Source organism: Coptis chinensis, chromosome 1, assembly GCF_015680905.1.
Source record: "Coptis chinensis isolate HL-2020 chromosome 1, ASM1568090v1, whole genome shotgun sequence".
Lineage (NCBI taxonomy): Eukaryota > Viridiplantae > Streptophyta > Magnoliopsida > Ranunculales > Ranunculaceae > Coptis > Coptis chinensis.
Genome location: NC_141456.1, coordinates 35,532,799 through 35,593,746, shown reverse-complemented (window position 1 = coordinate 35,593,746; position 60,948 = coordinate 35,532,799). Strand labels below are relative to the sequence as shown.

Genomic DNA, 60,948 nt, shown 5'->3' with positions numbered 1-60,948 from the left:
ACGGTGCATACATTTTGAAACTATCTGGAGAAGAAAATACATCATCAAAGGTGGGGTACTATTGAAACAGCAAAATACGCATGGGACGACCTTTGTCCATGGCAAAATAAGCGTGGGATGAAAATGTTGGTCAATGGGAAAAACGAACTTGTCCTCGTGTAGATTCAGCGTGTGGGTGGATAGCACAATTTGAAGGCAGTTTTGCATTGTCCGAGTTATTATCAAGTCCTGATTAACCAGATTAGTCAAGTCGAGTTGGACACGATTCACGCCAAACCAATGGAGTGCTCTGCCTTGTTTTTATTCCAACCAGAGTCAGTTGGTCATATTTCAGCAAAATATATCTAAATGAAATAGTAGAGAAATATAGCAAAATGTCTACCAAATTTGAGCTTTGAAAGAAAGTTTGAACCCAAGACAAGGCTACTGAGACAAAGTTACATGAATATGATGCCCAATCAAACTGGGGTCTTGAATCAAAACTCGGTTACAGTACATAACCCACACAGATGTTACACTCAGAGATCTCCTTGTTGACTCTGTAACCCAACAGGCACTAAGAGTTCATACTCACCTCAACAGTCTTTAACAGAATAACTGATCTGGTCAGTTCAGTAGTAAAAGGTCAGGTGTTCCTGTCTCCTTTCCATTTTTGGTTAGTCACAAAGTTATTCCAAAAATCCCTTCAATCCCTTCCTCTGAAGGTGGGGAGGATCTGTGAGCAAATAGTATCCTGATGTAAGCTTTTTAAATAAAATAGGCTAATGTGTACACAATAAAATTTCAAAGAACAATCTCCAAAAGCTAAAAGTTGAATTTCTTTAACTAGTAAAGTTTTAAGCACAGTAAAATGTTTTTCCTGTGGTACTAGATTCGGAGCAGATAGCAATTTCCATACCCCATTCCAAAGAGTTTCCCAACTCAAGTATTCTTTCGTGCCATAACAAAAGGGCAATTCACAACTAGAATTTAAAAGGCCCAGGTGTAGTCAACAGTTCTCCTTATACGCCAAGTACAATCGTCAAATAAATAATGATTTAATTTTGAACAAAACTTTAGACTTCGCATTGATAATGATTTTCCATAAAAAACAGGAGACGAAAAATGGAAAGCATAATAATTAAGGTTACAAGGCATCCAACAAAACAATGAACAAAAACGATGGACTTGATTTGGTTTTTGGGAATGTTCCTCCAAAGCTAATCAGAGTAGCGGACTGCTTGAGATTGTTATTATTTGAAATTTCTCATTGGAAGCAAATTATCCCTAGTGCAAGTTTTGACAATTGCCTTCGAAAACCATCTGAAAGAAGTAAATGAGTCCACATTGTAGAGTAACAACATTCAGTGATCCTATCTAAGGACAAAATACTTAATGATGACATCATGCAGACTTGCCAGCTTTAGCTTTCTTCTTCCTCTCTTGTAGAAGAGTAACTTGGGATCGCTTCCGTTCTTGGCCAATCTGAATAACAAATGAGAGTGATCAGAAACTGTCAGACCCCAAAAAAAAAAAAAAAAAAACTCGTAAAATGTCACAGAATAACATCAACATAGAAGAATTAACAATGAGGATCATACTTTTAACAATGAGGAAGGATCATACTTTTGGTTAACTCTTTGAAAAACAAACCATTTGCTCAAGTATAAGATAACACAGCAATAATCATACAAAAACGACACAAGGATCACCCACGTATACTGTTGCTCAGGGGTAAAGATAATGCTAGGAAAATACATTAACATATCGAGATTCACGTAGGTTAAAGTCCCTGTGTACGACAATCTAAGAGAATGGGAACCACCCCCACCCCAAGAAAAAAACTTAAAAAGGGGAATTAAAAGTATACACAAAGACAACGCCCTATCTAAAATGGTGGTGTAGCATAAACCTGTTTCTGGATTTAATTTATTCAGAACCATATCTCATGATACTTCAATTGACACTCAGACCTTCTCACCTGTTAGACTCCCTGGGTTACAAAGCCAGACCATCTTAGATAGTTTCCTGGTCGTTAAACCTATTGGAACTTTGGAAGTATCTTGCATTATCTTGAATGCGCAGTCCTAATTTATATTTCCTATTCTTACCATGCACTAATCTCAACATTCTGGGCCATGCTGAAGAGCACAACTCAAATTATAAATGCTTAATAAGCTGTGGATTGCTCTATTTTTATATTGATAGATCACAACCAGAAAAGCTAAAGGAAATTCAAAAGTATCAAATGCAAATCCTTGTCACTGAAAGCAGATACGATACCACAAGAACCAAGACGGGTTGAGTCAGATGCTAGACAGAGGCTAGACAATAGAAAGGAAGAACTACAAATCCGTATTGCAATTGTTGAGTTGTGCTATTTTGTTCCTAGATCGAAATTATCTAGTCCCATAGCTTATAATACCAAAAGCTTATTCTAATATATTCCCCCAGCCTCTCCAGTCAAGCCATTTTTGGTTTTTCTCTGGCTCTTTTACAGCCCTGAAATGCAGATTCCCTTCTAACTGTAGAGGTTGGAGTGGTTAGAGGTTTAGTACATGGCCAGACCATCTTATCCTCTTCATTAAATTTATTTGAGTTATGCTTTGTTACGTTAAATTGTGTATTTATTTGTATATAAAAATAGTAATAATAGAACACGGCCAGAAATGCCAAAGGAAATAAAAGAATCACAACTATAAATCAAGATTAATTTTAGAATACTCCATTATTGCACAGATTGACAAACAATAGTTAGTGGTTGGAGCAAAAAGAGGGATACCTTCATCGCTTTATATAGTTTCTGCTTCTTATTCGACATCCCAACCTGAGAAAGCCTCTCAGCATCCTTTGCAATTTGATCAGGATCTGGAAGAGCCTCTTCCTCGGCTTCTCTGCCCTCAATTGGACTCTGCATGTTCCTATCTGAACCAGAACCAGAAGCAGTAAATGGTATCCCCTGAACTTCCATCTGTAGTTCATCATGATACTGCTTCTCAAGCTTGGACATCTGCAATATACCACCACCCAAATCAAATTGTAAACGAAATAAGGTCATAACCGGGATTTCTAATTGCTAAGCAGAAGAGAACTGTGCCGAACGACACCGACATAATACAAGAATAAGAACATAGAAGGGAGTAGTTTAGAAAATTAAGTCTCCAAGAGAATTATTAACCATCTATAACAATACAGAAGTAATTTATGACTCACGGCAAAGATACAATTCCAAATCTAGGAATTGGTCATACTCATATGAAACGAATAACAAGTTTCCTACTTGTAACATGTTATTTAGTACTCTAATAGAAATAACTTTCTTAAGTCTAAGTAAAGAAAAAGTTTCATAATCAAATTCCTAAATAAGTTAAGAAATGAGGTTTTCTTTCTTAAAGCATGGATGCATAACTTGATTCATAATTTTCTTAATAACCTTGAGTGAAAAACGGTAGTGTTGTTTAACATGGGTCTTTCGTACCGAGGAAATACACACAGTTGTTTGAAACTTTGAATAAAAAAAAATAGCAGTTGACAGGGCTGTTTTCCACCACAGGCTGGGCCGTAGGTCTGAGTGTTTCTAGTTTGAAACAATAACATTTTTTTTTTGCACGCAAGTAAGGTTGAAACAATAACAAAACCTTCCTATGATGTTATCAGCGCATCAAAGAAAAGGGGCTATTAGTTGGATAAACATATTCTAAATTACCTTTCGCTTTTTTTCTGCTGCTTCATTGGCTTCTGTCCGACTGATAATTCCTTCCACCAACAGATTACGTGGATCTTCTATATCTTCTGCATCAAGACCTGGCATTGGCATTATTTCATTTCTTGCTGCAGCTTGTAGGCGTTTGATAGTTTCTGCGTACTCGGGAACATAGCCCTCAGCCTCATTATCAACAAACGGTGACAAGTGTGGTGGAGGTACCCTATCAATTGATCAACAAACTTACAGATTATTTTATATTGTATCAACAAGACGGTGAGTATTTTTCTCTCTATGCTCAACCATCTGTGAAAATTCTAGGCACGCAGCTCATCTGAAGAATTACTAAAATCTTACTCAATAATGAGATATATCAGGGCGGCTAACCCAAAAACATAATAAAACCATAAATAAGGAAATGGATATTTGAATTATTGGCATTATTCCGCAGATCTTTGTATACTCAACTATGAACTTATAAAAATGAACTAAGTGCTCATATTTCGTTGTGATGTCTTTTTTCCCTAACACCTTAAACTCCCTTTTTCCCCTGACGAAGGTGGGAATCAAACTCAAGACCTTGGGCCGAACCTCCCAAGTCTTGACCAGTAAGCCACTGGACACCTTCAAAATGGTATCCCCAATATGGAGATCATCCTCACAAAATCAGTTGGAAATACTCAGCTTAGAAATTGAACAGCCTAAAATTTCTAACTTTTTGCAACCCTCTTTTTAAATAGTTAGATACTAGACTGATGAGATGGACACAGTTCATCTATGTGGACAGGTAGGTCTCTGATGGATCTGCAGCATACAAGTACTATTCCACTACATGACAGATCTCCTCCCTCATCTCCTGATAAGTGATAAGTCAACAATGTTAAGGGTCCATGCAGGTGACCTGATGCGCTTTTCACAAGCCTAACCATTCCCAATCAACAGACTATATTGAAAATTACTTTGTTAGTCCTGTTACAGCTAACATGGCCCAAGTATAATCACATACCAGATCTTCAGGAGAAAGAACTAGAAATGCAAACAAATTCGATAAAAAAAAAAGGTAAGAAACTATGCCTTCGCCTACATAAGCTCACAGATCGTATTCTTATGCATGCTTCTATACATAGAGGTGATAGAACATACTATAGTCTCTGTCCTCCCCTGGATTCTCTAGAATTCAGCATCACGTGCCCTGTGTCGGAAAGGGGAGGATTCGCAAGTCGGTGTCTATGATACCTTGTCCCCTTATATAGCCCTTATTTCGAGATGCTGTGAATATAATGGATAGAAGACAAGTAGGAATGTGAAAAATCCCCACGAAGGCAGGTCCTTGTCAGATCCCAACCATAGTGAGGCAGGTGTGGACGGGACTATTGAGGGATTTTGTGGATGGGGATGATCGTATACTCTGGCCAAAGCATAGGGCAGGAACAAGGACGTGGATTGCTATACCCACCCATAACTACATACGCATATAATATATATTTTTTGTTACATAAAAAATATTTGAACATGCGTCTGCATAAAATATCAAAACTTAGATTTTGTTTATCATACATACTAACATATATGCATAAGACTATCTTCCCCTATTACTATACCAAAAGCAAAACATGAAAACAAAAATATCGGATAGTGGAGTCTGATCCCCTAGCAGGACAAATAGAGAACCCAAAGTTCTTTCAAGCAGGGATGGAGGCAGTATGAGTTGTGAAAAAACAGTTCAGAATGAGGATGGAGAAGGGTGTGGCATACTGCATACCCACCCCAACCTTCCACATCCTAAAGATGAATCCCCACGTCGTTATAAATTCCACATGATTCTCAAGCAGATATCCCTATTTATTTTTTGTATGTTCGTTGGCCCTGTATAAAGATGACATCTTCGTTTCTTTAATCAAATTATAAATTATGAGATGTCTTCAAATGATTCAAGCAATTCTGCTATTCTGCTACATCAAGAAAATCCATGCAGAAAACATGACAGCCGCAAGCAATTGGCCAGTGCCACTGATGCGATGGTTTGCATGAACCCGTGGCTTACAAGGAAGAACTTGATTGCTGATGGAAACAAGTTGAAATGCATTAATTAATTACCTTCCCAACTCATAATCATCTGTAGGTAAGTTGATCCTTGCATTTACACAATCAAAAATCCACTGTGGCTGAACATATTTTCTGGAGAGAAACATATGACCCTGTGATGGCCTATCAACAATCTGCAAACATAAACAAAAGAAAGATATCAAAAATGATTTGAATAGTCTATATCTGCAGGTTGTGTGTAGGTAAGATGGACCCATAACCGTAATGAACAGTTATTTAACATTTCATGGCTTTATAACAATATGAACTTGTTTTCGATTTTTTCCTTTTTAGCTGTAAAAGGTATTCATTCTTTCCAAGACAAGATAAAGGTTACAAAATGTTAATCCCTGTTGTTTTTTATTTTTTCATTTTTAGTGGTGAAAGGTACTCATTCTTTCCAAGACAAGATAAAGGTTACAAAATGTTAATCCCCGCTTAGAAAGATACCATGTTACGAGATTATGCACACCCTAAACAAAAAGAAGAACCCTTCAAATTCAGATTACAATGTTATCCCAATTATGCACAAAGTCTTGAAATATTAAGGACTTCAAATCCGCCACACCCCTAGACCAATTATAGAGTACTTCCTTGATCTCTTCTTTGGTCTTTTGCTCAGGTATTTTCTGATTTCTTTCATTCCATAGAACCCAAACAATTGCTCTAGGTAGGTGCTCCGCAATTTAACTCGACTTTGGCGATAGAGAATGTTTTATGATGTCCCCAGTCCCCACCAATCGCACCCTTAATTCTAGTAGGCGGTGTCCAAGGCTTGAACAATGCGAAAAGTACCTCCCACATCCTCTTAGCATTAGGAGCAGCGAATGAAGATATGATCCACATCCTACCAAATCCCACCACAAAAAGAGCATTTATTATCAATGTTCATTCCTTTAGCAACTGGCTTGTCTACGGTTCAAACCCTCCTTATAAACGCCATCCAAGTGAAGAATGCCACCTTTCAAGGAATAGAAGGCATCCAAATCCTCTCTTTTTTTATAGGTAAAATTCACTATATATGTATATAGATTATAGACTTGAATGAAGAATTGCAACATCATCCAGTCTAAGTAGCAAGAAACAGCTCAACTTCATACAAACATTCCAACTTTGCCAAAAGACAAAGCCCAACTCATCTCACAATCCCCTCCCAATTACAAATAAATTCTAAAAAGTTTACATACTTAAACAATGGACTAGCACAACCCAAATCAAATAGAATCTCCTAGACTTTCGATACCAAATCCTCCTGATGGAAAATCCGCTATGACCTCTTGAGGTTTCAACATTGTATTATGAGCTTCAAAAACGATTATAATTTCTGGTCATGCCAGTCCACAAGGTATATCACCTTGTCGTTATCTTCAATAAACCACATCTAGTGTTCTGTATAACATATTGGCTCAGAATTAGATCCAGAGGGATGAAAGGGACTACAGCCAGATGGTTTGCCATGCCAATCTGTCTGCATCCCCAGTAAATGAATCTACCCCATTAGTTATAATTAACGCACGCACTCATGTGGGAAGTAATAACCATGTGAATTAGCATTAAAATACACATGTGCCAATTTATTTGTTTTACTGAGCCAATTTAGAGTAGACATCTGCACATAGCTTCACTGTGATACAACATGTTCGTGAAAAGGATATACCTGGTGAGTGATGTTCTCGTCATTTTCTTCAAAAGGGGCTCCTTCTCCTTCCCAAGAAACTACACCTCCAAAAGCTGGTATCACAAAAAGTAAAGACTCCCTTGGAACCTACAAAAGGCATCAACCAATACAATATCCATAATTATGATGATAATAATAGTGACAACAATATCGATAACAATGATGGCTATGCTACAGATAACAAATACAAAGAAAATGACTCCAGCAGAAATTATAATAAAAAATTAAAAGAGCAAGCATAGCGCACACAAGTAAACTTTATTAGAACGGGGTGCAAAAGTACAACTAGTGAGTGAGAACCTCGCTTGTATTAGTATGACTGCAAAAAAAAAAAAAAACAAGAGAAGAAACAAATAATCCTATTACATGAGTCCCCCACCCTCGGGTTCCCTAATGACATTAGTCCAATCTAACACCAAATCTCTGAAGTGGAAGTTCTCCTATCCTCTATATTGGACAACCAGTACCACTATAATAAGCAATTGATTTCCAGCACAGTGTTTCAAACTAACTGCTCCATATTTCCAAATATATGGTGGTGCCTAGTCTTCCATATTGCCGCATATGGTAAAAGACTCCATAGGATCAAACCAAAAGGACACATTAGTGCCTCGGTGGACACATTATCAGCCGTCAGTGGCTAAAGTCATACATGGTGCTATATGTACATAAACAAAAAGGAAGGTGAACCATGTAGAAAATTACAGCAATGATTCCTTACACCCTTTTGAAAGTTTTCATCTGGAATGGAAATTTTGGAATGAACTATTGTGTTCACTTCATGATAAAACTGTAAAAAGAAATCAATAAAAACTGTAAAAAGAAATCGATAAAATTCGATTCCTTAGTAGATAAAAGGAATATGGTACAGGTAGGCAATGTAGCAAGGAGCTACATGTCCTACAAGAGATACCCCTCTTCCAAATTAAATCTGTCTTTATAGTACAATAGATCCCAAACACACATGAAGTCTTGGTAGGTCACCCATTTGAAGCAAGGATTAGCACATGCCCAATCATATGGTTCCTCTTTGATCCCCTCCACTTCCTTGCTAGTATTATTTTCAACTTAGCTCAAACACCCTGTCATTCCTCTCTTTCCACAAATTCCATTCAATAGCTCTTGAAACGTATTCTGAGATCCATGAAGCGTTGCAAGAAAGTAATAGTAGTATAAGGTTACTACTTAGGGCCTCCTTGATATTAGTCGATACAATCCAAGGTTAAATAAAAGAATTGTTCCAAAATACCCTTCAAGAAAGTACAAGTTCAAAGAAGATGATCCACACTCGCCTAACTCACTTTGCATAATGAGAGATCCATGCCTCTTCTTCCATTCATGATGTCAAGGGTTTTAATTCTCCCCAAAAAGGCAAACAAACAATAGAACGTGACTCTATACCAAATAGAGTCCATCCATACTTTCTTGTGAGGAAAATTTTATAGTACCTCTTCACCATTAAGATGACATACTGCGTATTCTTCGACCAATAAGTCATATAAAGACCACACCGAGAACTCCTCATTATTATCTCAAGCCCAAATGCTTCTATCCACTTCCCCACTTCTACCCCTCAAGATAGACAGCAACCTCCTTAAAATTAAATTACATTCCACTCTTCCTTCCCTCTATGAAGCAGGAGCATCGAAATGGATCCACTAGTCAGCTTGGTGTCAGTGTTCTTCTTTATATTGTTTCATTATGTTTTATTAGCCTATTCTTATGCCCTTAGTCTGTTTAAGTAGCCATGTAACTAGCATGAGACTTTTAAAGATGTAAAGCTTATTAGAGTATAGATAGTAAGGAATCCTAGGATCTACAAAATTGTTGGTTCACATTATAAATAGTCTTATTGGGTCAGTGTAAGCAGCCTTTTATTCACTTTATCAAGATTTCTGAATATAAGAACTTTAGGGATTGTTTACACTCTCTCCAATAAAAACTATTGTTTTATCGGTAATGTTAAAGGAGCTTCAAGGATTCTAAACCCTAAATTCTCAATCTTATGTTCTGATTTTCATTTCCATGCATCTCTTAAGCCAATTTTGTTTAGTTTTTTGTTAAATTTTCTTCCCTAGTGTTGTTTAGTATCCAGTATCCACTGAACAACTAGACAGCATTACTTTTTCCATATACTCCAATATATTTGCTTTCTTGTCATTTGCAACATGAACATGTCAATGGCACTTCCCACAACCAAATGACTTCCCAAAAGATATCGACTCGAGTTCTGAGTATAAATGTTACTCCTTTAACAAACTCATCCCATCCATTCACAATGCCCTTCCAAAGAGTAATAATTCTGTGAGGATTCATGGGTACCTTCACGACCCACCTGTTAACCCCAACCCCATACTTGTCCATCACCACCCTCCGCCACATGTGCTCCTCTTCCTCCCTAAATCTCCATAACCACTTCTCATTATTCATGAGCAAGATTAAAACCTATCCCACTAGAAAACATGACTATTCCTCTATCCACCAACATTATATCCCAAATGAAACCTCTAAACAAGTTCTGTAATTTGAAAATTCCTTACTTTTCTAGAAACTGCTTCTTTTTTCATTTCTTTGTTTGGTGTCAGAGTAGGAAATGATAGAAAAATGTATTTCCCAAGAACTAATTTCTCTATATGAATTTGTACCAAAAGTATGATCAAGTAAAAAGATAATAAAACAAAAGAGAAAAGGTGAAGCCAGAAAGGTGTGAGGGCATAGGCTAATGGATCAGATGAAGCTACGCAAACGTGTCAACCTTATACATGAAAAAATATAACAAAGACATAATCTCTTATCACAGTACCTACAAGCAGGGGCGGAGCCAGGATTTTTATCCAGGGGGGGCGGAGTTTGGGTCAACAAAAAAACTTATAACAAACCACATATATTAATTTTATAATTCTAAATTAGTCAAATAATTTTTCACACACATTGATAATAGTAAGCAAAATAAGTTTGTAACTCAAAAACATTCAACATATTATAAGCATACCAAGAATCATAAATAGCCATGTCTAAATGCAAAATGAAGGCCGACCAAAAAACATCAAATTTTAACTTCAAACTTAAAAGAATTTTCCTTTACAAGACTTGACGTCAAAGTCTACAATCAATGAATCAGTGCTAAATTTTCTTGCAATCTCCTTTTCGATATACACTGCTAAACTGAGAAGACGAGATCGAGTGGAGTGATGGAGTATTTATTGGCTAGTTTATTTACTAATTGTGGAATTGTGGGAATTGTGGGAACTGAGAAACTAATTGTGGAATTGTGGGAATGAACCGAATGATGGCTAGACTTTAAATATTTTGGATTTTAATTTGAATATTTTTTATGTCAAGGGCCCATCGATTTCATTCTCACCAGATAGTAAGCCCAAACAAAAATAAAAGACAAAACAATTAACTTCTGGAAAATGAAAAAGAGAGAAATATATATATTTCATTTTTGTTTCTTAAAATTTTAGGGGGGCCAACTGCTCCTACCTGCCACCCCCTTGGCTCCGCCACTGCCTACAAGTTACTTTATTAATCAGAACTTTGCATACGGGGAGACTTTTAATCGTAAAAATGCACAACCCAGATGTGGTAACATAATTATTTATCGGTACAGATGCAAGAACTATACATACAATAGTTTATTAGGATACACTGACAAACTTACCTCACGACTTAAGAAGAACTTCAAATTTTTAAAAAGGGATTTGCACTCTTTAGTTTCATTGTCATCAGTGTCCTCAGCAGTAGCCTCCTTAACAAGCTGCATCAAAGTGCCAGGTTCATTGGCTGGAAGCTGAAACTGAAGTTGAGCCAGTCTCAACTCAGACTCATTGCCTTCAGTCCCCTTACCAACAACGTCGGCATTCTCTGGTTGAGATGAACTGACATCTTGAGAACCCAAGGCATGAACCTTTGAATTAGCAGCTAAGTACCAGGACAGTGCGTACAGACCTGCATGGGTTTTCATAAAACCTCAAATACTTAATGTGAAGGTTCCAGAAGAAATTCATCTAAATGTTGACTATAAAGAAACAGAGCCAATGAAAAGTAAAACCAAATAATAGAAACAAGATATTCAAAATGAAAATGCAAAACATAATAATCAAAAATAAGTATTCTATAAAACTTAGATGACATACTTGCAGCTAAAGCTTCCAATCGTGGATCAAGAATAGGCGGATATTTCACATCTATTGAATGATATAGTTTGAAGTTGACAAAGGCAAGAAGAGTCTGTATGTAGGGAAAGAAAAAAAAAATAAGCAGATGAATGAACAATTCTTACATTCACATTTCACGAAGTAGTATATTTTAACTCAATTACCTTGACCAATTAACTAGTTAGGTTCCGATTCTTTATTGGTACACGTACTTTCTACTTGAACAAATAGTATTCAATTTCAATTTCAATTATCATTCATTTTTTTTAAAATGAATCTGAAAAAAGAAACTCGTTGAGGCTTAAGCCTCATGGCGTGCCTCTTTTAGTGGTTCTGTGCCTTGATGCTTAAGCCTTACAAACTTATACATGTATACTGTGAGGCTACAGCCTCAATAGTGTGAGGTGTGCACTTTGAAGCTTAGTGAGGCCCAGTCTCACTGGAAGCCAGGTTTAACACCCAGTCCAACCACTCTTTTTTCCCACTGTTTTGACAACTTAAGCATTCAAGCTAAGTAGGATCAACCTATCTGTGTGTCTTTATGCCTATGTGTGAGTCAGTGAGTGTCTTCTGTCTAGTGACTTGTGACTATGTCTATGTTTGAGACTTATTTGACTACTTAAGTACTTACGCATTTGTGCTTTAGTATTATTCTATATTGATATGGCATATTGCTAACTGCCTATCTATTCGGATATGTATGCAGACATATTTTCAGGTTTTCATACATAGAGCGCGACCGTCTGCAACAAGGGAAAACATTGTGCTATAGTAATTTCATGAATATGGCATAGTTTTCTCTTTTTACTTAATTTACAGATTTTTTTCTTGATTTTTCCAGTCTCCTTTTTTTTCATTTTTGATTGAGGCTTGAGCCTCAAAGCCTCACAGAGCAGTGAGCCTCAAGCCTCTGGTGCGGTTTTTAACACATTGGTGGACTGGTAGTAACGATTCCTTCTTACTACATATTCCTACATTAGAAGAGTAATGACAATACTTCTAACTTAATAGATTCCCCTGATAAAGGCTGAACCCAGTTTCAGTAACCCTGCTGTGACAAGTACCCCCATTACAATTCGTGTAATACTTCCCTCAATTTCTACTCAAACTGATCTTTCAGTAAACCTAGCCTCAATGAACATATTTTAATTTGACAAATTAAAGAACACCTAATTACGTAACCTGGGACGATTCTGAAATTTGCTCTTTATAAGACAAATAAAAAACAATGAGCCAAAGACCATAGATATGTTACCTCATAGAATTCCAAAAACGTTAACATGACCTTCAAGTCTACTTCATCAGACAAGACTTGCTGCAGAGCATGGGGTGTTAGCCATGTGATCTTTTGCCCTTGAACATCAGCCTGTTCACACAAGAAAGTTCATGGCCATGTTACAAACCTCAACACATCTGTATATTACAATGAAACTATAGACATAAGCACTTCATTACCTGGTAATAAATGCCTTTCACACCTATGTAAGTTTTCCGAAGGCTATGAGTTCGAGATATGTACGCTTGCCATTCATGGCTAAGTCTGATAATAAGTCAACAGGAACTTTGTCAAATAACATAAAAGGTGTACCAGCTAAATCAGAAGAGGACAAAACAGATAAATTCCATAACATCCTGTTTTTGAACACCCTCAAATTAGCGCAAAACGCAACATTCTTTGCAGAAAACAATCAGCAGGACACATACTTCTTTTATATTAATATTTTGCAAATCTTTGTGTTAAGCACTCCACTGACCCAAATTTTCTTATGTAGTTACATAAAGCATTTACAGGCTTCTATCACCATCTTCGCACAACAATAATTGTAAACAAACAAAACTCCAAAACAATATTACTTAAAACACCAAATACCTTAGACACTTATGAATACGATCCACTTCAATGCCCTCTCCAGTCTGAGCAGGCAACGCAGCAAACAAATGCACCATAGTCAAACAATCATCCAAGTCTCTAAGCGCATCAATAAAACTCGGGTACCTAAAACCAACACTCAGAAACATCAAAAACCAAACCCCCACAACACTAATAAAACATGAAAAATATCACTAAAAGTCCCAAATTCTTACCTTTCACGAATAAGTCTATCAATCTTATAACTCGGCCTCCGCTCTTTCAACCGCTCAGCTCGTTCCTTATTCTTCTTTGCTAACGCCTTATTTATCTTATGTTCATGAGCTCTTATATCTCTAAACTTGTCGAGTATCGGTTCGTGTGCAAGTATATGAATATCTTTCATATTATAATATGTCTTATGATTCCCTTCGTACTTTTTCTTAGGGTCTCTTGGATATACTCCCTTGAGTATACATAGTCTCCTATACAAATTTAACAATTAATTTTGTTACAGTAACAGTAATATAATTGACATATTATTATATACCTGAAGTCTTGAAGTGAGACTTGTAAGTATTTGACAGCTTTTGTTCTGGTGATGTACTTTGCTGCATTTCCTTCCTTCTTTTTTCCCTGTAGAATGAAAGATTAAGAAATGAGGAGATGGAAAAAGATTGAAACTTTGAGATGAGGGGATGTGGTTTAGTTCTTACTGCGGGTCTGTAATGCTTCGGCATGATTGGAAAATGAGGAGGGTGCTGTGTTCGGAGAAAGAGAGAGAGAGAGAGAGAGATGGAACCTCAATATAGGGTTCTGAAGAGGGTTTAGAAAAATGTTTGTTCGGTGTTTATATAGGCTTGGGCTTGGGCTTAACGAACTTTAAGTCAGTTTCGTTATCTCACGGGCCCAAGCCCACGCATCAAACAGTTAATTGTCTGCCGTTTTAACTTTTAACCCCCAATGGTTTTTACCAAAAAAATAAATAAAAACACCTCTAGCCGCCTTTGACAATGGCTTGTAAACAAACCAAATAAAAAAAAAAAAAAAAAGATTTCCTAACCGCCACTCCAAATTTTTTTTCCTTCTTTCTCATTTTGCCTTTTTTTCTTTAAGTATACAAAAAAAATAATTAGGATACAAATGTAATTTACCAAAACTAAAGATTTTAAAAAATAAATTTGGTCAAACAAATTTCTAACCGCCATTTCTACTAGCATGCTATCATACGCTATATCGTTAAAATTGGCGGTATAGATAGGTAAACGTATACCGATAGCGTTGGCGGGTTAGCATTTTGACGTACCATTGGATTACAATTTCCATGGCATTTGATGTTTTGCCGCACCATTGGACTTAGCCTTAGTCATCATATATGCTGGAAAAAATTAGTTGTAAAAGTCCACACGCCAAACAGCGAAGTTGATGAAACAACAAACCTGAGAGTAAACACAACCCAATTTGTTGCAAAGATTGCTAATATTTAAGATTTGGTGGGTGGTTAGTGAAGGACTATGTTGAATTTCAATCAATTTTTGAAGATTTGGCGTGCTATCGAATTTGTAATATCAGGGGTTTGTATTAGGGCTGCTCATTGAGTCATTCTCTCGGGTCATCGTCCCTGGATCTTGATTGTTCATAATAGGGGTGATAATTTGGCCCTCAGGCCCTCAACCCAACTCGACCCGGCCCTTAAAATTGCATGCTCAACCCCTCAAAAGTTGGCCCTCACAGATTTGATGGCGCGGTCAGCCCGCCCCTCATGCTTTTAAGGGGTAGGTTAGGGCCTAGGTTATGAAACATGAGCCTTGCCCTCATTACGCCCTCACCAATCCTCAATTGGGCCTCATATGTTTTATTGTTATTTTACATTATATTTATGTATTATATTCTAATTATCTAAGTTGTATAAAAAAAAATCATTAAATTAGTTTTCAATAGAGGATAAATTATAACATAACATAACATATGCGTTTTTTGTAAATGATTGAATGATAGGTATAATGTATATAAATCATACATAAAAGCAAATCCAACTTAACAACATAGTTAAATATGAAAAATGTAAATATTGTAAGAGTATCATCTCTTCCACCATCTCTATCTCTTTTTTTGTTTTTCTAAAGGCGTAAGAAGTAGTTTTGTATACTTAGTTAAAATTGATATACATAATCAACATATGATAAAAATAAATTAAAAATCACAAAAAAAAAATGTAAACTAGTAAAGTATAATTAGACCGGTCCCGACCCAGCCCTCATTTGGCCCTAAAAAATGAGGGTCGAGGGGCTGGTTAAGGGGTTGAGTTTTCATGCTTGACCCTAGGAGTGTAAAAAAAAAACCGTTGACCCATCATCCGGTAGGGTACCCGGTCTTCACCCGCCACCTAAACCCGCACCGACCCGAAAATAGACCCGCCCCTCCCCGCCACCATTTTTACGCGGTCGGGCTATGGGTGTAGATTCTATGCTCAAACCCGACCCGTCAAGCCACCCGACCAGCATCATGTCAAAAGTTGTTGACCCAACCCCGTTGACCCGCACAATTTCAAGACTCTAATTTTAATATTTTTGTATTTTGTTTATATTTTCTTTTAACTTTTGTAGAAATTTGAGATATATGAACACAAACTTATGAGTTCAACATCAATTTTAAATATTCAAATTTGAACATTGGGCAAATGTCAAAAGTTCACATTTAACTTTCGAATTTTTTAGAAGATGAATCATTCATCCTTGTATTAATTTCGAATTCTTTTTAGTTTATATATATATATATATATATATATATATATATATATATATATATATATATATATATATATATATATATATATATATATATATATATATATATATTTTGTACCATAGAGTATCGCTCCCATTTTCATTTTATCATGCTATGGAAAATAATCAATTTACAAATGGTAAATCACGAAAAAAAAGTTTCAAATTTACAGATATGGTTTTTGGTTCAAGTTCAAATTTTTTTATTTTTGTTTATTTTTTATTGATTAATTCCATTTTTTTCTCTATGTTGTGAATTGGAAATATATTACATGCGGAATTAGAAAGTTTTTTGGTGAAATTGGGTTAAAATGATAATTTCCACCTGACCCAGATGACCCGCCCAAAACCCGCCCCATAAGATGACCTAACAGGCCGGGTGATGGTGTTAATGCATGACACTTCAACCCGCCCCGCCCCACCCGTCGGGGACCATTGGATTTGTATCCCATAGACTCGCCCCGCCCCACCACTATTTGACCCGTAGTTGACCGGCCCGCCCCGTATTACACCCCTACTTGACCCTACTCGACCCGGACCTCAATCATGAGGGCTTTTATGGTTTGAGGGCCAGGCTAGCCCGGCCCGACCCTTTTATCACCCCTAGTTCATAGCCATATGTAAACTCGATCACAGGTTTCCGAGGTTGATCCGATTTATTTTGTGTATAAGTTTGAAACCAAGTACACTATAAATAAGTGAGCATATCGGTAAAACTTTTGGGTGAGATGTACTCATCCCCAGACTTTTGTAACTCAAAATGTCGATCCCTAGTGAGATGTACTCATCTTTGAGTTCATCTTACTAGCATGAGGAGTTGAATTAACATTCCATCTCTGGAATATCACTTCAGCTCCTGGTTTGATTTTACACCAGCTAGACAAACCAGAGGGCTAACAGCCACCATAGGGTCTCGCACGAGACTTAACCTAGCTAGTCTCGCACGAGACTAGTCTGGAGTATCAGCACTCCAAACTTGGTCAGACTTAGTCATTTTGGGACCGGATGTATAATCTAAACTTATTTCCTAAGTAGTGGTTATGGACTACTAAATTGCAGCCTGATTCTCACATGAGCATCATTAACCCTCCCATTGGGAGGGTTTTAGCTCATGGTCCTTGGATTGAATTTATATCTTGCATGTATAAACTAAAAAGTGAAAAGAAGTAAAAGGAGAACTGGAAATTAACTTGAAGAAACAGATTTTATTAGAAGTTCAAGACTTCCTGTACCAACCTAATACATAAGCTTCAAAGAAAGGAAAACACTACGTATAAAATGTAAACACAAAATGAAAATGCAATATGAGATGTGCCTTTCTCCAACCTCCCAAAATATATATCCCCCTCTCTCACGTAAAGTCTTCTTACATTTATTTCACATCTGTCTTTTTGTTTCCAAAAAATCAAAACCTTTTTTCACAAAGTTTGTCTTTTTCTTTTCAATAATTTAGTCATGCATTTATTATTTTGTCTTGTCTTTTATTGCAAGGTGTCACAAAAGTGACCATAACTTGCCACTTGTCTATGCATGATGACTCATAATTTCTTGTGGGCCCATATAGTGGGTCCACGTGTTGTGTCCAGTAGCGACCCGGATTTTGGCATTTTTACAACTTTGTGTCTTTGTGTAGAGCTTGTCGCCCTGGTCGTTATGGTAGTTCACTTGCCGAAATCGGAGTCCAGGTTTGAAAGATGTGAGCTTCGGAAGTTTGCTACTTTTTTACACGTGGTCCTGTTTTGCACTGGTTTTGTCCTTTTAGAATATTCGGCTTTAGTCAAGCTTTGTTGGGCTTCACTGGGGCTGAGTGTGAAGACTTTAAGTATGCACAGTATTTCCGTACTTTGATGCAGGTTTTATCATCATATTCACGTTAACTACGGAAATCTGCAAAAGTACAAAAATATAATTATTTCATGATTATTAAACACATAATTAACCAAAATATTATGTATTTACAAGGTTTAGTATTACAATTTTGGGTGCTTATCAGGGACGTCATTATGTAGGGTTCACCATATTCCTTGTCGTAATATTCTACGAGGTGCAGTCAGTGGTGATTCCGGTGGAGTTCCACGAGTTGCAAAAAGTTGACGACGAAGAACTATTGGTACGTAAATATTTTACCGAAATAAAAGTATTGTTTTTTCAACCCATACCATGATAGTTATTGGTTATCACTATGACCAACTTCTTTGATATTTAATCAATTTAAAGTTATGATATTTTAAATTTCAAAACTGTGAGCAAGATCGACCTCGTCGTTTTGATAATTTTAAATTCCATAATACATTAGTTTACCAATCATGTAGTCGATCTATGGAATACCACATAAAAATACAAATTCAAGCGAGACCACTTGAGATAACTATAAATCTCACCCATAATCCTATCAACTATAGGCTTACAACTTTTACAGGTGCTTGGAGTTACATGAATTAACTTTCTATAGGATATGTGTTCATTAGTTCTCACATAGTGACATCGTAACACTGACTGCATAAACATGTCCTCGATCTCTAGGTTAAAGTTTGAAATTCATATTTTCCAAAAAACAAAAATGTATTTGGTTTTGCTAGTTCAATTGGGATTTGATATTGCGCCGTATTTATTTATCTTAGTAAGTTAAATAAGTGTTACAGTTAAATATGTCTCGGGACTTTATGAATTACAGTTTTATGTGTTTATTTATCTTACCTTGGCATTGAAAATATATGAATTTCTTTGAAAGATTTTGTACTTGTTTTTAAATAAACTCTCTTACTTTCAGGATATATATTGTACTCTCACCAAGTATTAATCAAATAAACATTAGAGATGAGCTTGATGTGCTTAGTGTTGTCGAAGGCAATAACATTGAATGTAAAACCACCTTGACTATTTTATAATGATTGTTTGACTGACTCAATAAAATATTTAAGTGATTAAATAATTCAATCAACTTTCCTGACGATATTAAATCACTCATGATGGAAATCAGTGATCCTTAATGGTTTCAAAGTTATGTTGAGTTGTTACAAAATGTGAAAAACTTTTTGCTTGGTGAATTTATCTCAGATGTAAGCCGTAAATAATGAGGCAATGTAGATTTCAATGAAACTCTCATTCATGTTTATGTTACTAAGTTTTACGCGCATTTAGATTTCAATGAACTCACGCCTTCATGTGATTCAACGCTTCAGTGATGTTAGACACCCTTTAATGTTGTCCCGACTAGCAATTGAAAATAGGGAGTTGATTCTAAGGAATGATATCCATGACTTCACCTTATGCGATTTATTATGTGATCATTCCAAACTCTGAACCTACTCTTTATGTGACTCAAGGGCAATGCCCTAAGTCCATTTATAGTGGACTTGGTGATTGCCTTTCAAAATGGCCAAGTTAGTGAAGATTAATTTATCTACTGGAACTTTTCTAACTGGAGGAACGTCGTCGATAAATTGTTTTGTAGTTACCCCGGAATGTCACTACCCAATGTTTACCATGTTCATTGTAATATCTCATGGACGTCATTACCCATAAGAGAATATTGAACATACATTTCATCTTATCTTTAAACTTTATTTTGAATTCTCCTATCCCACCATATTCTTTCTACTGTCTCTTACTACCTATTACATTTATATCATTTTCTCCAAACATCGCTTGATTAAGTTGTTAATACTAAATTATAGTTCATCCTCAATTATATCGGTCTCTCGCACATTTCAACTTGATTAATGTTTACTCTTCACATCTCTAATACTAATTAACTTTAAGACGTACTAATTACTATTTCTTGTATATTTAAATTAAAGCCAAGAGGCTCCGAAAATTCCTCATTGCTCAATAACAATTCTATAGAAATTATTGACTGAACCCCAAACAAACAAAAAACACATAACTAATTTTGAAAATATGAAGATGAATACCTTAAATTAGTGGCAACTCACATTCGTTTTAGTGGATTTATTTTGCCTTATGTTTGTTTTAGGGGGTTAAATATCGCGAGGAGTTGAGATGAGAGGGAATAAAAGAAAGCTTGTGTTTTAAGTGCCTGATAGGTACAAACGACACACTTTCTACCGTTTGTTACAATTTAACACAGAAGGCTATCGTCCATCTCCCGATACTACAACTGCTAAAAAATATTGATTGAAATGATTTTTTTATGTTTGGCATGCCAAATTTGGTTGTGTCTAAAAATCCTATGTTAGGGCATCACCATCGGGGCCTGTATCCGGGCCTTGAACTTCAAATTTCAATGACTAATCCAAAAACCAGCCTCCAATGCAGCCCCTAAATGAACCCCAAATTTATAATCCTGCGTATCTCTATCTATTTCTATCGATGATTTTACAGAAGCTGAAGCCCAAACTCGTTCGCACGTGACCATAAAACGTGACTGCACTTCATTTTAACGGTTCATATTTTTTTGTTCTGCAAAACCCCAACGGATATATTTTGAACTTCCCCACCACCACCTTCACCACTTGCTTCACAAGCACTCGTTTCACCACTACTACGCCATTAATTCAACACAAATCTCTTCACTACTCGTAATGACAGCTTCACGATCAATTAATGTTGGAAGAAGATGAGGCACTGTGCAAAGCATAGGTGGCTATTGGTGAGGATTCGGTTGTTGGAACATGCCAAAATGGGAAATGGTTTTGGGAGCGGGCACTAGACACGTTTCATGAGATCTTGAATTTTCAAACCAGTAGAAATTCGAAGGGGATAAGTGATTGATGAGGTGTAATTCAACTCGCAGTCAACAAGTTTTGTGATTTCTCAGTCAATTAGAAGTAGTACATCAAAGTGGGATGACCATATAAAATCGGGTAAGGCATTTGTTTGCTTGAATTTATATAGTATGTGTATATGTCTTTGATGAAATGTCAAACAAGAGATATTCACTAAATGGGAGCAATCCTATATGTGTTTGTTCAAATCAACAATAATCCTCAGACGTGAATGTGTGAAATGATTTTGTAAGGAATGATACCCTTTTTATACTATATGTATGGTTGTGTTAGAAAGAGAAGAAAGTGCATTGGTGTTGTGCATTTTGATTTCATTTAGACCTTTGTTATAACACCCGACTATTTCTATTTATTATTTTTATAATATATGATTAATAATAATAATAATAATAAATAAAATAAAAATAAATAGGATAAAGATTAGTGGAGAGAGACCAAGGAAACGTGGGAAAAGAGGATAAACCCTCTTCCCTGTTTTTGAGGGTTTTGAAAAAAATTAAACACAGAGAGGAGTTCACATGGAAAGTTTTACACATAGAAGAAAGAAGAAAAAAGGAGCGGATTTGTGCACCTTTTATCTAGATTTGGATCGGATTTTTGGCGTTCTATTCTATATTATTTTTCCCGCAGTATACGAGAGGTGAGTAGATACTGTTATTTTTCATTGAAATTATTGACATTCACATTGCTACGTATGTTAGAATTACTTATGTTAGTCTATTTAAAATTTGCTTATTTTGTCCAAACATAAGTTTATGTATAAGTTACGATTTATGTCCAAACCATGAGGTTCTATTTTTATTAACAAGTAACAATTGAAACAAACCTTTATTGGGGGGTTTAAATGTTTGAATGGGTTGATTTTTATTTGATTGATTGTATTGGATTGTGTTGTGTGAACTGTCAATTTGAATTCTTTGAATCTGCTAGTTTGTTTGGGATGTGAAATATGATTGGTTGGTTGTTGGTTGGATATGATGCATGGGTTAATATTTAAAGGGTGTTGTTGGAGCTCTGAAAGGGTGTCAATGGCGTCGATGGAAAGTTTTGGGGAAAATATGTTTGGTTGTTTTTGGTTTAATTAAAGTTGTAGGGTTTTTATTTGGATTAAAATCGATGGGTTTATGGTGGCTAGAGTTTGGTGTTTGATAGTGGCTGATCGGTGGAAGCTTTGGGCAGGGCAGTAATGGAGTCGAACTCGATTTTGGGATGTGAGGGGAATCGAGTTTTGGTTATGTTTAGAGGTTGGATTTTTGTTGGGGTTCAAAACCGAACTGTTTTGGTGGTGGTGAGTGGGAATTCAAATTAAAAATTGGTAGGAAGTTATAATTATCTAGTAGGATATGGTAACATGATTCAATGTTCGAGGTATTTATGATTTCTTATATATACTTGAATTGTCATTGATGAGTTATTGTTCTTGTCGTTGTAATACTGATTAGTCGAACCTCATAGTGTATTGTTTATCAATATGGTAGTTTGTTTGTTTTTACTATCAAGACATGATATTAATCATTGTACAATTCTTTTGTGTGTGTATTTTTAATACTATCTAGATCATGGAGGCAAAATGTGTTTACGCTAATGTTCAAGGAATACAATTCAAGTTTGATATTTGTTGGGAGAGTTTGAAAACTACTCCAAAATGGAATCAGTTGATGACGAATAATGAAAATACCAATAAATCAAATAAGTCGAGGGTTACCGTTGAACCAAATGGTGGAGATTCTTCATCATCCAATCCCATTACTATGGGATCCATAGACTCTTGCTTTGATCCAATGCTATTAGAAACTTCGATGGCAAAAGAGATACCAATCGGATGTAAAGCGGAGAAAGATCAAAGGAATAAACATGCCGACACAAACCGAAACCTATCAGATTGAAGTCTAATGCAATAATGAAAAGTTTCACATCTTCACTTGATGAAAGATTTGAAAGATCATAAAAAATGCAAATGGAAAAATTTGCAATTGAAGAGAGAGAAAATGCATCACATTCGACTAATTAATGAAAATATGATTATGGACACCAAGTTGGATGGCATGACTTTAGCGCAGCGAGAATGGTACCAACTTCAACAAGCTGAAATTCTCCAAAGGTGGAAGAACAAGTCTAACCTGTGTGGGGAAAGTTAGAGTAATGGAAATGTGAAGCTTGACATATTGTTATAAATGTACATTTGTTACTAATTCTAGTAGATTGAGCTTTCTGACAATTTTTTTATTATTTTTTTCGTTAAAACAAATTAAGAGGTTTACTATTAGTTAGTGTAAACCCCCCAAACGTCAATATGCTATTTGCATAAACCCCCCAGTTTTTTAGTTAACAGTAAACGAAGAAGAAGGTAAAGAAGAAGATGGAATATGAGAATAGAATCTGAGATCTTTGATTTGTGTTGCTAACCTCGCAAGTATAGTACCCCACTCAATGCTACTGCCATGCTATCCAAAATCAATATTAGATTATGATTTATTTGATGTTGAATGACAATTTGATAATTTCAGTGTTGGGCTTCCTGTTTAATTAGATCTACTTCGGCAAACTTATCAGATTAAACAGAAAGACACAACATTGCATGGATGCTGATCGAATGGTAATGACGGGCAACCATTCCGCCCATGACGATGGGATGGGCTTTTGGAAATTCATGTTGGCGGGCTCAGTTGCAGGCATGGTTGAACACATGGCAATGTTCCCAGTCGACACTCTCAAAAACCGTATGCAAATGCTCGGCACCACTTCCACCGCCTCATCATCTGCCCACCGCCACAATACTGGTAAAGTTTTTACCTCAATTATGCGAAAAGAAGGTCCATTAGGCTTTTACTATAGCACATGTGCTATTGGTCTAGGTGCCGGTCTAGCTCACGCTATTTTATTTCACAGTTTACGAAGTATCTAAATAAAAACTAGGTAGAAATAAGCCAGGACACCACCCGTTAACCCACACGGCATCAGGCGTGCTCGCGACGACTGCAAGTGATGTAGTGTTGACTCCATTGGATGTGGTGAAACAGAGGTTGCAATTAAAGAAGAGTCCTTATAGTGGAGTTAAGGATTGTGTGACAAGAATGTTGGAGGAATAGGGGTTTAGAGCTTTTTATGCTTCGTATAAAACTACGGTTGTGATGGATGCGCCTTTTACGGCTGTGCACTTTGCTACTTATGAAGCGATGAAGAAGGTTTTGAGTGAGATATCATCGAAGAATGCGAGTGAAGAACAAATCTTGGTTCATCTAACGGTTGGGGGAGCGGCTGGTGCTTTGGCTAGTGCAGTTACCACTCCATTGGATGTTGTCAAAACTAGATTGCAATGTCAGGGTGTGTGTGGTGTTGACAAATTTAGCAATACTTCAATCCGAATGGCGCTCAAACAGATAGTTGCAAAAGAAGGGCCCCAAGCTCTGTTGCGAGGATTGAAGCCAAGAGTGTTATTTCATGCTCCTGCAGCTGCCATATGCTGGTCCATGTATGAAGCCATGAAAATATTTCTTAATCATGTTCATGAGAGCTTTGTACCCTTCCAATTGTGAGAACTTTGGAAACCGAACAACTATGTCCCAATCGTGAGATTTTTTCTCGTTTATTGTTAACTAAAAATTTGGGGGGTTTATGCAAATAGCATATTGACATTTGGGGGTTTACACTAACTAATAGTAAACCTCTTAATTTGTTTTAACGGGAAGAAGAAAAACCTTAATTTGTCAGAAATGGCAAAATGGTCAATAGATAAAATATCAACGTCTGTTACACACAAAATTGACGGAGTGGGGTGCAAACTCAAATGATTTTTAAAATGGGGGGTTTAGTCAAAACGCTACCAAACTTTTGGTGGTTAAGTCAAAATTTCCCTTATTATTATTATTTTCCGATAACCATTGGGCATCTCTAAATCGATCGTGAAGATTTATTTGTGTTTATATTGTTTTATGAGTGTAAATGTGAAGTTATTTCATGTAAAGATTTGGTTTTATGTGTTTATGGAGAGTTTGACTTGATATTATTCTTTTTGATGAATTACTCAAATGTGGATCTAATGAGGAATTTTGTGTTTGAAACTCTGAATGAGGAATGTTAGAAGTATAGTCAAAAGATTATTTGGTGGCCTTTTGTTTTCCTTTTAGACAAAGATCTATTGCATGATGATGTTTGAATGGTTAAATATGCTATCAATAGCTTTAGTCATTCAGTAAGGGGTTTTTTGACTTAACCCCCCACGGATGTACCCCCTTTTGAGATAACCCCCCATTTTGAGAATCATTACTGATTGTCCCCCATTTCAGAGTTAATTTTTTATATTGACAATTTTACCCTTATATCAAATTTGTAAAACCCCCCATTTTTAACATACGTCTTTGAAAATTTTGAAAATTCAAAAATAAATAAATAAATAAAAATATGAAAACTCAAAAAATTCGTAAAATTGAAAAAAAAAAATGACAAAAATAACAAAAACTCGAAAACAAATTAAAAAATATTCGATAAAAGGAAAATTCAAAAAAAAAAGTCCGAATCTTTTCGAAAATTGAAAAAAAAAACAAAACGGGAAAAAAAATTATAAAAAATTAAAATAAAATTGAAAAATGCATACAAATTTGAAAAAATAATAAAACAACTCAAAATTTTTGAAAAAATAATAAAATTCATTTATTTTCCTATATTTTGAGTTGTTTTATTATTATTTTTCAAATTTTTACGCATTTTTTTTATGTTATTTTATTTTGCCGAAATTTTGTTCGAATTTTTTTCCGATTTGTTTTTTTCAATTTTGGAAATTTTAGGATTTTTTTTTTGAATTTTCCTTTTATCAAATATTTTTTATTTTGTTTTCGAGTTTTTGTTATTTTTTCATTTTTTTGGTCAATTTTCCGGATTTTTTGAGTTTTTTTTTTTTTTTTTTTTTTTTTAAATTTTCAAAGACGTATGTTAAAAATGGAGGATTTTTACAAATTTGACATAAGGGCAAATTTGTCAATTTGGGAAATTAACTCTGAAATGGGGGGCAATCAATAATGATTCTCAAAATGGGGGGTTATCTCAAAAGGGGGGGTACATCCGTGAGGGGTTAAGTAAAAAAACCCCTTCAATAAACTTGACATTCTACTAGTATCCGTCCCTCTCCACTACTTAAAATATTTATTTATGTAGGAGTTGAGGCAATTGATGACTGAGATTCAACATGGTGACTTGTGACAATCATAGAGACAAATGCCCACATTCAATGATACGTTGTCCAAGAGCATAAATAGGATGAGAGTCTAATATTAAATCACTTTTGCTATTACAAATAAATAATTTGATCAGGGTTAATATGTTAGTAATGTTTACACTTTACAAAAGTGATCATTGACCGATATACACAAAACTACAATAATAACACACTATTAATACTTCAAATATTGTCCTCATCATCATCGTTATAAATGTCACCTCTCCTCTGTCACAGATGCTCAATAAGGTCATTCTTTAATTGTTCATGTGTTGCATTGTTGTGAATTTGTTGCAAATGTGATAAGAATCGACCCAAAACAAACTATCTATTTTGCCCAAAGCCCTCAAGTTGATTAAGACTAGTGTAGTCACGTGGGTCCATAGCAAACCTCATATTTGACTCGCGTTGATCTTCTATGACCATATTATGCAAGATAATGCAAGTTTTCATGATCAAAGTCATGTCTTATTTACTTCATAAGCGCACATGATTTATGGTAATTGCCCAACGAGATTGAAGCACCCCAAAAGCTCGCTCGACATCCTTTCGAATAACCTCTTGTTTTCTTGCAAAATATTTTCATTTATTCCCAACTGGTTGAGATACGCTTTGGATCAAGGTTGCATATTCAAGATATATATACTGTCTGATAGGTAATATCCCATGTGATACGCATGACCATTTAGCACAAAGTTGCAAGCAGGAGCTCTCCCATTGATAATATCATTGAAAAGTGGATAACGGTCCAAGACATTAATGTCATTATGAGATCCATGCATGCCAAAAAAGGTGTGCCATATCCATAAATCTCTGGAAGCTGCTGCCTCTAATATCACAATAGCTTCTTGCTTGTGACTGACGTGGGTACCATGACAAACAATTGGACAAGCACACCATGTCTAATGCATACAATCCAAACTGCCAAGCATTCCAGAAAATCCCCTCACTTCCCCTTTTTTTAGTAGGCGTTGAACATCAGCTTCTGTTGGTGCTCTCATATATTATTCTGCATAGAGCTCAATTACAGTCGAGCAAAATTGCTTAAGGCTCTCTAAGATTCTTTCCAATTTTGAATTGTTTATCTATATGACTTGTTGGACTTCCAAAATCAAGCATTCGGATAGCAGCTGTCACCTAATTAACACGACAGTGAAAAAAAATGACATACAAAGATAAAGAGAGATATATTAAACAAATCACTTGAGTAAGTGCACCGGGGAGTGGAAAAACATACAAAGAAACACAAACCAACTAATTTAGTTGCTTTAACTAATTGATAATACACATACTCACCTTGATCTCCGATGTCAGGCCCGGTTGTCCTATAACATCATTTTTTTTTTAACAAAATATTGGTTTTGCTTTTCAATATCGACAAATATGCGAAGAAAATTGTTTTTGCTCATTTGATAACATGCAACTATGAAAATCAATCACCATCCAAGTATGTTGAATTCTCAACAAAGTATTCTTGCTCCAATTGATAAGCAGTAGAAACCCTTGCACTACGTTTATAAATCCTCCCAAAAGTACACCCACCATGTTCACCATTTTAGTTTTGCATCTCCACAAAACATGCATTGGTTCTTATATGATGATGTAGGAGCGGGACCACTGAAACTGTAACTTGGTTGAGAATATTTTGATATTCATCAAACTCATCATCCGATCGAGGAAGAGTCGGAAGAAATGAGAGAGAGAGAGAAGAGGAACCATGGTAAAGTGTATGGACTCAATCACTTGCTATGCAAAACACACGACATCAAATGCAAAAGGATAAGAAAGAAATAAGTATAGAAATCATAATAGCACATAATAGGTCATAACTAACAAAATCGCAAACACCAACAATAATCTTGAATCAAAACAACATCTGCATTAACTTGATATGGAACTACTCAAATTAAAGGATGATTGTACCAACAACAACAGGAACAAGTTTCACATTCAATGTGATACAATATCTAAACTGTCCATATTGATTCAATATTTCATATTCTAGTACCCAAATTGAAACCACTTCTTCCCAAAGTGAACACAAATATAAATGAATGTGAAGAGGAGGAGAAGAAGAAGTGCTTACAAAAGTTTGAGCTGCTTTAGTGAAAGAGAGAGACCAACAATGGAACTTCCAGAAGAGCGCTCCCACTACAATCGAGCTGTTGGGTATTTTTTGTGAACAAGAATAAATTACAAGTGTGTTTTGTGTTTTGAAGGGTGTTTAAATTAGTTCTTGCGTTGAAACATTGTCTTTTTTAGAGTTTTAGCTCCTTCAAATAGACCTGATTAAAAAAATGAGGTGGGCTTGGGTTTTAGGGCCTGCATTGGTGATTGTGGGCCTGAATTGGCCGTCTTAAATAAAACCCAACTGGGAAACTGGGCCATAATTGTGAAAAAATCATAATTTCGTTCCCGCCACTTCCCACCAAAATCACTGGCGCCAAATATCAAAAAATTTATAAAACAACAAAACGAAAAAATTAGACAAAGCCTCAAAACATCTCTCTCAATGTCAAATTATTCTTCGTCCTCATTCTTTCAAGAAATCAGAACAAGAGAACTCAATGGCTTCAAAGGTAATATTAATAACTTTCCCATTTTATCTCTATTTATTACTAACCCCCCTTTATTTCCCACTCCATTGCAGTTAAAAAACGACCACATTTTGATAATTTATCATCAGATCCAGGTAGAATTGGTGCTGGGGTTATTTCAATCGAACACAATTCCACCCCTTGTCCTCCTCTTGCTCTTTCTTTCTGCAAGGTGAAGTATTTGTTTTTCTAAAATTTTTAATGTATTTTTGTTCAATTTTTAATGTATTTTTGTTTTTTTTTTGTAGAATGTCAAGAATGCACATTTTATAGCTGTGTCTGATGAAGATGGGTATGTTAGTTTTTATGATACGAGGAAAAAGCTTCCTTCTTTAAGCAATTGTATTGAAAAAACAGGTTTGTTTTTGGTTTTGAATGTGAAATTTGGGTCTAGGGTTTTTTATAATTGAGAATTTGATGGGTTTTCAGTGGAAGCTAGGATTTGTGATTGGGTAGCTCACAATAACGCCATTTTCGACTTGTGTTGGATCAAGGTAACAATTTAACTTCTCAGTTGTTGATTTTGATTTTGATTTTTTTAGTAAGAATCTGAGTTGTAATGGCTTTGTTTGTTTTATTTTGTTAGGATGACTTGCAAATTGTTACAGCTTCAGGAGACCAAACTGTGAGTTGCTGGGTTTTGATTCTCAATGTTTTGTTTGTATTTTGCTTTAAACGTAACCGGAAAATCATATTTTCACTTCAACTATACCTCATGTTTTATTCGTAAATACTTGTTGTCATGAAATACGGGAGGCTTGAAAGAACCATTGTATGTTCACTTGAATGAAGTAGGCTTTGGTTGTTCATTTCAAGGAAATACACTACCTGCTCAGTATGTCTGTTTAGAAAATTAGTTTCGTAGAATATAGAAATGTAACTTGTAAAACTGAATGTCATATTAGGCAAGGATAACAAAGGAAGGAGTTAAAATGTTAAATAGATTTTGATGGAATATGTGGTAAAGTCCATGCATGCGATTTAGTTATTTATGGCTTGGTTGATTGTTGCATTTTGCTATTTGTGAATTGCGTAATTGCATGTGATTTAGTTACATGGATATATTGGTAGCATTTTAGGTATAATACAAGATGCTTAACTTACACAATGGATATGCAATCAAGTTACTTGGTAAATACAGTAACCATCAGGAATCTATAAACTAGTCAATTACTGATAGTTTAATAATTGTGAAAGTTTAACTAAACAAGTTTCGTTTGCATTGGACAGATTAAGGTATGGGATGCAGAGAGGAGGGTATGTGTTAACACCTTGACAGGGCATACAGGCAGTGTGAAGTCACTGTCTCCTCACCCAACTAATAATGGTAGGCTCACATCTTTAGGATTTCTTTTAATTCTTGTCAAGAAAATGTTACATGTTCATTTTGTCTAACATCTCTGTTTATTTTGCTCACAAGATCTCCTTGTATCTGGTTCAAGAGATGGATCTTTTGCTCACTGGGACTTGAGATGTAATCCCACTTACGGACGTAGTAGTTTGGAACCCTCCACACTGTAAGTCTCTGTCCAACCCTTCTCCTTCTATTAGGCAAATTGTTCGAGGTCCTAATGTGCCATTTACTCTTCAGTTCAATTGCTATTGTCGATAAGGCTCATGTTTCATCTCAAAAAAAGTGGGGTAGGCGTGGGAAAGGTTTGTAAATATCCTCTTCCTATTTCATGGAGACTGGTTAGGAGGGACCTTACAGGCTGATGTGATTAATTTATTACAGGTTGCTTCCGTGAGCATTACTTCGGTTTTGTATATCAAAGATGAGGTTTCCATAGCTACCGCCGGAGCAGTAGACAGGTCTGTGAGGCTTTTGAAGTATACTTAACCGAAGTATTTGTTTTCTCTCTTACAGTACATTTGATGCTTCATTTATAATAGTTCTTCTATTTGATTTTTGCTCTTTTGCTTCTTTTCAGTGTTGTTAAACTCTGGGATTTACGAAACTATCAATACCCAATCAATCAGACATACCCTAATACTAAGCAAACAACAAAGGTAAGCTGGAACTGGATACATGATGCTTGTTCATAAAATATGCACACTCCAAGCAAGTTTACGACAATGTATAAAAGGGACACTGTACTATGCTATGGATTTAAGCTGTGATGTCCACTTTAGTCGATCTTTAGATCAATACCAGGGTAAGCTGGTTTACATTATTTATTTGAAGGCTTTTTCATCTCTCAATCAGTCAAAATCTAAGTTACATTGACACGGATAGGTGTGTCTGTCTCTGACACGGTGAAATATCAAAAATTGAGGCATGTCACATACAATATGTGTCTGATTTTTGTCTGACGTGGACACGTGGATGCATACCCGACACGGCTATTTTTTAAATATTGTGTGTCCTGTTACATAGGTCTGAATGTATCATAACTTTCATATGAGAGTTTAATTTACGGCTTGAAAATGAAGTTTAGTAAAACCACATTAAATCTTTTATCTCTTCCTCTAAATCCAGGAAAGATCACATGGAATATCATGCCTATCACAAGATTCAAATGGCATATTTTTAACAGCTTCTTGCATGGACAATAGGTACATTCTGGTTTTCCCTCGTTTCATTCATCATTCTTAGCTGCATTACAAGTTGAATTAAGCTTGAACATTGTTCAACCACCCGGAACATACTGCAAAATCAACTGAGATGTGCGCTATTTGATGACATGATTTTCATTACAGCTATCTATAGACCCCTTGTTTCTAAAGAAAAAGACCTGTAACATGCAATCTAATTAATGCATTATAAAGAAGACTAACCAAAGTTTTTGTACTTTTGGATCAATCAGAATATACCTGTACCATGTGCTACATCTTGATAAAGGTCCTGTGAATACTTTTCATGGTAGCCGATTCGACTCATTTTTTGTAAAGGTAAACGTGTTTTATTGCTATTATTGCCTTTCCTGTATAATTCTTCCAATACAGGTTTTCTCATTTTACCTGTATAATTGCAGTCGGCAATCAGCTCAGATGCAGCTCACATACTGAGTGGTTCAAGTGATGGAAATGCCTACATATGGCAGGTATATCTTAGATCCCCTCCCCCCCTCCAAACACACACACATCACATTATCATTGACAGAATGAACTATGTACAGGTGAAAAAACCTCAAGAGGGTCCTATTACATTGAAAGGCCATGAAGAAGAGGTTACAGCTGTAAATTGGTAAAGAAATATTCCAACCAAAAGCCAGCACCCGATTTCTGCAATATTTCATAATAAATGTGTTAGTCTAAGGTTCACTTTACAGGTGTCCAAATGAAATCGGAAAGATAGCAACAGCCGCTGATGATTTTACTGTAAGCACACAAATCTGATAAATTTTTACTGTAAACACATGTTTAATTATGTTCAACCTTGTTCCATACTGTATCAAATCTTTTCTTTTGATGTACTGACTTATCTGTAGATTCTATGTTACTTTGATATGTTCTTCACTAAAATGCACTCGCACTATAATCATATTATGAACCAAGGAATGCATTGTGTGGCTCACGCCTTCTTTTCTATGTACTTCATTCTCAATGCCAACTGACCTCCTGAAGCACTTCATTTGATAGGTGCGGATCTGGGACATACAAACAGGTCCCTTCTCAAGTACAAGCTCCCCATCCCCGTCAGCCATTCGAAGGAGGATAACGGCAATACCAAGTATGGAATGTAGAAAGCTATTCATGGAAGAAGATGCAAAGAATCACCGGAAAGCTGTCAGTACCTCCCATCCTTCAGAAGGCGTCGCCATTGGATGTCACTCACCCAGCAAGGAGATTGACATACCTGAAATTAGTACACCTGAGTCTGCAAAAAAGATGTTGACTGGCTCCTTTCGGAAAGAAATTTTAGAGATGAAAACTCCAGATGGCTCAATCAACAGCCCATCTTCAGTTCTAAATCCACCTTCCTCCTTAAAAAGAAAAACCATCCGGGATTATTTTGCTGCCGTCTCATGAAAATAGATGGTTGGCTCAACCTTTTTTGGGCATTACACAGGAAACGTGCTATAATTTAAGCTTGATCTTGCTCCTGGGTGGAGACTGGGTCATATCCATATAATCCAGGTAACTTTGAAATTCATTTCATCCCTTTTTATTTTTTACTTTCTTTCTTGTTTCACCGTATTAAATGATACAACTAAATGTGGAATTCTTTTATTTTGCAGGATTATATTGTAAATGTACAGAGCGATGACATGGTCTTGGATATAAAATTCTATTCGAAATCTTGGATACTGGTTATTGCATTATTATTTGAATTTCCTGTCCATATGATGATAAAAAACTAACCTTAAAAACCTGTTCTTTAAGCGTTCAACTTCATGAGTTCCCTGTTGTTTTCTTTGAATGTCAAGTCGTAAATGAGGCAAAGAAAAATGAACACAACTGACCATCAGACAAGTCGTAAAGTGATAGCTTGCCCCGTTTTTATGTTTAAAATCTATCTGAATAGACGTGACTTTGTTTGCCCGGTATCTCTTCCGAATGATATTTCACCAAGTTTGTATCTTGTTGTGAGCCATCTGCCTCCTATTTATTTTTCTTCTAAAAAAACATCCTTGTAGAACAGATGTCTCTATAGTTTTGTCAGTTAGATGATGTAATTTGTTTATCGTAATGAATTTCAATTACTGTCTTGTGTTTGTGATTGCAGTAATGAATTTCGATTACTGTCTTGTGTTTGTGATTGCAGCCTCACCGTAGTCGGTATACAATTAATTGTAGGAGCAGGGGTTCTAGATAGGGACAAATAAACTTGCAACATGAACAAACTCACGAAATCATGATAGTTATTAGGCTACTTTTTTGTAGATATGATTATCTTCACTATACAACACATTTTCATACAAATGATACTAATCCAAATTTCTACCCAGTTAAATGTAGTTAACACATTGAAGAATAATATTTTAACCGTTGTGTAGACTATCTTTGACGTGATTAGAAATCTAACAGTTTGTGAGAGATTGGGGGAATTAGGAAAAGCCTAGTCGCTATTTCCGATTTTGGGCCTAGTTTAGTCGGGACGAGTCGAGAAGTCGAGATTGTAGGGTAAATTGGACACACACTTGCGTGTAATAAAGCGTTGCATATCGTTGGCTCGTTGCACACACTAGGGTTTTGGTTCAGCTCAAGAGAGCTTATCAAAAAAACGATAACCCCCAATTGCTAGTTGAGAGTCGCAAATTGTAAAGTAGTAGTTAATTTTTTTTTTTTACTTGAAAACTAGAAAACCGCTAAGGCAGTGGTGACAGGCTAACCAGGGAAGAATGTGAAAAACGGAGAAGAAAAGAAAAAATAAAAAGAATAATAATAAGTTTGCAAGTGCCGACTAGCAAAGTCGGTAAAATCTTTTTGGGTGATGATTGATACCAAAAGTCTGGGGCTTGAACCTGCCAACATCAAAGAGTTACTGATCTCATTTAAAACATGCTTTAAAAAAAAAAAAAAATAAAATAATTTTTTTTTTTTGAGATGTAGAGGAAGAAGAAGAAGACAAGATTGTGGGAGAAGAAAATTAAATAAGATTAAGAGGTTTATTGAAGTTGTGACATACACATTTTGGTAGCGGACACCCAAATGGCGCCGGTTAATTAGATATTAAAAACAAAAAAAACAAAAAATTAATTTATTCAAGTTCAATCCAAATAAGATATTGTGGTTCACCACTTCTTTTTAGTGGTAAAAAACTTTTGTACAAAACAAAACGTGTGATTTATATTATTTCCCCCTCGATAAGATATAGTCAATTCATTTCTTTGTAAGTGTAAAGGTGTGATATGGTTTTTCCTTACAGACAGTCTCTGGGGGACTGGAATAAACTATTGGATGAGACCGAGTTCGACTTGAGAGCGAACTGCCTACGTATCTTACTCTGGGTTGTATAGGTCTGGCGTAGTTCATAGGGGAGGTATTTATAGAGGTTGAGAGTGTATCCTTGCTCACCACGTGTCAAGGATGTCCCAAATGAGGGGTGGAGATTAGGATCACATGTGAGAACTGCCCCCCTAGGTCTGCTGTAATGATGTGGAGTGGCAGTCTGTATAAGTAGTTTGCGGCCGTGATTAGTGGCTGACGGTCAAGATATGTGTAAGTACACCTTTGGTCATGATTGCTTATGGATAGGGAATCCGTGTCACTTCCTCGTGTAGTTCGCGTGATACTGCGATCTGTCTGTAGCGTTCTACTAGCTCATGGATGCGACTTGGATACACAGGTCAATGTGTCATTCCTACCATGTTAAGCGCGTGTTGGATATATATAGAATATCACTCCCCTACACAGCCCCCTCTCAGTAGGTTGTGAGAACGACCTGCTGAGAGAGATCGGTAGCGCGCATGGAGTATGTGAGAGGTGGAAATCTCCAACGACCTGTGAGGAATGGCTCGTGTTAACCATGTGAGCTAGTGGGTGCGAACGTTTGACGCGTGTCGCGACGCGTGATAGGATCGGCGATTCGCGAGAAGAAAGCGTGGCACCCCGTTTTTGGGATGTGAAAAACGGGGGCGATTGGTTGGAAGTCGTGGGCAGCTAGGGCTAGGGTGTAATCATGATGCCTTGGAAACTGGAGGGGCGGTTGCTCAAAAATTCACTTGCTCTGTTGAGACTTCATTTGGCTGCTTCGTCTGGTAGACGGAACTTCATTACCGCATCATCCTTCAGGTTAGTTCTCTGCCATTTTTGAACCTCTTCTTCTTGTTTGGTGCTAAGCCTCTGTGCTAGAGTTGTTAGGATACCCTGTTAGATACTAGTAGCTAGATTTGTTAGGGTTAGAAGAGACAATGTCGGACTCCGATGACACTCGATCTAATGAGGTTCGCGAAGTTTCTCTTGGCTGGGATGACGAAGGTGAGGAGAAGGATGAGTCTGTGTGTGAGATGGTTGAGAGTGATGATGAAGGCGAGGCAGCTGAGGGGGCTAGCAGTGAGGAAGATGTGGCTCGATCTGCGTCTGTAGCTGCTGAAGCTAGCACTTCAGGTCGCGGTGAGGGGTCGTCGTCTTCAAGCGGCCTGCCGCCTAGGGCTGTGGATAGACATGCTTTGAGGGCGTTCCCATATCTGAGAAAGAAATATGGGATAACCATAAGCGATCTGGAGATCCATGAGCCTGATCGGAACTCTCTGGTTTTTAATGAGAGGTACACCCCACCCAATCATGGGGTGATCATCTGTGAGGGACAGCTGAGGGCGCACATGACGATACCGTTCTCCAAGCTGGTTTGCGAGTTCCTGAACCGTTGTGGCAAGGCGCCTGTTCAGTTTGTGGGGAACACGTGGCGATTATTTAAGGTTTTTGACCTCTTGAACGTCAGTGATGAGTACCGAATCGAGGTCACTGATGTGATCGAGCACTACCTCGTAAAGCGATCTAGGTCGCTGAACTTTAGCCTGCAAACACGAGCTATCTTTGTCGGGCGCCTGACGTAAAGAGTAACGAAGTCGTGGGACAAACGACCGCCGCTCCTTTGTAGGGCCATCGTGCTAGCGAGGTTGGTGTGAACCATAAAATATGCAACTTTATTGGTGGGTAGCGGTAGCGTTGTCGATTAGGTCAACTTGGTTTTGTTGAACTTTTATCAAACCGTTGTCTTGTTGCCTATCGCGGATATCCGCTGAAAAAGGAGTCAAGTCGACAAGTGATCGAGAAGTTCGCTAGCTTGTCGCGAGCTGAAAAACAGGCCAAGCTACCAAAAGTTGCGCATTTCTTTGAAGAGCGCGGAGGACCTGCCATCCGGGAAAAAAGTAGAAGCGAAGCCCGGCGGGTAAGCGAGTGGGAATACGTCGAAGAAAGCTGTTATGGAGAAGCGTAAGAGCGATCTGGTGACGCGGGGAAGATAGGCGTGCGGGGCGTCTTGGGGTGAAGCGACCGTTGGAAGTCTTTGAGGCCCTGGTGCGGGAAGGAAGGATGAGGGCGCTCCTTTGATGTGGACGACGTTCTTTCGACATTCCAGTATTGACCGCAAAGGCTGCGAGAGGGGTGGCGGAGACAAATCTTGGGTGGTGAAGTCTGAACTGGGGAAGCGGCATTTCGCAGCTTTCGAGGAAGGCCGATGCCCGACTTCAGCGTCCTAGGTGAGGATGCCCCGGAGGTTGCCCCGGAGGTCGCTCGACCCAAGGTTGTTGGAGATCCCTCTAGCAAGATGAAGGGAAAGGCTAGTGCAAGAGAGACTGGTAAGGGGCACTCCAGTGCTGGAAAAGACGAGCTGGAGCGCAACCTGATGTACATTGATGATGTAACTGGGAAGAAGCGCTATGTGAAGAGGTCGGACTGCAGCTACAAGTCTGCACCCATAGCTGCTTGTTTGTTGGAGGGGATGACCCTGGACGGTGATAGGAAGGACCTGGATTCGAAGGAGCTGGAGTCAAACCTGAGGGGGATGGACAAAGCGATGTGCCTGGTGAGTAACCCTTTCGTTCTACTTGACTGTGTCATCGCGTTACCTGCTGTTTGTTTGGTAATGCTCTCATCGGGCTGCTGATGGAAGCGACGACTGGGGCAAGGTCGTCACGTCGCTAGTGAGGGTTCGCTCCCTCGTGTTGGGGACGTGGGGAGCGAATTCTACTACGTGGGGAGAACGGGGAAGAAGCGTGCTGTAAAACGTTCTGATTGCAGCTTCCACTTGGCACCCATAGCAACTAGCCTGCTGAAGGGGATCGTCTTAGATGGGGACCGAGCTGAAGTCGAGGATGAGGACATGGACACGCTGCTGGGGACCATGGATATGGTGAGTTGTTTGGTAAGTATTTCTCTGTCAGCTTTGTTGCTTTGTTTCTTAAGTGATTCTGATTATGACTCTGCCTTTGTAGTTTCTGGCTGGGTATGATAAACTCAAGAACGCCGCGGGTAACGCGGTCGTCATCGATGTCAACTCCTCGGTCGAGCTAGGATGCTTTGCGAAGCCTGCTGGGGGGCCCGACAAGAGGAAACTTGACCACGATGATGACTGGCGAAGCACCGTCTTTGCCTGTTGATGAGAACGCTAAATTTTGGTCGCTGCGATGGCTGAGCTGCAAATGGAGGTAGTAGAAGTCACTGAGTATGCTAAGCGATGTCAGCGGGTTGCTCGCAAAGCTCAAAGCGCGTATACCACGGCCTGTAGTGAGTATGCCAAGCTGGACGAGAAGTATTGTCGGTGACTAAAGGCGGATGGGGCTCAAGGGACGGTATCTTGGCGTTGTTACTGGGTGCGAGGCATGTTCCTCGACCGACCCGGTGCGCCTCTCGGGACAAACATGTGGTTGGTGCTCCGTGATGTTGATTTTGCTTCTTGGTAAGAAATTTGGTTCGTGTTTGTAATGATCCTACTTGTTCTTTGCCCCTACGAGGGTTAAACATTAGAGCTGCGTTTTCAAGCTTGCCTGAGCAGTTCGCCCTTTTTGATACAGAGAACTGGTGTCCACGAAAGTGGCAATTCGTTAATTCCCCCCCTTTTTGTTGTTCATCGGTCCGATTTGGATTTTCTGGGTAAACCCAGCAGATCGGTGGGTTTGAACTGTTTACCTGGACCTGGCCGTAATGCTAAGTGGTAACTTTCTGCTTAATGCTTATCTTTTGCTTGACTGTTTGTAGATATTTCTCTTTTAATCTGTTCATTTGGTTTGTTTATGAGATGTACTCTCGTAAAGCGTTATGCTTGTGTACTCTTGCTCGGAAGAGTGATCTAGGAGATGTAGGTGTCCGATTAGTGTAGACTTAGGGGGCTCGTGGCCCTTTGATTCCCTGAGGGCGTGTTGTTTGCTGAGAGCGTTCTTTCGTAGGTTCTAGGAGTATAGGTTCTCAACGAGTAAAACTTCGGAGAGGGGATGATGTGCCCGTGACGTTCTGAAAGCGTTACGCTTTCGAGGCTTGAGAGCGTGTAGCCCCCGAGGGCGTCTTTTCCCGAGAGTTTTTTGAGTTGATACTAGGAATATAGGTCCTCAACTTAGCGAGATTCGAGGAGGCGATGAGCCTGTAAGCTCCTAGGAGCGTTAACGCCGCTTCGAGAGGCGATATGTAGCCCTTGAGGCGTCTTTGCTCCCCGAGCGTTCGGCCATTTGAGTTGATCCTAGGAGTATAGGTCCTCAACTTAGCGAGATTCGAGGAGGCGATGAGCCCTGTAAGCTCGATAGCGTTACGCTTTGAGAGCGTATGTAACCCCCGAGCGCGGCCGCCTCTGAGCGTTTTCACCTGAGTTGATCCTAGGAGTATAGGTCCTCAACTTAGCGAGATTCGAGGAGGCGATGAGCCTGTAAGCCCCGAGGCGTTACGCCGCTTAAGAGATGCATGTAGAGTGTGTAGCCCCCGAGGGCGCGTCGCCGAGTTGATCTAGGAGCGTTCCTCAACTGAGTTGATCCTAGTGATGTATAGGTCCCCAACTTAGCGAGATTCGAGGGAGGCGATGAACAGTTGATCCTAGGAAGTCCTCAACGGGAGAGCGAGGAGGCGCTTGTAAGCTTGAGAGCGTATGTAGATGGTTCTTGTGGTACGAGTGGCGTGGCTTGGAGATGCGAGTAAATACCGCAGTTTATGATAACAATCTTGAGTATCTTACACTTGAGCTTGTAGTAAATGTAAATATGACTTTCAATACATAATGCAACTACTGGTAAAACTGTTTTAGCAGGTACGTGTTCCAAGGTTGTGGCAACAACTTCCCTTCCTGGGTTTTAATCCAATACGCTCCATTACCAACTACGCGTTCCACTATGTACGGGCCTTCCCACGTTGGCGCTAGCTTAGAGTCATCTTGAGTTTTTTTCAAAACTAGATCGCCAGGTTGAAAAGATCGAGGATGTACTCGTTTGTTATATGATTGCCTTAGGATTTGTTGGTAAGACGCTACTCGGATAGCTGCTAGATCGCACCGTTCTTCGAGGAGGTCGACCTCTCGAGCTAATACTGAGTCATTATGACCTGACTCGACAAGCTCAGATCGAGTTGTCGTGATTGTCAGTTCGGTGGGGGGATGGCGATTTACGTGCCATAGCATAAGGAAAATGGTGATTCGCCGGTCTTTGGAGCGGTAGGGTGGTCGCGGTGAGCCCATAGTATGTTCTCGAGCTGATTTGGCCATTGACTTTTGTTCTTTTCAATCTTTTTCTTCAAATTCTCTAGAATGGCTTTGTTCTTCGGCCTGCAATGTCGTCCATTGCTTTGAGCGCATCTTGGGGAGTGGAGAATGCATGAACGATCTTCCACTTGGCCAGAAAATCTCGGACTGTTTTGCCTTTGAACTGGGAACCGTTGTCCATCACTAGTGTGTGTGGTAAGCCGAATCTGGTGATGATATGAGTCCAAATGAAATTCCTGACATGTGACTCTTTGACGTGAGCTAACGGAACTGCTTCGACCCACTTAGTGAAGTAATTTGTGGCAGCCAAGACAAAACGGAAGCCGGTACTTTTCTGAGGGATGAATGGTCCCATAATGTCCATGCCCCACATGTGGAACGGCCAAGGGCTCACGATGTTGATCAGTTCGCGGGCTGGCTGTATGATGTTGTGACCAAATGTTTGACATTTGACACACTTGAGGACATACGATTTGGCATCAATCTGCATACGGGGCCAGAAGTATCCTTGGGAGATTGCTTTGTGGGCCAATGAGCAACCTCTGGCATGATTGCCACACTCTCCTTCATGAATCTTAGCGAAAATTAACTGACCTTGCTTCGGACTAACGCACCTCAGATGAGGTCCCCCTGCGGACTTGCGGAATAACCTGTCATTCACCAAACAATAGCTACGTGCCTGGTGTGGAACCTTTCTGGCTTTGGAATGCTCATCTGGGAGTATGCTGTGCTGGATGTATTGTATAATAGGCTGCATCCATGTTTGACTCATCTGATCTTCAGAGAGTGGGCATAGGTCACTGATTGCCAAGATATAGTCTGCTTGGTAAGCTGGTCGATCGACCACTTCAATGGTCGGGATTGCCTAGGGGCACGTTCGTGTCCGAGTGGCTAGGTATGCTAAAGCTATCTGGCGTGACGGTTCTCGTCCACATAAAAAATGGTGTACCGTAGCTCTGCTAAAAGAAGGAAGCAAATCATTAACAACTTGAAGGTACTTGGAAAGGTTACCTTCGCTGGTAGTATACTCTTTTGCAATCTGGCGAACAACCAGTTGCGAGTCACTAAAGATTTGGATCTCCCTTACACCGAGCTGGATTGCCGCACGCATTCCCATTATTAGTGCCTTCATCGCCCGTTATTGGAAGTTGCGAAGTCTATGCGGACTGCTTTTTCTATCATGGCTCCCTTGGGGGATACTAAAATGATTCCGATACCACTGCCTCCGGGGTTGCTGGAACCATCGACGTAGAGGGACCAAACTGTTTTTATGTCTGCTTTTGTGGGTGCGACCTCTGTTTCTGACTCCCAATTGGGGTCGTCGACTGGAAAATCTGCTAGGAAATCTGCGACGACCTGACCTTTCTGCGACGTGCGGGGGACGAAGTCCATGTGGTGCTCGCCCAATTCTTCGGCCCATATTGCCATCCTAGTGGTCTTATTTTCCTTGTGAATGATCCTCTTTAACGGGAGATCGCTAAGTACTTTAATTGGATGGGCTTGGAAGTAAGGTCTGAATTTTCTTGCCGAGTATAACAAAGCAAGGACTGCTCTCTCTACACGGGGAGTAATTCCTTTTCTGCTGGAGTGAGTGTCTTACTTGTGAAGTAGATCGCTTTTTCTGAATTGTGTTCCTCTTTGAATAGGACCGAATTGATGGCTAAGTCCCGATCTTGCCGGATAAAGCCCCGAGTTTTCTCCGTCATTGGCTTTAGCTAAGACGGGGTGTTGTTAGGTATTCCTTAAGAGTGGAGAATGCTTGGTGGCATTGATCGTTCCATGAAAAACCGCCGCTTTTTTTAGTATCTGTAAGAACGGTCGGCATTTGTCCGATGCTCGATATGAATCGGTTGAGTGCACGCGACCATGCCCCGACAACTTTTGTATCTGTTTCTTTGTTTCATGGTCGGGCATGTCGAGGAACACCGAATTTAGTGCGGATTCGCCCCGATACTCGGGCCATTGCGAGAGACGATAGCCGAAATTTTTCGGAGGACGCTCCAAAAAGGCACTTCTCTGGGTTCAGCTTCATGCCGGTTCGTCGTAGTTTGGAGAACACTTGCTCGAGGTGAGTGAGGTGGTCACCTGCTTTCTTTCTTTTGACAACCATATCGTCGATGTAGACTTCCATGGTATCTCCTAATATGTCCTGGAACATGTCAGTTACTAGTCGTTGATATGTCGCCCCTGCATTCTTCAGTCCGAACGGGAGAACATTGTAACAATAAATTCCTTGCTCAGTGATGAATGAGGTATTCTCCTGATCTTCTTCAGTGAGTGGTATTTGGTTGTACCCACTATATGCATCCATGAATGATAGCAGCTCGTGCCCACAAGTCTGGTCAACAAGTTGGTCGATTCTGGGTAATGGGAAGCTATCCTTCAGAGTTTCTTGGTTGACGTTGGTGAAGTCGACGCACAGGCGGACTGTACCATTCTTTTTTGGAACGGCCACTATGTTTGCTATCCACTCTGGGTAATCAACCTTCCGTATGAAACCGACTTGTTTGAGTTTATCGACCTCGTCGTTGACTGCTTTTTGAAAACGTAATGACAATCTTCTAGGTCGTTGTCGAACTGGTCTGGCGTCAGGGTTAACGTTTAACCGGTGACATGCAACGCTAAGGTCTATGCCAGGCACGTCGATATATGACCAAGCGAACACATCTTTATTCATGGACAGAAAATTTACAAGATGAGCCTTAAGTGTGGGGTCGAGGTTAGCCCCAACATAGACGAAGCTTAGGGTCGCCTTCGGTTCCCGTGATTCACTTGTCGCTTTTCCCGAGTCGGTGCTTGGTTTCGCGATTTTGAGTGCTCTCGAAGATTGCACTTTGCGATGTCGTCTTTCGGGTCCGGTTATCGTTTGGATTAGCCGTAGGAACTAGAGCGTCTTCTGTGGTTACGACAACAGTGGTCGAGGAGGATTTCTTTGTTGCCGTGACAAATGGCGGGTGGTTATTTGCAACTCCGTTGGTTGTATGAGAGCTGGTGGGGCAATCTCGAGGCTTTGTTTGCACGTGACGTTCTCCACTGGGGCGACCTCAAGGATTTGCAATGCTGGTATGACAGCTGCCTTGGTGGAGGTCGGGATCTGGGCTGGTGAGAGGAAGTTCTTGTTGGAGCCCCCAGCGTTCTGTTTTGGTGCGCTGGCTCTCACCTCGGCCACCAAGTCTTTGGCCATTGTATAGCTGGTGGGCTCGTTTTTGACGGTGATGGGATGTTCGGTGATATTGTTTGCTGCGATGATCTGGTTATAATGATGGGCCTCGAGCTGGTTGCTTCGAAGCTCCATCATTCCGCCAGTCCGAAAACGGACCACTTGGTGCAAAGTGGATGATCGCCGCATTTGATGGATCCACCGCCGCCCTAGAATGGCATTGTAAGGCGACTTGGTATCTAGGACGCCAAAACCGTGTTGTTGAAGCCGACCTTGTCTTCGGGGCCCACTGAGACTGGGAGTATGATGTCTCCTATTGGGTCGGCCCTGGAGCCATTGAATCCGAAGATGGGTGCGATTGGGTCTATGAAGACCGACTTTGGCAGGTTCATCTCTTGGATCGTGTGGTAGAACAAAATATCGCAGGAGCTGCCAGGATCGATCAAAACTCGCTTGACGGTCCAGTCGCTGATTTTGACGTGGACCACGAGTGTGTCGTTGTGCGGGAGGCAAACCTTGTTGAGGTCGGCCTCTGAGAAGGTGATGTCTCCTGTCCGACGTCCTAAACTGCGTGGCGCGGGTGCGGCTTGTGAAGAAAAGTTGTAAACTTCATGAAGGGCGCCAACACGCCTTCTCTTTTCTCGCGAACTTGAGACGGAATCGTCCTGAAGTGTGATCATGTGGATGGTTCTGTCATGCTCGCGACCTCTTGATGGCTGACGGCGATCTTGACGGGAGCGTTCTCTGGAACGTCCTCTGCTGTGAAGACGACTTCGGGATCGCGGATCGCTCCGTCGGGGTGGGGATCTGCTTCGTATTCTGCGGGCCATGAGCTTGTGACGCAGGTCGCCGTCGGGTATATTGGTGTATTGCTTGATGTGTCCGGCTTCGACCAGGTCCTGCAAATAATGCTTGAGCCCCCAGCACACGTCGGTCTCGTGGCAGCTAGCACGGTGAAATGCGCAGTAGGGCTGGTCGGGGCGATCTGCTGGCTGCCTTATCTCCGGTCGGTAGAAGGCAGCTCGCTTGATCTTCTCTAGTATGTAGCTAGGAGATCGAGTGAGCACGGCGAATTCTCGGTTATTGCTCGGTTTGGGTTTGGAGGTTTGCCCTTGTTGTCGGGGCCGCTTTTTAGAGGATGATGTTACCTCGTAAACTTCTCCTTCTTCTGTTTCGTCTTCTTCTTGGTTATGCTTTTTCAAACCCTCTTGCAGCTTGATGTATTTATCAACTCGAAGCGCATCTTTTCCGCTTTTCGGGCTGGTCTTCGTGAGCGATCTGGTTAGGTCGGTATTGCGGGTGCGGCAGGCGGTTGTGAAAGCCACTGCGGCAAATGACTCTTTGAGGCCGCTTTCCATGTCCAAGAGTTCTATTTTGAACCGGCTTAGGAAGGAGCTGTAAGTTTCCTCCTTACCAAGAGCGAGCTGGAAGAGTGAGTTGAGATCACCCTTCTTACGTCTATTGTGGACGTATTGGCTTGCAAACAGGTCGGTGAGCTGTTCGAAGCTTTTTATCGAGTTTGCCTCGAGGGAGAAGAACCAGTCGAGTGAGCCATCTTTTAGACTCGCCGGAAACAGTCTGCAATGGAGATGGTCGAACTCTGGTGCGCTGTAGAGTGCAAGACTTTGAACGTATAGTGCTATATGATGGCCTGGGCATGTGAGGCCGTCGTACATCGGGAACCGTGGTTGGACAAAGTCTGGAGGAGAGACTTTGTGAAGTATTTCAACAACAAATGGAGATGCGCGGTAGGTTTTCAACATCTTTTGCACTATCTGGGTGGAATCTTTCTTTACCGCGTTTTTGTCGAGCCTTTGGTTCAGCTCGGTGATCTGTTGACTGACGTTGATGACGTCGTCCTCTGCGGTGACTCCTAGTGGGTTCTCGCGGTGTCCACCGCGTAACGGAGTGTGATGTTTTCTTGCCTGAGCTCAGCTATTTGCTCGTTCACTGTCCCTAGTTGGCCTGCTAAAAGGTGGAGTTGAGCTTCGAGGCTTGCCATGCTTCATGAGCTTGAGAGTTTTGGCTACATATTTGTTTGGAAATGGTCTGGTTTCTCAAGTAATCGAGACCACAAACGGTGCCAATGTAAAGGTGTGATATGGTTTTCCCTTACAAACAGTCTCTGGGGGACTGGAATAGACTATTGGATGAGACCGAGTTCGACTTGAGAGCGAACTGCCTACGTATCTTACTCTGGGTTGTATGGGGGAGTAGAATCGTGTCCGGGCGTAGTTCATGGGGAGGTATTTATAGAGGTTGAGAGTGTATCCTTGCTCACCACGTGTCAAGGATGTCCCAAATGAGGGGTGGAGATTAGGATCACATGTGAGAACCGCCCCCTAGGTCCGGGCCAGAATGATGTGGAGTGGCAGTCAGTACAAGTAGCTTGGGCGTGCGGATCGTGTCGACGGTCAAGATATGTGTAAGTACACCTTTGGTCATGATTGCTTATGGATAGGGAATCCGTGTCACTTCCTCGTGTAGTTCGGCAAGGATATCGCTGCGATAAATGCAGAAGCGTTCTACTAGCTCATGGATGCGACCTGGATACACAGGTCGATGTGTCATTCCCACCATTTTAAGCGCGTGTTGGATATAGAATATCACTCCCCTACAGTAAGCATTAAAGAAAAAATTATACCAACAAATTAAATGACAATCTCTCAACAACGAAAACAAAAACAAAAACAAAAACAAAATTTATATATATTAAAGGCCTCTTGTTTGAGGATGAAGTGGGGATAGACCAAGACTCGGATGAAGAGTCTGACGAAGAGAAAGAAGTCAAGATGGAAATAAAGGATGAAACAGAGACCGATCTTGTGAACTTGTGCCGGAAATAAAGGATGAAACAGAGACCAATCTTGTGAATTTGTGCCGCACAATTTATCTCACTATCATGTCAAGTATTGACGTTGAAGAGGCTGGCCATAAATTATTAAATAAATGAACATTCAGTGCACCATATTTTTAGGGTAATTTTGGACACACCTATAAAACCACTCCCATACCTCATAACTAACTAAAGTTTTTGCCAACCCTAATAACCACCTCAATCCAATGATATCTCTCAAATTCATTTGGGGGGCAAAAAAAAAAAAAAAAAAAAAAAAAAACAACAACAACAACAACACACGGCATTGTTGGGTACGCCTAATTTACATTAAATTAGGAACCTAAATGTATCTAAAATAATTTTATTTATTTATTTTAGGGTTAACTAGTATTACCCCCCATTAGATGAGCCAAAAAAAAAAAAAAAAAAAAAAAAAGAAAAGATTGCGAGATGTAGAGGAAGAAGAAGATGACAAGATTGTGGGAGAAGAAAATTAAATAAGATTAAGAGGTTTATTGAAGTTGTGACATACACATTTTTTTGGTGGCGGACACCCAAATGGCGCCGGTTAACTAGATATTAAAAACAAAAAAATTAATTGATTCAAGTTCAATCCAAATAAAATATTGTGGTTCACCACTTCTTTTTAGTAGTAAAAAAAACTTTTTCATACAAAACAAAACGTGTGATTTATATTATTTCCCCCTCGATAAGATATAGTCAATTCATTTCTTTGTAAGCATTAAAGAAAAAATTATACCAACAAATTAAATGACAATCTCTCAACAACAAAAACAAAAACAAAAATAAAAACAAAAACAAAAACAAAATTTATATATATTAAAGGCCCCTTGTTTGAGGATGAAGTGGGGATAGACCAAGACTCGGATGAAGAATCTAACGAAGAGGAAGAGGTCAAGATGGAAATAAAGGATGAAACAGAGACCGATCTTGTGAACTTGTGCCGCACAATTTATCTCACTATCATGTCAAGTATTGACGTGGAGGAGGCTGGCCATAAATTATTAAATAAATGAACATTCAGTGCACCATATTTTTAGGGTGATTTTGGACACACCCATACCTCATAACTAACTAAAGTTTTTGCCAACCCTAATAACCGCCTCAATCCAATAATATCTCTCAAATTCATTTATAGGGGGACAACAACAACAACAACCCACGACATTGTAATTTTGCACTCCAAAATTCAAAATTATTAGTTGTTGATTGAGACTTAGGCTGGACAAAAAACGTGGGTATTTGTACTTGTCCATTGTAGTAATCCAAAGTATAATAATTTTATGAGTTCTCCCATTCGTCAAAATTTGATTTTGTTTCTTTTTCTTCAATTTTGATTTTTTTTGGTTTCATCATCCTCATTACTTTGGTATAGTTAATTCATGCTCATGCTTATTGGTGAGAGAAATATTGCTAGAGAGCGAGGTAAATTATTGGAGAAGAATTCAATCACTTTTTTTTTGAAAGAAAAAAGAATAAGTAAATGACTTGTTTTGTCTTGGGTACGCCTAATTTACATTAAATTAGGAACCTAAATGTATCTAAAATAATTTTATTTATTTATTTTAGGGTTAACTAGTATTACCCCCCACTAGCTGAGCCAATTAGGATCCCCAAGTACACACAAAAAAAAGTCAACTTGGGTTGACCGTGTTTTATTTTTGTGTGTGTATTTGGGGAATACTCGTTAACCTTTTATTTTAAAGTTGGGGTACGGGAGTGTTTTTATGGGTGTGTCCAAGATCACCATATTTTTTTATTTAAAAAAAAAAAATTAAGCTGATGTTAGGCAGACCTCCACCTGTATTGATTTAACCTTTTCTTACATAAATTTGTCCTCTAGCATCATCATTTACAATATTCTGCAGCATATGATCTAATTGAGGGACAAATTGGAAAGAAAGATTACAATTACCCTGATGTAAAGAAGTTAAAAAATCTACTGCTCTGTTTACTTCTCTATACACATGTGAGAATGATATATAGGTAAACTTTTCCTTTTTCAACTCGATGGCTTCAAGAATATCCAGACAGTACCATGGTGGCTTCTCGGCCAGCTTGTTGACGGCCTTCAATGCCCTCAAGGAATTAGATTCCATTTCCACTTCCTTATATCCCTCTGTAAGGTATCTTTGTAGACATACATCGATGGCTTTTAGTTCTTGAAAGAGCACTGAGTGCATACCTCCACTTCCACTAAAACAAGTTAAATCTCGACCATCTTTATTCCTTATCATACCGCCATGACCTAATCCATTGTTACTCAACGCACCATCAATATTTGCTTTAACTCGCTTTCCATGGGGTGGCTTCCAAGAGCATTCAATAAACCTTAGGGTCTTCAGTTGGGTTTCTATGTTAAGATGGTGAAATAAGTTCCTAGCAGTGATAGAATCTTTGATTACCGGTTTCAGAACTTTCAAATTGTATCAATCTAGTATCGAATAACAGTAATAATAAAGCAGGTAAAACTTATCACTGAGGATTGTGCCCGGCACAATTTCCTTAAGGCTAAAAACGCCCGGGTATGGTTGCCGCCAGCCTCAAGTGTACGCCTCTCCAGATACAACAATACCCAATCTTTAACTCGGGATACTCTAGACTAGGTTTTGATTTGAAGAACTAAAACCAGTGTTTTGTTTTTATAGATCTGCCAAATAGCATCAATTTGGATTTTGGTTTACTAAGGTTTTTCGGAGCTTGTCGAGAGCCCCCAAAACAAGGGCGCCTTGTGTGTGGCGTGAGCACCTCCTTATAAACACTATCCTCCATAAGGACACAACCAATATAAACTTAAGAGTCTTAAGTTTTAACCAATGTGGGACTAAAGCCCCCAGTGTAGTAGATACAAAAAGGTCATGGGTTCAAACCCATGAGGCAAATTCAAAACATTTCCAACACAAATTTCTTAACTCCCTTACCATTTTCTCAAATAGCATCTTGGTTGGTTTAGAGCTTTGTTGAAACTTGCGAGCATTTCTTTCCCTCCATATACTATCAGCTGATGCACAAAAAAAGACTTTGTATATTTTCCCCACCTTTTCAAGCTTACATAGTCTTTGGATCAAGGACCATTCTCTATTTGCTATTCTGTTATCCGTAGATATGCCCAGCAGTTGCTTGACTCTTGTAATCATCTCCTTCGAATAAGAGCATTCAAAAAACAAATGTTTCGAAAACTCTCTGCTATTATTGCAAAGACAACAAGCTGAAGAAGAAATGATTTTTCTTTGCATGAATCGATCTTGAGTTGGGATAATGTTTGAGAAAAGTTGCCAGGTGGTAAATGAATGTCTTGGCAGCACCCATCTTCCCCAAACCATCTTGTGCAATTTTTTCTTTTCTCTTCTCTTGGTTAGTGCATCATAGGCACTATGAGATGTGAATTGGCCACTCTGATGTGGTGTCCAAACAATCTTATCTAATGGAAGGTGATTATTGATCTCCACTGTCTTAATATATAGCCACTTTCAGAGAATGTGAATGTAAATTAAACAATATACTTCCCCATTCCACGACCCATTTTCAATGATTGCGCTCAGTTTTGTATTCATAAGGAAAGCCCACTCTAGTTTGGCTTCTTCATCTTCTATCAGTGGTGATCGAGAACACCATATATCATGCCATAATAAGATATCATTCCCATTTGCAATGGTATATCTTATGAATTTTTTGGCAGTAGCTCTTGTATTCAGAATACTTCACCATGTCCACGAGCAATCTTGTGGCACCTTCATAGACCAAAAGTAATTTGTCTTGATGTGTTGCTTCCACGTCCAATCCACCCATATAGTATCTTCTTTTGTCACCAGTTTGAAGATCAGTCCACAATATGCCCTTATATTCCATCTGTGCAAGTTCATAAATCCTAACCCTCCTTCGTCTTTTGACTGACATATAGTCCACCAGCTAGCTTGGTGATAGCCATTCTGAATAGAATTTCCAGACCATAAGAACTTAGCACATATTCTTTCAACTTGCTCGAGCACCGTCTTGGGTAATATGAAAGTTCTGGCCCAATAAGTGTGAAAAGATAGCAGCATCCATTGTATTAATTGCACTCTTCCTGAATGAGAAAGTAGTCTCGATTTCCAGTTTGTAATATGGCTTGTTACCTTCTCCACAAGAGGCTGACATTCCCTTATGCCCAACCTAGCAGAGATGAGTGGTAATCCTAGATATCGCACTGGTGGATTAATCAACTCCACACCCAATATAGAAGCCAAGGATAAAGAGTCTTGCTCGTTTAGACCTCCAGCTAATAGAGATGTTTTGTGCTTGTTGATCTGTAATAGCTTTTCTAATAGACAGTCCTTGATTGCTTGAACACACGTAGCCTTCCCTTTACAAAACATGAGAATATCATCCTCAAGTGCCAAATGGGATAGCCTCACCCTAGTTTCAAATACGTTTCTTTCTTTCTTTCATCCCCCGGTTACTGGCATGTTTATCGCCTCAGTAAGTATCCTGGAAGTAGTAGTGCCTCATGGGTTTTTCGTTAGTTAGAATTGTCGTGCCTTTATGCGGAGTGTTAAGGGAATATCACATATCTCTCCTATTATGGTCTTTTGGGGGCAGCGCTTATGCATGTTCAATAAAATACACCGGGAAAATTTTGAAACATGCTTTGTTCAGCAGTACTCATCGATTCATCAGCTTGAAACTAACAAACTGCGTAATGTCGCAAAGTTTTTCGCTCACCTGCTCGGCACTGATGCCCTGCCTTGGCATGTTTTGTCGTACATACGCTTGACCAAGAATACCAGATTTTCCATTAACTTCTTTACATCCATTGGGCTTGGTGGCATCACAGAGAACCACAGAGAATACCTAAAAAACATGGAAGGGTCATTATGCACCAAAAATGGACAGAAGAAGTTATTGATTCGTCGGGTTCGGATTCATCCAGCTCTGATGGCCCGGATGCAGATATGGGGACGTAAGGGACGGGTTTAGATGTCTGTTAGTTGTTGAACACATGTAGGGATGTGAGTTTTAGATGTCTGTTTATGGGGATGTTCTGCAGCATTATTAACAACTAATGGTATCACTAATGAGCCAAGGACCAATACTTTTAAGCATTAGTAAACTTTAGATTCCATTAACAATTGTTCTGTACTAGTTGAATGTTGAGAAGGAACAGATTACTAGGGATATTTTGCTAGACAATTTGCAGGTTACGAAGAATAAAAGTTAGTATTTGACAGTGCATCCCCTATCTCAATCAATTGAGATTAATCCAGACCTAGTAAAGATGGTTAATTGCAATTGGGAATTTATAGATAGTTCCTAGTAGTCTAGTAAAATTCTGGTTTTTGATTTTGTTGGTGAAACAATCAAATTCTATAATATTTATTTGCTAATATTAAGAGAGAGTACTGGAACAAGTCAAAGCACCTCATGTATTGCAACGTTGCAAGTCATACTCTGCGGTAGACTATAATGAGCATGGGATTAAATTTCATCTGACATGTTTTGATCATAAAAATGGAGTAATACTATACGCACTAAGAAAATGCACCTAATAATCCTAGTGGTCTTTTAGAAAAGAGAACTCTTAGTTGATCATGGGCAAGAGTTGTTCCTTTGTCAAGCTGGTAAAAAGGAAGAGGGCAAGGAAGGGAGACAGCTTTTTATCTGGAGAAATGCTTTGCTCTTGGTTTTTATTTGCTATTTTTTTGCTATCTATCTGTAAATCTCTCGTAGATGGAGACAGAGGAGGGGAGGGCAGTCCCCAAAAAGGTTTTGAAGAACCATTATGTTTTTTAAACATGAAGCCACAACATAGTCTTCTTATAATAGGTGTATGTAGGAGCGTCATGTCAAACCCAAGTGTTTTATCATTAATCTACTCAAGATTCCCTTACCAATGGGCATCATTTTTTAGTTGAAATTTTCATGGGTACAATTGATTCACAGCTACAAGAATTAAATCACAGGTTTAAGGAGGATGTAATGAGATTGCTTGTTCTTAGCTCGGCTTTAGATCCCAGGAACAATTATAGATCATTCAAAATTAATGATATTTGCGAGCTTGCAAATAATTATTATCCGATGGATTTCACCGAACAAGAAAATTTTCATTTGAGATACGAGTTGCAAAACTATGAGAATGACATTCTCATACATTCTGAGTTTCAAAATTTGTCAACCATTTCCAAATTGTGTCAAGTTTTGATAGAAATAGGAAAGTCAACAATTTATCATCTTATAGATAGACTGATTCATCTTGTGTTGACTTTACCTGTTTCAACTGCTACATCGGAACGTGCATTTTTAGCAATGAGGATTGTAAAGACTAGACTGTGTAATAGGACGAAAGATGATTATCTAGCAAATTATTTGCTTGTGTTTATTGAAAAAGATATTGTTAGACAATTTGATAAAGATTCTATCATAGATGCTTTTGATGTTTTGAAGAAAACTCGGCGAGAGTGACTTCAAATGCCTGACTTGACTACTTGAGCTCCTTGTTCGATCTTTCTGTGTAGGAGGATATAGGCTAACAAACCAATAGCTCCTTTTTGTTTGTAAATGTGGTTTGTGGATACAAGTGATCATGATTAATTGTATATCCTCTTTGATTTTGTAATCATACTTTTTGATGACAAATATATGTATGCAGAAACTGTCATTCCAATTGTGGTGTGTTGTTTACTTATTGTCCATTACTATGGACAGTGTATAAGTCATTTTATGGTTAATTTATATGTATAGTGTATAATTTATATGTTGGACTATAGTGTAGTGTGAGTGAATTTGTAGTAGAAGAATGAAAAAATATAAGTGGTGAATTTGGGTTAACTAGTATTACCACATCCCCCCACCCTAGATGAGCCAATTAGGATTTCCCTCCCACTAGATGGAAAAATTAGAGTCTCCCTAACTTTTTGTTTTTGTTTGTACCTGGGGGGAGACTCTAATTTGGGGAATCCTAATTGGCTCATCTGGGGGGGGGGGGAGATGTGGTAATTTTTGTTTTCAAGCCTTGATGTGGTGACGACCATAATTGTTATACTTACTTACAAACCATCTGATTGGATATGGCAATTCAATGATTTGGCTGAGTTTGTTGGAGACAAAAAAGCTGAGAGTGCACGTAATATATGGAATAGACCTCTTAAAAACAGTCTATATAAGTGACTGTGAGGAGCTTAAAGTGGCCAAGCCTTTGCTTTCTCCTAGTCTGCCTTGATTGTTCCTTTTCGAGATCCATGGGGTATGTTCATAATTTGAATGTTTTACTTCACCTACTAATACGTTTTGTGTTTTGTTATCCTTTGTTAATTACATGATCAAAGTGGTAAACATGCCTCATGCTATTTCATTTTATGAAATAGTATAAGCACTCCCCCTAGGTTAGATTTATGGCTCTGTCCAGCCATCCCTGTATTTTGATTATGTGTATATACACTCGCCCCCCTGGTCAGATTCCTGGCTCCGTCCCTGAAATCTCTAATCCAGGATGTAGGATCATATCAACATGTAGACAATTTACAAGTTAGAGAGAAGCTAGCATGGCATGATTACAACAAAATTTTCCCCCATACAGGCCTAATGCCTTTGCATTAGATACATAATAACAAATAAGATTAAAATAAAGTTACAGTTTTATTCGTCAGATCAAAAACTTCTTGTGATTACAATGGTGTAAAATGGAAATTGCTACATGAGGTCCTAACAAAGAACAGGGAAGAATTGAATCCTAATCTTGAGCCTTCAAGATCAAACAAGAGGAAATTATTTCCATCTGAAATAAATCAATTACAACTACTTCTTTGTCCCTCTCACTGCCATCGACAAATGCTAAGCATGCAACATTGTACCTGAGTTGTTTCAAGGAGTTAGATGATTTGTCCCATTGGCCAATTCCAAATCTATCTGTGGAACTGGTGATCTCACTCGCAGTCGAACCAACTATGGCTTCACTTTTTAGCACGAGAAATTCCTCATGTAGCCTGGGTAAAATCCCTGATGAAGGATCTATAAATGTGACGCCTTAAAGTGGTATATGGAATAACAGTATTAAGTTTAACACCACCATGGCGCGGTGTATCCAACTGATTAAAGATGCGTGCTAGTAACTTGCACTACTTTACATAGCTATTCTGATGCATGAGAGCATATATGAACCAAATTGATGCATAGCAAATATCTTAAACCTGTAAACCATATTGATTAAACCCTGAATTTTGGGTGATCTATCATGTATCACAGTATGGTAGAATATAGGTTTGAGCTGTCATTAGAATTTATAGCTAATGTCATTGAAATTGAATTGTGTAAGTGATTTGAAGTATTGCCAGTGTATACCTGTCAGGACCAAATTTAAACTGGTTTGACACATATTTTGTTGATGAAGATGATCTATTTTTCACACAACGCCACAAATAATATGTAAAAGATGCCTACATCCAGAAAGATAAATAGTACAAGACACGAATTTTATCGTGGTTTTGCAAAAAAAAAAGATGCCTACATCCACGATCTTCATTAATGGTGTTTGATTTCTAGTTGGTTACAAGAGTTGAGATCTCTCTTTAGAATGATGGTCTTTCTCTGTACAGGAAAGAGTGTATGTGAGCTGAGAAGGCCTACTTTGAGAATGGCGTTGCCTCTTCTTCCCTATTGAGAGTGGCGGGAGTGGTTATTTAAGGATTTACAAGAGAAATCCTTAAGTTGTTGATTGCCTAAGCCATATGGTAAATGGGCCTACCCGGATTCCTGATTACCTTTAAAAGGGTCCACATAGTACAATACCTCATATTGCAGCAAAATATGGAGGAATTAGCCTTGTATGATAGATACGACTATGTAAGAACCTGATGATGAGTTGGTACTTAATAGGCGTAGAAACAACATACTGCATTTAGCACTTATAAACTCAATGCTGTTTTGGTGCAACAACTGAAAGTAGAGTGGGATGACGTACAATTTGTGAGGGAGTAATATTCACATCCAATGACTATCACACACGTGTCCAGCATATACAGAATTACCAAACGACCTCATATCCTCATCCTCAGAGCTCGCTTTATAGTGACTCGACGCATGCAAGCGACGCACACAGGTCGATGTCACCTTCAACTGATCTCACGTACTCGACCTGCGAGCTCGCTCCAAAGTGACTCGATTCGAATAGACGATCTCAATCAGAAGTGACCTCCGTAGCGCTCACTCCTCTCGCTCTAGAACGGCTCGTAACGCATGTCTTTATTTCAGCCATCAAGACCGAAGCTTCAGGCACAAGTCTGACCTGATTCAAGTCCCCCCCCCCAGAGAGAGAGCTTGATACGTAGGCAGTTCGTCCATACGAACTCGGTCAAATCTAATCTAAGATCCACATCTGCCCTTCTATTGCCTACGTTTATAAGGTTAATCCAAATCTAACCTTTACATTGGTACCGTCTGTGGCTAAATTACTTGAGTTCACATCACCTTCCACCAAAAGTTTCAAACACAAACTCAAGCCCACGAAGCATGGAAGCCCTACAGGCACAAGTTTAGAACTTGGTCAACCAGCTTGGCACGATGAACGAGAGCATTACTGCTCTCCGACAAGAAAACGCTGCATTAAAGACCTAGGTTGAGTTTCAGAACCCGAATGGAGTCTCTGCTGAGGACGACATCAACGAAGTCAACCAACATATCAACACCCTATCTCAGAGCGTCCCCAACAAAAGATGCTAAAGACGTATAGAGCGTCCCCATTCACAACCGGAGGTACTCAATAAACCCTCCCCTCAGGACTTCATCCAACTACGTTTTGAAATGTATGATGGCAGTACATGCCCTGGTCAGCACGTAGCTTGCTACATCCAAAGTCTCGCACTCTACAGTTCCCAGGAGTTCGACCACCTATAATGCCGCTTGTTCCCCACAAGCCTGAAGGACGGACCCCTAGACTGGTTCTACTCCCTGGAGCCAAACTCCATCGATAACTTCGAAAAGCTAATGGATCAGTTCGCTAGCCATTACGTCCACAACAGACGTCAGAAGGCCGACCTAGACTCACTCTTCTTGCTTTCACAGAAGAGTGACGAGTCAATCCGCTCCTTAGGACGGTTCAAGATTGAGTTGCTATCCATGGATAGCGACCTGATGGAGTCCTTCGCCACATTAGCCTTTACCAAGGCCATCAAGAAGCAATATTGGCTGTACAGGTCGCTTATGAATTAGCGTCCTGAAAAATTGGAAGACTTATACGCTCGCGTGTACAAGTACATTAAGCTGCAAGAAGCACTAGACTAGGAAGGGGAGAATGAAGAGGTTGCGGCAATTTCAGAGGCAACCCCGTCTTCACAGAAGTGACCCAGACAACAAGGACAGAAGTCTGGTCCAAAAACACACACGAAACGCGAGTTCACTGTGCTTACAAAATCTCCAAGCTACATACTGGAGAAGATAAAAAAGGCGGCCTATTACCGACCTGAGGTAAAAAGGCTAGAAGACACACTAGGAAAGCCGTACTTACAGTATAGTGCCATGAGACCAATGAATGTCGGGGGATCAAACACTATCTCCAAGACCTCATAGAGGCAGGGCATATCAAACACTATACTGATATTGCCGATGGCGATCTACACGACAAGGTCATGGCTCACAGAAAACGAAGCCAAACTCCACCACGCACCACAGCAGAGAGCGACCTAATGCTCGAAGACGCTCACTAGACCGATCTCGTCATGAGCGCCACCAGCACTTATCTGACAGAGATAATCATAGGACGATCAACATGATCACCTTTTGGGATGGCTCAGTCATGTCCACAAGGGAGAAAAGGAGATGGGTAGGCGCTCTACAAAAAGTCTACCAGTTCTCCTCACAAGTAGCCCTCGCCCCACGCACAACTGGCCGTAGCTCAGGAGACATCACTTTTACTGAGGCTGACCTCAACAAAGTATGCCTCCTTCATAACGACGCTCTGAATGTCCATGTCAAAATCAGTGACTGGACAGTAAAGCACGTCCTGATCGACCCAGGAAGCTCATATGACATCCTGTTCTATCCAATACTCAAGGAGATGAACATGCCCAGGTCGATACTAATAGATCCAATATCCCCCCTCTATGGCTTCAATGGATCTCGAGCTGACCCAATTGGTAACATTACATTACCTATTTCAGTTGGGTCATGTGAAGACAAAGTCAGCATCAACACGCGGTTCAGCGTTCTAGATGTCAACTCGTTCTACACTGCTATTTTAGGACATCGTTGGATCCACAAGATGCAAGCAGTGCCATCCACCCTCCATCAGGTGCTGCGCTTCCCTGGCCCTAGAGGCATGGTGGAGCTTCGAAGAACCAGCTCGATGCTTACAACTGCAACCAGGTCTCCTCAGTCCATAAGCCCGTTCGGGCATCAGTCAATAACAAGGAGGAGATCGACAAGGCAAAACTGGCAGAAGACTTCATCTATGAAGTCAAGTCCCTAGCAACAAATTCTCAACACGACTTGAAAAGGAAGAATGCTAGGGGCTCAGTCAAAGAAGTGGCTCCAGCGACCCAGACCCCTGAGATCGTTTTGCAGGTCGCTCAACCCCCTGCAGTCAAAGAAGCAACACAAGAGACCAAGACCCTTGAGGTAGCTCTACCCACTACTGCGGCAACTCAAACTGAGCTCAAGGAAAAGGTCAATCTAGGAACTGAGGATGACCCAAAGTTCTTGTATGTAGAAGCTAACCTTGATCCTACTCTCAAGGCACAACTTGTAAGTTTTTTATCATTAAATAAAGATGTTTTTGCTTGGTCGTATATCGATGTCCCTGGGATCAATCCCAATATTGCATGTCATAAGTTAAACGTTAACCCAAATGCTAAACTAGTTCGCCAACGACCTCAAAAACTATCCCTTAGATTTCAAAAAGCAATCAATGAAAAGGTCGAAAACCTCAAGAAAGCTGGCTTCATCAGGAAAGTCGACTACCCTGAATGGGTCGCTAACATAGTAGCAGTCCCAAAAAAGAATGGCACAGTTCGCCTTTGCGTAGACTTCACCAATGTCATTTAAGAAACCCTTAAAGATAGCTTTCCTTTACCAATAATAGATAAACTCGTCGACCAAACTTGTGGCTGATAAGTGCTCAAAAAGTGCTATTTAACCCTCGATTATGCCTCTTGTTTAGCCATCTTAGTGGACTAATAGTGTTTATAAGTTGTGTTTTAAGATTCTACAGGTAAAAAAGAGAGTTTTGTAGAATATTAGAGAAAATGGGGTAAAACGAAGCAATTCGGAGCATTAAGGATCACATGGGAGGCCCGTGGACAATCATGAGAAGGCCAAGGAATTGGAGCTGTTAAAGATGCGACTTGGACCTATTTTAAAGTCTATTTGGAAGCCCAAGGCCAAAGGATTCGTTGTTTGGACCAAAGCCCGCAAAAGAGGATAGAAGGATAGAGCAGAAGAGAGAAAATCGGCTTATACGTCTGGGACGCATGTATCGAGCGTCCAGACGCATTGAGTGCATCTGGGACGCATAAATCGAGCGTCCAGACGCATTGATTAAGTCTGGGACACATGAATAATGCGTCCAGACGCATGAATCGACACTATAGCCAATTCCTTCTCAGTTTTGAAGATGAAGTCGGACTCTGGAAGAAGTCTATTTGTATTAGGAAACAAATGACGGTTTGGAATGCTTCTAGAGCTCATTGTAACCCCTATAAATAGAGGACCTAAGTGCCTCATATAATTGCCAATTCACTTATATTCTTGTCTCCAGAACTTGAGGCAGAGAGAGATTAATAATAAAAGATCGGTTTTAACTAGCTGAGTCTTAATAAATTAGTCTTTCTAGTCTTATGTTCTTCAACTCTTCTTCTTCTTGTTCTTCCTTCTTTATGGAAGGCTAATCTTCTCCTTCAAGGGAGGAGATGAAGCCGGTGCTTAAGGTTTAATGATTCTTCCGGGTTTATGGTGTTCTTCAATCGGGTTAGTTCTTTATGTTTTTAGTTATTAGTTCCATTGCCCACACTGGGATGGAAGTATAGATTAAGGTTTTTATTTATTACAATTGAATATCTTGCTAGTTTAGGGTTTTATTTATTACAATTGAATATTTGCTAGTAACATGCTTTTATTTATTGCAATTGAATATAATGCTAGAATAGAGTTTTATTTATTATAATTGAATATTATACTATTATTCTACTACTTTTCTAATAATTGTGTAGTGTTTTAGAGTAAGGGAAGTATTCCTTGTGTTTGCCTTAGATGGTGATTCATTGAATAGCTGCCCAAGCTCACATAAATGGAAAGAAGATACTAGTAACATGAACATAGGAACAACCTTAAGTAGAGTTAATTGTTTAACGATGTTTCACCCAAAAAGGCATCGGCACTCACTCGATTGCCCGATTGTAGTCTACTTGGAGAACAACATGAAGCAAAAAGTCATTGAATCAAAAGCATTGGTGGATTTGAATCTCTTGAATCTATCTCTCTCATATTCTCTCCCTATTTCCAATTCTTAGTTTTAGTATAAGTTTAGTTAGTTAGTTTAATTTAGTTTAGTTTAACATTAGAATCTACAATATCTATAATAATAGTTTTAATCCCTCAAACCCCCTTTCCAATCCTGTCCTTCACATAACATACACTTAAAAGTGGAACGATACCTTACTCATCCTTTACTTATTGAGGGATAATTAGGTTTTGATACGCTTCTTTTTGTTCAACGACCATCATTTATCTACATCATCCATACCACATCTCATACACAATAAAGGAACGAGTGTCAGTGGCCACAAACTCTTGTCCTTCATGGATGCCTACAGTGGCTACAACCAAATCCTTCTGGCAGAAGAAGACCAAGAAAAAACCTCGTTCATAACAGAACAGGGGATTTACTGTTATAACGTCCTCCCGTTCGGCCTCAAGAATGCTAGAGCGACCTATCAACGACTTGTAACTGATTTGTTCCAAGACATGTTAGGAGACACTATGGAAGTCTACATAGACAACATGGTCGTCAAAAGCAAGAAAGCTGTAGATCACTTAGACCATCTCTCGCAAGTGTTCTCCGATTGCGACGAACTCAAATGAAACTGAACCCTGAGAAATGACTCTTTGGAGGGCGTCTTCTAGGAAATTTCTAGGGTATCAAGTCTAACAACGTGGGATAGAAGCTAACCCAGATAAGATTCGAGCGTTCTTGGACATGCCCGATCCACAAACAAAGAAGCAGATACAGAAACTGTCAGGAATGGTGGCAGCTCTAAACCGATTCATAACGAGAGCGTCAAACAAATGCTGACCCTTCATACAGATTCTCAAGAAGGGTGAACAGTTCTCATGGAACAAGCAATGCTACCAAGCGTTTTCTACTCTCAAGGACTACCTGTCAACACCACCCATTATGGCAAAACCAATTGATGGTGAAACACTGGGGTTGTACTTAGCCGTTTCCGACTTTGCTATTAGTTCAGTTCTCTTCAAAGAGGAACAGAATGCAAAGAAACCGATCTACTACACTAGCAAGACATAATTGCCAGCTGAGAAGAACTACTCCCACATCGAAAAGACAGTACTGGCATTACTTTATTCAGCATGAAAGTTCAGGCCATACTTCCAAGCACATCCCATCAAAGTGCTCACCAACCTCCCACTTAAGAAGATCCTTCTCAAAGGCAACTAGACAACTCGTATGGCAATATGGGCAGAAGAACTAGGTGAACACCACATTGATCACACCGAGAACATCTAAGAAAGGTCAGGTCGTTGCAGATTTCTTAGCAGACTTCCCAGTTGACGATCTGAACTGGGAGCCAAAGGACGACAGCCCGCCACAACACAACCCGACGCATAAGTCTGGTCACTCTTCGTAGATGGAGCCAGTAACCCAGGTGGTAGCGGGATCGGATAGACCTTGTGTCACCTGCTGGCACTATGATTGAAAAATCAGTTCATATTGATTTCACGACCTCCAACAATGAAGCTAAGTACGAAGCCCTAATCAAGGGGCTCCATATGGCGTTAGAACTCAAAGTCCAGGAGCTCAAGATTTTCAGCGATTCACAATTGCTCGTTCACCAGGATGCCAAAGAGTACACCACCAATGAAGGCAAC

General features: G+C 39.2%; 2 protein-coding genes and 1 pseudogene across 2 annotated transcripts; 2 read left to right on the top strand and 1 right to left on the bottom strand.

The window, feature by feature from the left end:
- Positions 1-1,149: 1,149 nt before the first annotated feature.
- LOC147523698 (pescadillo-like protein) lies at positions 1,150-14,299 on the bottom strand. Its single transcript, XM_086599376.1, has 13 exons — positions 14,171-14,299; positions 14,005-14,090; positions 13,691-13,939; positions 13,476-13,601; positions 13,061-13,145; positions 12,861-12,971; positions 11,585-11,678; positions 11,110-11,396; positions 7,425-7,532; positions 5,780-5,901; positions 3,686-3,905; positions 2,762-2,989; positions 1,150-1,464 (listed from the first exon to the last, which is right to left on the bottom strand). The coding sequence occupies exons 1-13, from the start codon at positions 14,192-14,194 to the stop codon at positions 1,384-1,386; spliced, it is 1,821 nt and encodes a 606-aa protein (XP_086455502.1). The 5' UTR covers positions 14,195-14,299; the 3' UTR covers positions 1,150-1,383.
- A 9,181-nt stretch (positions 14,300-23,480) lies between these two features.
- On the top strand, positions 23,481-24,524 carry LOC147523697 (uncharacterized; annotated as a pseudogene).
- Positions 24,525-28,702: 4,178 nt separating this feature from the next.
- LOC147523696 (Transducin/WD40 repeat-like superfamily protein) lies at positions 28,703-33,130 on the top strand. The gene is made up of 17 exons (XM_086572036.1): positions 28,703-28,779; positions 28,851-28,969; positions 29,046-29,154; positions 29,227-29,291; positions 29,384-29,422; positions 30,028-30,124; positions 30,218-30,314; positions 30,389-30,434; positions 30,470-30,609; positions 30,729-30,807; positions 31,277-31,353; positions 31,605-31,689; positions 31,773-31,841; positions 31,917-31,984; positions 32,070-32,118; positions 32,380-32,877; positions 32,979-33,130. The coding sequence occupies exons 1-16, from the start codon at positions 28,713-28,715 to the stop codon at positions 32,767-32,769; spliced, it is 1,596 nt and encodes a 531-aa protein (XP_086428162.1). The 5' UTR covers positions 28,703-28,712; the 3' UTR covers positions 32,770-32,877; positions 32,979-33,130.
- The last annotated feature ends 27,818 nt before the right edge of the window (positions 33,131-60,948 follow it).

Coding starts and splice junctions, on each gene's coding strand:
- LOC147523698 (XM_086599376.1), bottom strand. CDS start 14,194: ATGCCGAAGCATTACAGACCCGCA. Junction 13,146..13,475: donor CGTATTCATAAGTGTCTAAG/GTATTTGGTGTT, acceptor ACTTATTATCAG/ACTTAGCCATGAATGGCAAG. Junction 11,397..11,584: donor ATTGGAAGCTTTAGCTGCAA/GTATGTCATCTA, acceptor AAACCCATGCAG/GTCTGTACGCACTGTCCTGG.
- LOC147523696 (XM_086572036.1), top strand. CDS start 28,713: ATGTCAAATTATTCTTCGTCCTCATTCTTTCAAGAAATCAGAACAAGA. Junction 28,780..28,850: donor AGAACTCAATGGCTTCAAAG/GTAATATTAATA, acceptor ACTCCATTGCAG/TTAAAAAACGACCACATTTT. Junction 31,842..31,916: donor GAAATGCCTACATATGGCAG/GTATATCTTAGA, acceptor AACTATGTACAG/GTGAAAAAACCTCAAGAGGG.